This window comes from Lycium barbarum, chromosome 8 (assembly GCF_019175385.1).
Source record: "Lycium barbarum isolate Lr01 chromosome 8, ASM1917538v2, whole genome shotgun sequence".
Lineage (NCBI taxonomy): Eukaryota > Viridiplantae > Streptophyta > Magnoliopsida > Solanales > Solanaceae > Lycium > Lycium barbarum.
In genome coordinates, this window is record NC_083344.1 from 110,134,354 (window position 1) to 110,206,442 (window position 72,089).

Below are 72,089 nucleotides of genomic sequence, written 5' to 3' on the forward strand. Positions count from 1 at the left end.
AGGTAAATCTCATACAGTTGTTTCTTTGAATAAATGAGTTTGAATTTATGGATTTCTTTTTTAAAATCGGCTTAAGGTATAAAGTTCATTAGCCTATTAGAGATAAATAAAATTTTGCTTAAAAAGTATATAAATTATTTAAAAGTATTTATAAAAATTAATATATTGTATATATATAATTATAAAAATTATGTATAAAATTTGCCGGTTCGGTTCAATTTTTTCTTCGGTTTGCTTTTAGTAAAACCAAAACCAAATCAAATATTATCGGTTTTTAAAAAATCAAAACCAAGTCAAACCTAACCCAAGTAAATATCGATTTATTTAATCGGTTTGATTTTGATTTTCGATTTGGATCGATTTTTAACCAAACCGTGAACACCCCTACTAGTAAGTATACTTATTTATCAATGAGGCAATGACAAGAGACTCCATAGCTGGACCATATAGTCTCCCGGTTCCCGGGATGTATACTTGTGATGGGCTTAGTTTGCTAGTACGCGGGGATCAACTCATGGGCGGATTTGCAGAAATGGAATTTTTCGGTGCAACCATTTAAATTTTGACCTCATTAAAAAAAATAATTCATGGCCAGTATTACATAGAAAAATTCTAAAGAATCGTCAAGATTTTAAATTGACGGTCAAAACTTGTCTTGTCACAATAATTGCTAGGATTTCTGGCCAAATTTTAATGAATCGCCAGCATTTGGCCACAAATCGTAGCGACTTTCAAATTGAAGGCAAAACTTCTTTTGTTATAGATCCACAAAATCACTAGGATTTGTGATCAAATCTTTGACTGATCGCCAAAATTATGACTATAAATTCTAATAAATTGCCAGAATTGGCCATCAAATCTTGACGGGTCGCTATAACATGTTGTGTAAAAGTTTCTTCAACACTTTTTTGCTTCAAAATTGGCTCGAATCAACTCCAAATTTTGATATACAGCCTTCTAATACCAACTTAATTAATTTTCAATGGTTAAATTTAACCTAAAGTTTCAAAGTTCAACAGACCCGTTTTGTGTTCTTAAAAAGTAATATTCAAGCTCAACAAAATCACATAGTAGTATTCTTCAAGTTTCTCCAATCAAACTACTCCAAATCATTAAGGATAGTGTTTAGCCTAAAATTTGATTATTAGGTCAATCAATTGAATTCGGTTGAATGAGGTCACCATTAACGTATAGTTCTAATAGTGTTAATATTTGAAAATGAGAAAAAAAGCAATAACTAGATAACAGAGAGAGAGAGAGAGAGTCCTATTGATTCTCATGGATCAAAAGATGAATGTTATTGAAGAGCAATGATGAACAATTATGTTTATAGAGAACAATAATAATAATATAATGAGTCATCAAGTGAAAAGTCAGATAGTACAATCGTGGGGGAAGGACTTTATAGGGTAACAAACAATAACTACTTTTCTTGATCTCAGCCCATTTTGGCCCTTGCATATCTAAGACCGTAGGTGTTGATGGTATTAAATGTAATTTTTGGAATCTCGGAGCCTAGTCGTTGATACGCCTAAATTACGTCGTAAATATCAGGAGTAAGCGGTTGTTGTAAAATAGAACCCAACGAGGTTGGGGTCGAATCCCACAGAGAATACAGTGAAGAAATATGCTTATCAAGTGTAACGCTCGACTATTAGTCTATATTTCAAGGGAGAGGAGAATATAATAGTAATTGATTTGATGTTTGTTTAGTAATAACTAAAAGGTGCTGTTATAAGATGTAAACTATTGGAGAAAGGGACTAAGGGTGCGGTTCCAATTGAAAGTAATGCGAGTGGGTATCAATTCAACCTCTTTAAATGTCTAGATGCGATTAACGATGGGTTACTTAATTTTATCAAAATTCTTTCGACCAAATTGATAAAAATCATTATTAAGCTTTCTCAAGCCTTAGAATGTGGACAGAGTAAACACCCAATATGCTACAAGTTAGCCATCCTATCTCTAGCTTAGGCTATTAGATGGGTTTAATGACCCCAATCCTTGCTATCTAACCCTTTTCCTAACTTCCACCTTCTTTCTCAAGCAAAGCGAAAGTATTTAGGCACAAATGATGTTTGCAACCATCAAGAGACGTTAAAGCATGAAGAGTTGATAGAATGCATCATTAACATATAAATGAGGTATAAATATGAAACTCAATCACATAACTAACACATTTGATCCCACAACCTTAGCTAATGGGTTTAGCTAAACATTTGCATTAAGTAAGAGACAAAGATAAATAATGTAGCCATAATGCTTGCAAAAATTTTTGGAAGAAAGCCACAAAATAAAGTGCAAGATTCCTCTTTAAAGCTCCAACAACCAATAATAAAAGTTTCCTTCACAAAAAGACAATAATAAGTGGAGAGCATTTCTTTTTGAGAACCCTGGGATGGTATTTATATCCACAAAAAACTTGCATAAAGTTTAGACAAAAATAACCCTGCAGACGCAACATGCGTCTCGCATGTTGTGTCGCAAGACAAACATGCGAGACGCGAAGCATGCTCAGCAGCCGCATGTTATGCTCTTGACTTCAGGCTTCCCAGATTTCGGACAAGGTTTGCGTTAACACTGTAGTATCGCAAGTTTAACATGCGAGTCGCATGTTGGTCTCGCAAATTGCGCAACCTTTCATCTCTCTTCTTCAGTGCCTGTCATGCTATGCGGTGCAATTGTGGATCCGCAGGCATGACATGCGGTTCACATGTTGTGCAAAGTGTGTCCTTGGCCTATTTTGCTTCATTTTGCTCCGTTATGCTTTCCGAATATTTTTCTCTACAAAGTGTCATAAACATGCTAAAAGTAAAACTAAAAGTGCTTAAAGAGTCACAAAAGCCTAAGGAACAAGTATCGAATGTGCCGTAATTCCGCGGCTCATCAGCCGTTATCAAAGTTATATCTGTCTGGACACTCTGAACCTTCTCAGAAAAATCATTCGAGATCTCTATGGTTCAGCACTAATGAGGCATATCCATATAACAACTCTCGGATGGTCTGCCTAATAGGCGGCTTAATCGGCATTTTTCCAATTCAACACTCGGTTGTGGTCCTCTTTACACTTGTCATGTATTTGGTCAAATATTTCTTGCTTTTCGGTATATTTTCACCAACATAAATATATAATGACATTTTTTTTTCCTTGAAATTTCCTAGGTTTCACCGTTCGAATTACTAGATGAGTTACTCCCTTCGTTCTATTTTACTTGGTCCTTGAACTAAAAATGAATTTTATTTGTTCATTTTAGCAAATCAAAAGATATTTATTATTTTCTTTCAATATTACACTTATCGTTAAATAACTAAATAAAGTAACAGCCACAAATTTAGATTCTCAAAGTATGATTAATAAGGATCATTTAGTAAAATAAATTTCTAATAAATACTTCCTCCGTTCACTTTTACTTGTCCAATATTTTAAAAATAGATTTTCACTTTTACTTGTCACTTTTAGCATATCAAGAAAAGACAATTTATTTTTTCCTGTTTTATCCAGAATATCAATTACTCACTTCAAATCATTTTTCAAATCCAATAAAAATATGCATCAATTAATATGGGTACATTGGTAAATTATGTACTCCATTTATTATTTTTTAAACAGTGTGAAAAGTCCAAAGTGGACAAGTAAAAATGAACGAAAGGAGTATATTCTTAAGTTGAGTGTCAAGTCAACAAGGGTCAAGTAAAATGAAACGAAGCAAATATTTTATTAATACGACCGAAAAATTACAACGAACGGGGAATATTGGACAGCCTTAATTTTTCACAATGAGAATGTCCATGCATGACTTAGTGCGAATAATAAAAGGACAAAAACAAACAATTTTTCCAAAAGCGAACGTCTTTTACTAATTCACTGGATCCAACCTCATTGCAATTTGCAAATGGGTTCTTTCCTTTAATATATACCGAATCTTTAATTCTATAATTCATTCATGTAAATAAAAATATATACAGCCAAGCGGATGGGTGAACTAAAATTTCTCCTTAGCATAACGTGGGCTCCCCCCACGAGTGCATGTTGCACTAGCACAAGAAATACAATCAAAAAATCTCAAAATTGTGTACTATACAAGTATGAGTATGTATAGCTAGACCAAACAATTGATACCAACTGATATAATGGAATGCATGTAATTTCTCTATTTTAAATCATAGATTTTGATTTTGAGTCTAAAAAATAGAAAATTTTCTTATATGAAGCGCCCTTCTTCCTTTAATAGATAGACAACACAAATTTAAATTAATCAAGCTAATAGCCACCGAATGTGATAATTTTACAGAAAGACCAAACAAATGTAATAGGATAAAAATCTAAGGACCAGCCACGAGGCAATAGTTTCCTAAACTTTTGTCTTTTATGAAATCAAGAATTATTTTTATCATGCTTCTCACGACCTTTTCTTATTTTTTGTTTTAGTAGTAATTATGCTACTTTGGACATTATTCCCACTGATTTCTGCCGTGAATTATGCCAATAAAAAACTAAAGAAACAAGAATCAGATGCGACATATATGACCTGACCCAAAAAATCTAAATTTATTAGAGTTTTAACTTAACCCACACATTTATGGTGTCCGGTCACTTGACCCAAAAAATCCAAGTTTATTAGTAAGTGTGCAACAAAGCAAGTTAACTTGAAAATATTAGTAAGTAATCTAATTATAGCATGTTAAGTTAGATTGTTAATATAAGTATGTATAACTTAAGTTTTTTATTAGAAGAGGAATCAGTTTTTCATTAGAAGAGGAATCATTTAGAACAAACTGAGCACCGTTCTGCGGGTTATATCTTTTGTGCTAGCATGATTGCTTAAAAGTCTAGGTACACAGGATCCCTCTTTAGAAATATAGTTTGGTGTATGTACAAAATGCGAATTAATTTTTATCGAATCCCTATCAAGATATGTATGCTCGTTTTGAAGCTCAACAAGAAAAAAAAAAAATACTCTCTTTCTCTTTATGTTTAAGTTATAATCTTTCTCTATTAAATGTTTACTCTATTTATGTGTCATCTCCATTAATAACAAAATTTTATTAAGGATAAAGTGAAAAATAATAATTAATTATGCTTTGAACTCCTGAAACGATAAATAATTTAAGATAACTATTTTTAAAAATCATAACAAATAATTTGAGATGGAAGGAGTAAGTATTTACGATTACTGGGATTCAAATAAATTGAGATGGAGGGAGTAAGTATTTACTAGTAGATTACTGGGATTGGAATTGCACGTGTAACTTCTTCCTACATCATTTAGGTCCAGGATTTCAATTAATTATACCAAATATCCTTCCCATTTTTGCTTTTCCATCAGTCACTAAAATGGCCTTATCCCTCAAAAGGAAAACTGGTAGACTACTATCTATCTCAAGTTTTATATAGAAGAATCTTTTTTCCAGATCAACTGAAAACCAGAGAATATACTGCATACATACAAGTTAACAGAACTGAACTATTACAAAAACATATTTTTTTTATTCTTTCCAATGAAAAAAGAATTACAAAAACATTGGGACCAGGTTTTCATGTCTCTTTGTGGCTGCTCTTAGCTTTGTGTTTCAAAATCAAGTCCGATACTTGACTCAAGATAACATAACATAATATAGACGTTTTGGATGCATATGCTAGGACTCTAGTGACATTCCCCATTTTTATCACGTGCGTGCTCTATAAACTAATTATGGAAATCATGGCCCAATCTCAAAGACGAACTAAAATTTGAAACTTTTGAGTTTTTAATTTATTTAAGTTACTGAATTTTAAAATAATAATCTATACATATTCAATGAATTATTATGACTCTAAGCTACCGGTTAGGCCAAACTCGCAAGAGATTCTCTCCCTTTCGCCTGCCCAGCCAAATTTAAAATACGACTGATTTTGAAAACATTGGTTCTTGGTTTTCAAAAGAAAACAGGACTATTGTCTGCTTTCTTTTGGAAATCACTACCCAGCCTAATTTAAAATACAACTGATTTTGAAACCATTGATTCTTGGTTTTCAAAGGAAAGCAGAACTTCCATCTGCTGTCTTTTCTTCATTTATTCCCCTCTCCATCTCTACTCAATCCAATAAGAACATTGAGATGGATAAATTGAGCGACTTGAAGCACCTGTTTGTGACAGTATTTCTTGGAAACTTTGCATTGAATGTGATCCCTCCTGCCATAACTGACATCACAGTGGGCGCACTATGCCCTGCTCAAGACGAATGCTCTCTTGCCATTTATCTCTCCGGTTTCCAGCAGGCCGTGTGTACCACTACTTTTCTTTCTTCCTTCACCCCATTTACACAATCGCTTATCTAACAGATATGCATTATCTGACTAGTTGTGTGCGTCTGCTGATTTCAGATCTTAGGGCTCGGGTCAATGATGATGTTGCCTTTACTTGGACATCTATCCGATGTATATGGAAGGAAAGCTTTGCTTACAGTCCCGGTGGCTGCCTCTATTTTCCCGTCAGGTAACGATTGTTTTCCGGTCACTCAATTGAAGAAGAACCAGATGGCTATAGAGTGATAATTAACAAAAAGTTCTGCAGTAATATTGGCAATTGGGAGGTCAAGAAACTATTTCTATGCGTACTATATGGTAAAGACCTTCACTGGCATGGTCAGTGATAATGGAATTGAGTGCCTCTCCATTGCTTATGCGGTAATTTGATTATTAACTATTCAGCCTAATTCAAATTCTAATTTATATACAGTACGCTCCTTTTTCTGATGAATAGTTTTCTAGGCAGCTAACATATCAGAAGAAAAACGTGTTTCTGCAATTGGAGCTGTTGCCGGCATAGGCTCAGCTGCATCTCTCTTTGGTACCATGGCTGCTCGTTTCCTCTCCACTGCTCACATCTTTCTGGTCCCTTCTTTTATCTTAATTTTTTTTCCTTGCACTTGGTCTTTGCCTTTTTTTAATGGCAAAAACACATTTGAGCTATCACTTTTTACGAGTTTTCCACCCAATGTCAGATGTTTCCTTTTCCTACATAAACTATCACAATAATTTAGGAAAATAACTGTGATAGTTGTGATATGAAATTCTAAAAAATGTAATAGTTCAGATGTGTCTTTGACTAGTATAGTTTGTTTTGCTTAGTTCTGTGTTTTTTTCTTTTTCTGTTACGAAGGTAGCAGCCATTTCTTCAGCGGTTGCAGCAATATACATGAGAATATTTCTAAAGGAGACGAGTGGCTGTGTTAACACTGATCCTCTAAATCAACCCATATTGGTCGATAGTGGTGCAGAATGTTCTCAATCTGGAAGTGACTCAAAAAAGATAGTATCACGGAGCTTTAAGAAAGTCCTACCACTCAAAGATATTTTCTGCTTGCTCAGGAGTAGGTAAGATTTAAGTGTTTGGTAGAATAAATCAAGTATCAACGTCATATTGATTGCTGATTGACAACAATTATTGCTAACCATTGACTGCCACTTCCATTTTCTTATGGGACCAGTATTTAGGTAGGCTCTCCCTATGAAAAGATGTGTTTGCGTTATCAATAGTATATAATTAATAAAATTACATAATTTTGAAAACGATGAGTGTTAATAATGTTTAGGGGTTTGTGATTCTTCCATTTTGTTTTGATATTTACATGTACAAAAATGTTATAAAAGTAGCTTTTGATTGAAAGGTAAAAAAACCTTAAAGTCAAACGGGTTATTTGTATATATGTACGTCGTATATATATTCTATGTTAATTATATTACTTTCGACCGTCCCAATTATGTGGCACTTCTTGCTTTTCGAGAGTCAATTTGATTAAACTTTGAAATTAAATTGGATTAGATCAATTCAATATTTTAATATTAAAATTTATATATTTGAAAACTACATGAAAAGTGCTATAAATTGCAACTTTTCTCATATCAATTTGGTGAAAAAATACATCTTAAAATGTTGGTCAAAGTTTATTCAGTTTGAATCTCGGGAAGCAAAAAGTGCTACATAAATTGGGACAGATGGAGTAAAATTTGTGTCTAATAATTTATCGACAATTGAAAATCTTGACCCATAATTTACTAAATTAGTTTCCTTGTAGATACCTCGCACATAACACCCGAAAATGAATGAGACGAGAAAGATGAATTCTGATAGCTTGAGTTTTATTTGCATTTTCTGGGTTTTGCTTTGATCATAGTCTGGTAATTCCCCGTAAAAGCAAATACATTAATTAAAAGTTCCAATTATCATCCTTTTTTTTTTTTTTTGGTGGCAGCGTGACGCTTTCGCTAGCAACAGTCATTGCTTTCTTGAATGGTCTAGGGGAAGGTGGACAACAAACTCCATTTTTGGTAGACATTCTATAGCACTCCCTGAAGTATCAGTTGAACCTAAAGTTATGATCTCATAGCTCCTGAAGTTTTCTTGTTTCACTATATATATTGTAGTACTTCTTAAAAGCTCGACTTCAATACAACAAAGATAACTTTGCTGTTTTGATGCTTATTGGCTACAGTATGGCAGCAATTGGCCAGGTTAGTTTTCAAATTTAAGTTCTCTTTACAGAATACATAATGCAAGTAGTCTCGAATAAAACCCATGTTGTTCGGATCCTTTAACTTCCTGCCATATCTTTGGCAATCCGACACGATTGAATGTGGGTGTGGGATTCACATTGGTTTTGGTCAATTTATATTGGGTACTTTGAATACATCTATGACCGAGAAATATAGATTGATTGATATGTGCTTAGATTAAGTGGTACATTCTGTCGCATCCGTATTAGGTACCCACACCTGAATCTGAGCAACTTAACTAATAACACTTTGAGTTGTGGACTCAAATTTCTTTTTCATGTTAATTTTATGTATGATCATTGAATTTACCTAGTATGACAATAAAGTCATAAAATTATTATATGTCACTTCGAAGTTTTATGTATGGTCATTGAATTTACCTAGTATGACAATAAAGTCATAAAATTATTATATGTCACTTCGAAGTAATCGGACTTTTTTCACTATAATTGAGATAATAAACTTCTATTTTCATGTTAAAAGCAATTGAACTTTAGTACCCAAACAAAGTCATTTTAATGGGTAGGTTTTGTGATTTGTGGATCAAGTTTAGTACTTAAAACATTATTGTTATAGTGAAGTAAATTCAATATATAAATTATTATGTGACAAAAATATTTTTTTATTTTATTGTTATAATAGGTAAAATTTAATGATTTTACTGTTAAGATAGATAAAGTTAAATGTTAAAATAAATCATCACCAACTTTATTCTTGATTGTTCTCTTCTCTAGAATGTTCAAGCAATTCTAGAGAATTCAAATAATAACTCTAGAATGAGAATTCTAGAGTGACTCTAGAATGAGAATTCTAGAAGTAGTTCTAGAAAAAGATTGTTAGGAATATTCTAGAGAAAGTTGTAAATATCTTTCACTAGATCTTTCCACCACCACCTATAAATAGAGGTGGTCATTTGAGTTGTAAGCAAGCAAGCAAGCAAGAAAGTTACAAGTGATAAGTGAGAAGTGTGAGAGCTAGTAAGAAATAATAGAGAGAAACAAAGAGAGTTGTTAAAGTGAGTGCAAGAAAAAAAAATTAGTGTAAGAAATTGTAAGACCGAAGCTGGTCCTTACTTTGCAATAATAAAATTCAAGTTGTGCTCGACTATTGTGCCCGACGATTCTCAACAAGTGGTATCAGAGCCTGGTTGATCAAGAGAGGTAGCAGCTCAAGGGAGATCCTACAAGCTACTGTCGGAGGCTACAAGTCAAGAGGCACTGGTAAATGGGGGATTTTGCAAGCAGTCTCAATAGCGTTGAGAAGCTCAACGCAAGCAACTACGGATCGTGGAGCACGAGAATGCAATATTATTTTCTCGGCCAGGAATTATGAGATATTGTTGGTGTCTCAGAGACTACACCACCAACTGATGCCGAAGCAGCAAAAAAATGAAAGGTTAAAACTGGAAAGGCCATGTATGCTCTCACTGTATCAGTCGAAGATGAGTTCCTGTAACGGATTAAGAACACCAAGACACCCAAAGAAGCTTGGGACATGCTGGCAACAATTTTTATGAAGAAGAATGATGAGAGATTACAAAGGCTTGAAAATGAGCCTTTGTCGATCTCACAGCGTAACATGACGATTAATCAATACTTCTCAAAGGTAAAATCTTTATGTGATGAAATATCAAAATTAGATCCAGAGAATGCAATCACAGAGACAAGGATGAGGAGAATCATTGTTCATGGTCTAAGGCCGGAGTATAAAGGCATAATTTCGGCTACACGAGGGTAGGCCACAGAACCAACTTTATTTGAGTTGGAAAATCTGTTGGCAAATGAAAAAGACTTAGATAAGCCATTATCAAGTCTTTCTATAAAAGATGAAGATAAAACGCTCTTCAGCAGAAGGCAAGGCTACCGAAAAAGGGATGAGGAGAGAAACTCTCGGCCAGGGGGAGACCAGAAGAATCAGCATCAAAGAAGCCGGCGAGCCAACAAGCAGGCAAACAAAGGTTTCAACAACCGACAAAGAGACAAGTGCTACAATTGCGGAAAGAAAGGACACTACGCCAGAGATTGCTGGTACAAGAAAGCCGAAGGTAACATAGCTACTTCTACCCAAAATAAGCAAGATGAAGAAGAAGTTTGGGATTTCGAGACCTCCTATGCAGTTGAAGAAAATAATCAATAGGAAGAGCTTGTCACCTTTCACTCTAACGAAGAAAAGGAGTTAGCACTTGCAACTGCAAGTGAGAAACTAGTCGATTATGAACATGATTGGATCGTTGATTCGGGATGCTCCAATCACATGACCGGTGATGAAAAGAAGCTGACCAACATGAGCGAATATAAGGGCAGATGGGTAGTGGTGACAACAAATAATTCAAGAATGCCAATAACCCATATTGGCAAGACGGTGTTCATGCTTCGTCACAACTCGAAACAAGTGCAACTTCAAAATGTCTACCATGTTCCAGGTATGAAAAAGAATTTATTATCTGTGTCGCAACTTGCAGCCTCATGCAACTATGTTGTGTTTGGGCCAGATGACGTAAAAGTATATCAAAAATTGAAAATTACAAACTCGCTGATCATGGAGGGAAGAAGATTAGAGTCAATCTATGTCATGTCAGCCGAGACAGCTTTTGTGGAGAAGACTCAGAGTAACGAAACAACTGATCTATGGCATGCACGTCTTGGGAACGTGAGCTACAACAAATTAAAAGTCATGATGCAACGTCTAAATTAAAGGGCCTTCCTCAGCTTGAGATTAGAGGAGACATGGTATGTGCTGGATGCCAATACGGAAAAGCACTTCAACTTCCCTATGGAGAATCAAAGTATCAAGCCAAGGAGCCATTGGAGCCGGTACACTCAGACGTGTTTGGACCAGTAAAGAAGTCTTCTATTAGTGGTTACCGATACATGGTTACATTCATTTATGACTTCTCAAGGTACGTGTGGATTTACTTATTAAAGGAGAAGTCTGAAGTATTTGAGAAGTTTAAGGAGTTCCAACATACTGTGGAGAATGATATTGGAAGGAGAATCAAATATCTCCGTACGGACAATGGGGGAGAATACACATCACGTGAGTTCAATGACTACCTTAAAGAGAAGATGATAAGGCGACAATTGACTTGCCCAAATACGCCACAACAAAACGGAGTAACTGAAAGAAAAAATAGACACCTGGCAGAGATATGTAGAAGTATGTTGCATAGTACGCATGTACCAGCAAGATTTTGGGCAGAATGCATAAAGACTGTTGTCCACATCACTAACAGGCTACCACAAGCAAGATTGTGGTTTATCTCACCATTCGAGAAGCTCAATAGGATGATACCTACCGTAGGTCACTTTCGAGTATTCGGTTGTGTGTGTTATGTGTTTGTGCCAGATCATCTCCGCAGCAAGTTGATAAAAAAAGTTGTTCGTTGCATCTTTGTTGGTTACGACGAACAAAGAAAAGGATGGAGGTTTTGTGACCCTACCACAAATCGAACATATGTGTCAAAAAATGTGGTATTTGATGAAGCATCATCGTGGTGGTCCGAAGAAGTCACATTAGCAGATTCAAGAGAATTGGAGCAAAAGCTACAACACAAGCTTGAAGAAGAAGGACGGGAAAGTAAAGCAGAATCACAACAAGGGGTAGGTGAAAAACATGAATCACATACAGAAGATATATCTTCAAAAGGAGAAAATAAAAGGTCGTGGCAAACTGGAGTCCATGAAACCCCAGAAGAGTTGCAAGAAAGAGTCCAAGAAGTTACACAGCCTCAACTAAGAAGGTCCACACGACTGAAACGCCCAAATAGTAAGTATATAAATGCAACATTAGCTGAAGTTGACAAGGTGATATGACCCTACTTGACGCACCTCATTTCAAGACTTACATCCAAGGTCAAGATATGGAACTTCAAGCGTTACAAGCGGCATGGATGATAAGGATGGTGTTGAAGGCCTTTGGAGGCCCATAAAAGCCCCACAATGAGGCCTATGATGTGTGGGAGGTGGCTTGGGTGAGGCTTGAAGATAAGGCTACAAGAAAGAAGGCCGACACTCAAAGTGGCTAGAAGCGCAAAAAGGACAGAAATGCAAAAGTGGCCAAACATGCAAATTGTCGCAATTGCAAGCTTTGAGGATGGGATGATGGCTATTTGTGCAAGGGAGAGACATTTCGGATTCCAAGCCAACATCCAACTAGCCAAACAAGGCCCTTGCCTCATTAATGACATTTTTGTAATAACTTAGTCTTCTTTAGTCTAGGAGTATAAATACTAGACTTAGCCATTTTCTTCACTTAGATTTTAATGATGAATGTTTGAGTAAGGATAGGATTATCATAGTTTGTTTAGCTAGGGTTTAGCTTAGTTTAGTAGATTTAATGGTGGATTCCATTGTTGGTCTTTGAACCGTTTATTTCCAATGATTTCATGAAGATTGTTCGTTTGTGGATTTCATTCGAATATCTTGCCTTGAATTCATATTGCTTTGATTCTTTTGGGTTGTTGAATTCAAATTATAAGGGTTTAGGTTTCATATACCTAGATTTGTCTATAGGATTCCCCCCATTCGGGTCAAGTATTTATCCTTTTTTTCTCATCCCTTTTCTTTGTATCTTTAAATTTCGCATTTTGGATTGATTTGGTTTCATCCCCAAATCGATTCGTATCATAAGGTCAAGGAGCCTACCACCTTCGAAGAAGCTTCGAAGAGTAGTGAATGAAGAAAGGCAATGGAGGAGGAGATTTTAGCCTTAAGACTAAACCAGACTTGGGATTTAGTGGCAAAACCCAAGGACGTTAAACCCATATCATGTAAGTGGGTTTATAAGTTGAAAACATATCCTGATGGATATATCGAGCGGGAACAATGGCAGCACAAGAGAGCACATGGCTAAATCAACTCATGAAAGACTTGCATCAATCATCTGAAGATACAGTCCCGCTGTATTGTGACAACTTGTCAGCTATCCGTTTGGCCGAGAATCCTGTATTTCACGCCAGGACGAAGCACGTGGAAGTACATCATCACTTTCTCCGAGAAAAAATTCTTCAGGGTGAAATTGAAATGAAGCAAGTCAAGACAGACGAGCAAGTAGCGGACATATTCACAAAAAGCCTAGACAACATGAAGTTTATAAGATTTCGGGAAGCACGTGGAATGGTTGAAAGAGAAAATAAAGTTGGTGCTGAGGGGGAGTGTTAAAATAAATCATCACCAACTTTATTCTTGATTGTTCTCTTCTTTAGAATGTTCAAGCAATTCTAGAGAATTCAAATAATAACTCTAGAATGAGAATTCTAGAGTGACTCTAGAATGAGGATTCTAGAAGTAGTTCTAGAAAAAAGATTGTTAGGAATATTCTAGAGAAAGTTGTAAATATCTTTCACTAGATCTTTCCATCACCACCTATAAATAGAGGTGGTCATTTGAGTTGTAAGCAAGCAAGCAAGAAAGTTACAAGTGATAAGTGAGAAGTGTGAGAGCTAGTAAGAAATAGTAGAGAGAAACAAAGAGAGTTGCTAAAGTGAGTGCAAGAAAAAAAAATTAGTGTAAGAAATTGTAAGACCGAAGCTGGTCCTTACTTTGCAATAATAAAATTCAAGTTGTGCCCGACTATTGTGCCTGACGATTCTCAACATTAAATTGTTTAATGTGACAAATCACAAAATATAGTTTGTAACTTAGATATTATAAGTGAATAAAATTCACTGACCTTCCATGAAATTAATCCCTTATTTTCTGAATACTACTCCATGTGTTACCCCTTGTTAAATTTTGGTGCAGTTGTTCTTGATGCCTAGGTTGGCTCCCATTATGGGGGAGGAAGCAATTCTGTCCTTAGCCCTCATTGCTGGATTTGTAAATGTATGTCTTGGAACTTCTCTACGTTTCTATCTTGTTCCCTCTCTCTGTCTTTCTGTGCGCTCAAACACTTGTAATAACTTATTTAGTTCTTAATTGTTCTACAGATGCTAATTGATAGCATTGCATGGGCAGTCTGGGTAAGCTTAAGCTTTCAAACATCTGAACACATTATTTGATTTCTTTTTGGTATATTTCAGATTTCAAGATATTAATGTTTTAATTTCCCAACATTTCGTGGTCTCAGGTTCCTTATGTAGCTAATTTGTTGCCTATCATTGCCTTCCTAACAAGACCAGCTGTGAGTACTCTTTGTGACTTCCAGAAAGATGAACTTTTATTAGTTGTGTTGTCATTAGATCTGATAAACTTTTTTCTAAAAATGCAGTTACAAAGCATTGTTTCAAAACAAGTTGGGCCAAATGAACAGGTGAACAATTTAGATATTGTTGATCTTCTACCTTAAATTTTATATGCTTCTTTGTTGGATTAGTATTTTCTCAATGAGTGCTATATCTCTGTGTTAATGTAACAGGGAATTGCTCAAGGGTGCATAGGAGGAATAAGCTCATTCGGCAATATTCTTTCTCCATTAATATATACTCCTCTAACAGGTAAGTAGAAGCTTCAAAAATATCATGGTCAAACTTTTGTATTTTTATCGACGCTATTTGCAGTTTCATGCCGATTTATAAGGTTATAGTGCATTGTTGATTGTCAGCTTAACCATCACTTCTGAAAAGCTATTTCAAACGAATTGTTAATGAAGCACATAATATTAAACAAACTCAGGGTGTGTCGGTATGGAGAAAAATGTTTTCTTAGAAAATAAGTGAATTTCCATTTATTTTGTCATGTTCGTTTGGGTAATGGAAAATAAGTGAATTTCTTACTTATTTTCTCATGATCGTTTGGTTGATAGAAAATGTTTTCCGGAAAATACTCATCCAAGTCTCACCAACTCCAACGCAACCCCATACCCCCCACCCACTTACGCCCCCCTCCAAAAAAATTCTTTTAATTTTTGTTTTGTTTTTTGCAACCCCCCCCCCCCAACCCTCACCAACTCCAACCCAACCCCACTCCCACCCACCCACCCCCCTCCATTTTTTTTAATTTTTATTTTTTGCACCCCCACCCCCAACCACTCCCGTAACCCATACACCACCCCACCCTACCCCCCACCCTCAATTTTTTTTTGAAGTTTTTAATTTTTTTTTCTAAATTTTCTACATTACCACATCCCCTATCACCCCTCTCCCCCTTGCGTGGAACCCATACCACACCAACCAGCGGCGGACCCAGGATTCAATGGTCCTGGGTGCTCACCTTAAAATCAACAAAAAAATATATTGCTTTGAGTGGAATTCGAACTTGGCTCCTCCAGGCTTAACCTAAAGCCTATAACTTTTTAACCAGAGCACCAAGATCTTTTATTGTATATTGGGTGCTATTTATTATTTTATACCAAAATTTCAATATTTGCTATATGTCGATATCTGCCACGGTTAATGGGTGCTCGAGCACCAAAAAATAGTACATGGGTCCGCCCCTGACACTAACACCCCCCCCCCCCCAACACCAACATTTTTTTTTGAAGTTTTTTATTGTCTTTTGTGGGTTTCTACACCCCTACCCCCCAAAAAAATCTTTTCACCACCCACCCCCACGCCCCCCTCCCCAATACCCTATCACCCCCTCCAAAAGTTTTAATTTTTAACCACGCAAACATTCAATTTTTATAATTGTAAACTTTTTTTCAATTTTTTTTGGAGGGGTGGGGGTTGGGGTGCAAAAAACCAAAACAAATGTCAAAACTTTTTTTCAAAAAAAAAATATTTTTTTTTTGGGGGGGGGGGGGGGGGGGGGTAGGGGTGCGGGGGGGGAAGGGGTAGGGTGCGAGGTGGGGGTGCAAAAAAAAAAGTCAAAATTTTTTTTCAAAAAAAATAATTTTTTTGTGGGTGGGGGGGGGGGGGGGGGGAGGGGGTAGGGTGCGGGGTTTGGGTGGGGGGTGCAAAAAACCAAAAATAATGTCAAAAACTTTTTTTCCAAAAAAAATTATTTTTGGGCAGGGGGGGTAGGGATGGGGTGGTGCATGGGGGCGGGGCGGGGTGGGGTGGTGGGGTGGGTGGGGGGTTGGGAGTGGTTGGAGTTGGGGTTGGGTTGGGTAGTGGTAGGGTAGTTGGTGGAATGAACTTGTGAACTTGTTTTTCCTACTTTTATTAGGGAAGTCATTTTCCCTAATTTTGAGGAAAATGTTTTCCAAAATTTTTGACCAAACAAATATGAGAAAATTGGAAAATGTTTTCCTTCATACCGAACACACCCTCAGTTTTTCAAAATTTTCAGAAACTCCAAAATATTTGAGTTTTTTTAAAGATCTGAGATTTTAAGTTTGGAAATCTTCAACAAAAGTTAACTTTTTTATTTGGGTAATGCCAACTCAAAGTAACTGAATTTGCAGGAACTCAAAAGTAGTTTTGCAAACTCTGCCTTCAAATATTTTCAAACAAACGCCAATTACTTGTGACACCTTTAAATGTTGTGTGCTGCAATCGGCTATGCATGGCTAATAGCACACTGGCTTTGCAGGACTAGCAGTTTATCTGAATGTCAACTTAACTGTATTTTCTTTCCCTGTAGATATATTTTTATCTAAGAGGGCTCCATTCAATTATCCTGGATTCAACTTGTTCTGCGTGGGCCTTGCTTGGGTAAGCACTATACTAAAGAATTGTGATTGGTAGAAATATAAAGAGTTACTCACCCTATTTTTATCAATGCCAAGAAAAGCCTAAATACAAATTTTGAAGCCACACGTTATCGGGGTAAACTTATCCGCATTAGGTATTTACACGTAACCATTAAATTTTAACATAGTAAGTAATAAATGAGGTGAAATACACATTACTTAACCAAAGTTAATTGATAAAAGAGTAGCAAAAAGACACATGTTATGCTATTATTAGTTAGGTGTAAACACTGGGTGCGGATAAGTCTTTACCCGCATCATCTCCTGAGAGCGTGCACCAAAAGGACACGTTTGTTCAGGTTTAGGAGTAATTATGACTTATTTCCATATAAGGATACATATACCTTTTTATTTTCTTTCTTCTTGTTGAGTCCCCACATCGGCGGTGGGATGGGATCTCCTCATATGGTCTTGGGTAATTCTCACCATGAGCTGGTTTTTTAGTTTGAGTTAGGTTCAATGTTCATTTTCTTATCATGGTATCAGAGCCTGACCCATCTCAATTCTGATTTTACCTGATGTTGGACCCCCCATATTATATTGTTCACGTTCCAGTTGGCAGGCCTGGGCGTATGAGAGGGGGAAGGTGGTTGAGGATGTTGGGTCCCATGTCGGTGAACGGTGATAGGATAAGGGGTGATAGGTGTTTAGTCTCCTTATATAATTTGAGCAATCCCGTATTTCATGAGCTAGTTTTTGGAGTTGAATTATCTCCAAGGTCCATTTTCTTATGATTTCCATATATGATGAAGTAATTGGACAACCTTAATAATGATTTTGCATGTATATCTTGTGCAGTTGATAGCTCTTATCCCTAGTATGATGATACAGTTTGGTCCCCATAATTCAAGACTAAAAATCAGAGACGGAAGCTGCAGCCTGGATGCTTAAATTTAGAGGCTCAAAGTTATTTTTTTGACCAATTAATATGTTTATTTATCAGCTAGGAAGGTTTTCAGTCACTTAAATCTTACGAGAAAGAGAAATTGTCTCATCAAATGACTGCGATTAACGTGTAATACGTGCAATTAAAGGCTTATCTCAAAGGAAAGGTCATCACTAGCCTGTAGGAGGTTTGTTAAGGCCAAACGTGTCGTAATCCATTTTATTTCAATCCAAATTTTGATTAGTCGGGCATGTTTGTCTGATATTCACACAAAACCAAATTGCCCAATTTGTATGTGATGACTTCGTCAATCAATGATAGCAAATCTGGATTATCTGTAATTATATAAAAGCCAAGTGGGTAGGTGAACGAACCCTCTGGATAATCATGGCTCCTATAATTTTTTCATGTTTTGGAAATCAATTATTAGCAATTATTTTACTCGTGCAAATCAAGAACAACCCATCACTTTGTTACTGAAACTTATCACTCCTAAATGATTTTGGAAGAAGGTGAATCTGAGTTACAATGAGCTTACAAATGTTAAACTTTTAAAAATTGATACTGTATGAAAAAAAGATAAGGAAAACTAGCAGAGACGTACACTATTTACACCCAATTGCTAAGCAAAGAATACGTTTTGCCACTGTTGCCAAAAAACATAGCAACCGCTAGCCAGAAGCTCTCTAACAAACTCTTCTTTCTTCTACTTCGCTCTTTTCCTCCTCCCATTTTTTTTTTAATTTAATAAAAGTGAAACTCAAAGAAAAAAATACAAGCAACGGGGCCTAGGCCTCCTCGTTATGTTCTTCTAACTCTCTCAGACATTTCACACATAGCTCCAATCTTCTTCTCTCTATTTCCTTTTCATCTGCATAGGCCTAGAGAGAGATAACAATATGAAGTGAGTGCTCTCTTCTTCTTTTAGGTTTCTTTGATTCAAGAACCTCCAACATTCATATCCTCTGATTTAGTGAACTGTTAAAGAGAGTCTTGAAGAACCATTATTAAAGACTCACTTGAAGCTTCAATTCGAAGTTGAAATTTTTAGTAGTTTTCTTTTTGAGTGTGGCATTTCATCGGAGACACCTGGATAAGGTTATATACAAAATTTACGGGAGATGGGAGTTAACATCTGGACTGATTTGGAGGCAAAATTCAAAGCTAAAATTGAGCTGAAAAATGTTAATGGCACACTATATATCACATGTATATCACTTTCATATTAATTGATATACAGCGGTATATACATATGTACAAGGGGGTATACACAAATATACTCCTCTTTCCTCCCATCTAAATCCACTTAATATTCCATCATCTCTCCTAATTCAAAAGTTCTTTACACAAACATCATTATAAAACAAGAAAAGAAAGAGGAGGAGAAGAGGACGAGAAGAAGAGGAAGAGAAAGAGGAGGCAGAAGAAGATGAAGAGGAAGAAGAGGCAAAAGAAGCCGAAGAAGAGGAAGAATGAGGAGGAAGAAAAGGTAGAAGAAGCCGAAGAAGAGGAGGAGGTGTGTACGGACGGTGTAAACTTTTTTTTATATAATCGAGTCACTTAAAAGATAATTGCAGGTAATTGTATTCAATGATATTGATTGGTTTGGAATTCAAAGTTTGGCTACCTATACTCCGATAAATTTGGAAAATGGTTACTTAATGATAAAGGTAAAATTATAAAAACATATTATTCTCTCTTGATTTGCTAATATGAACAAGTAATTTTTTTATTTTATTTTAGTTTACTAGACAAGTAAAGGAGAATGAAAAAGTACTTATTTATCTAGTTATGAAGCAAACTAGTTACAATAATGCTCATTAACAATTGGCACCACCATATATATAGAGAAGAACCATCCACTGTCGTGGACAAAAGTCTCTGTTCATTAAAATTGAAAGCGATTATAAGTCGTGGTCAAATCAGATCACAATCAAAATACAGAATTACACATTAAAACTTTATTTGTAGCTAGGCCCTGCATTGCAAGAGAATACAACAAAACAAATGATTATGAAATTACATTGAATCGACTAAGAGTCTGTTGCCAAAAGACCTCTGGTTGCCGCAATCAAGATTGTCACCTGGGCTAACTCCAAGAATTGCGCAATACCTCCTGTAAAACCCAATTCGATCCTGGACCCTATTGTCAATTCCATGACCACATTCTAGGCCACCATTGATGATGTTCGTGATGACACCAAATCCAGGGTGGCGATTGGCTGTTCGGTCTGCGCCAGATGGGTTCCATCTTCCGGTGATTGAGGGGTCATCCAGAACCATAGAGCCGATTTGAATGAGATGACTAGGTCCGTGTCCACGAAATCAGGTGTGGCTAGGAGGTCCACTCCGATGGCTCTTCCACATGGCCCATAGTTGTAGTTGTGTTTTATAAAATGTCAAAATACACGTAATTAGACCTTACAAAGTCATAAAAAATAATGTTCAGTCGTGTTTTCTTTTACTTATTAGCCAAAACTTGGGTAACACATTATGCTTGAGACTCTCGTTCGAACTTTATAGATAAAACTTCTAAAATTACTACTCTCTCAGCTTCAATTTATCGAAATTCCTTTCTTTTAAGTCTGTTAAAAAAAGACACATTTTTACTCTAAGAAACTCTTAACTTTAAACATCTCATTTTTATGATTAGTTATTTGCACTATGATGGCATGAATCTATGCTAAAATTACAGTAACTTACTGTGAGATTTGGATGGGGCCTCGTCCGAAATATTTCCTGCCAGGAGCATAAGGCCATTGGCCACTTGGTGTACAGTAGTCACCCGGGCTACCTCGTTCTCTAAGGAAACAGTAACCCCATGCGTGTGGTCCATCAGGTGCCGTAGGCCATCCTCCTGTCAAGGGGTACATGCTCAACTAGTATTTACGAAAAACATGGAAATTTAAGAAGCATTTCTATTGAGATATACTACACTACAACTATACTACAACTAGTATGCTACACTGCAAAACTGTATATTCCGTATACCTATAATGTATATCTATTGTAATGCTGAGTCAGCACAAGTTAGTTAGGATGTTAGAGTCGGTTAGTTAGAGTTAATGGAGTCATTAGCTTAGTTGCTTAGCTGTTGCTAGCTGTCATTTAGCTAGATGACAATTAGATTCCTTCACTTGTATATATACTTGTTAACTCAATGAATGAATGCAAGTTTTCATTCCCACATTTTCGTATTCTTAGCTTAGACTTTTCCCTCCATGTTTGATCTTCATTTTCCATTGTTCATCTGTGTTTCACCATTGATATAAACGCAGATTTTGTCATGGTATCAGAGCGAAGGTTTACTTCCTTCGATCCAATTCTGTTTGCATAAGTTGATATCAATTCATATTTACAAATTCTCAAACTAAGAGTTCATCTTTGTTTTTACATATTCGACTTGAATCTGTGTTGTGCAATAGCCTAAAATGGCGATTGAGAATCAAACTACACAAACAACAAATCAAGCTGGAAGTCTAAGAAACAAAAGACCATATCTCTATCCTTAGCTGAAGCTGAGTATAGAGCTCTCAGAAAGGTGGTAGGGGAACTTGTTTGGCTGAGCAGGCTGTTCACAGAATTTGATATTCCCTTAACCTTTCCCATTCCTGTCTATTGTGATAGTCAGTCTGCATTGCACATTGCCAGGAATCCTATCTTCCATGTAAGAACTAAACATATAGAGGTGGATTGCCACTTTGTTAGGACCAAACTGTAGGATGGCTTGATATCTCTTAATCACATTGGCACAGGTCAACAACTTGCTGACATCCTCACCAAAGCTCTAACTGGGATCAAGCATTCTAGTGCCCTTAGCAAGTTGGTTGTGCTTCCTTCACTTCCAGCTTGAGGGGTGGGGGTATTGAGATATACTACACTACAACTATACTACAACTACTATGCTACACTGCAAAATTGTATATTTTGTATACCTACAATGTATATCTATTGTAATGCTGAGTCAGCACAAGTTAGTTAGGATGTTAGAGTCGGTTAGTTAGAGTTAGTGGAGTCATTAGCTTAGTTGCTTAGCTGTTGCTAGCTGTCATTTAGCTAGATGACAATTAGATTCCTTCACTTGTATATATACTTGTTAACTCAATGAATGAATGCAAGTTTTCATTCCCACATTTTCGTATTCTTAGCTTAGACTTTTCCCTCCATGTTTGATCTTCATTTTCCATTGTTCATCTGTGTTTCACCATTGATATAAACAAAGATTTTGTCAATTTCTACACTCAGAATATCATAGAACGGTCTTTCCCGGTCCTTTTGTATATATTCGCGTAAAAATGTAATAAAACTTTGATAAGTATTAGAGCCTGAATCCACTATTTCAAAATTGTAAAGCTTCTATCAAAAAAGAGCTAGAAGTTGAGCTCATCGAATTTAAATTGACATACCAGTAGTTTCATGGGAGGTTTGGGCAAAGAAAGCAGCAATTTCCCTTTTATGGGCAGTGGTATCACCAGTGGTGCCGAAGCCAGGAAAAGACCAGGTAGCAGCATTGATGAAGGCATGGTAGCTGTAGAAGCCCCTTCCTTGGCACGCATTATCGTTCGGATGCTTAAGCATCTGATCAAACATGGATTCTGAGATGATGCTGCCGAGGCCACTAGAAGGACCGGGGGAGGGGCCACCAGAACACTGGCTTTGACAATTGTCAGGACCACAATAGGCATTGGTGTTACCACACTAGCCAAATTTGCTGCAACATTGTCCTGAGGCACAACGTACACCTCCCGCCTGTGAACCACATTGTTCTGCTGAAGCAGTGAGGAAAAGGATAGAAAATAGTAGAGAAGAAAGAATTGTGAATTTACAAAGCTTCATTTTGATGATGTCGTAAAAGGTGATGGGAAACAAGTAGCAAAGTGAAAGGTATTTATAGGTAAGGAGTGCAATGGAGACATTGCTTAAGTGTCTATTAGTCAGTCGGCGGTGGAGTGACTTGGTGACAAAAATCAAATGTTGAATTTCATAGTCCTGTTGTCTTATCCCAGAATATAAATCAGTACATTACGAGGTAACATTATATTAAGTGGCGGCTCTTAGCTTTTTTATGTTATTTTTTATTATATGTAGTACATTACTATCTTTTTTATTAGGGGAGGTACAGTGCAGGGTATGGGAAATGCATAAGGAATTAGGCGGCTCTTAACATCATTCCAGATTCACTACTAAAAAAACAGGGATTTTTGATCAAAAATTTTGACCATACGAGATCGAAAAAGCCTTTATTTCGACCAATTTTTCGACCACACGCGTAGGTCGATAACAGCTTGGTCGAAAAAAAAATTCGACCACACGTGGTCGAAATCACATTCTACCAAAATTAAGGGAAAAATTGTTTTCGACCACATGTGGTCGAAAAAATTATTTTTATATTAAATTATATTTAACTTTTTCGACTACGTGTGGTCGAAAACATTATTTATATTTAAATATAAAAAGAAGATGAAAATTCAATTTCGACCACGTGTGGTCGAAATTGTAAATTGGGCCCAGAATTTCGACCACATGTGGTCGAAATTGAATTTTTCTGGGTACAATTTCGACCTCATGTGGTCGAAATTGTGAAATATCTGGGCTGATTTTCGACCACCCCGTGGTCGAAAATCTGGAATATTTTTTCCAGCATTTGCCTGCTTTTGGCAGCCCACCTGCCAATTTTCAAATAGTCAAATTCATCAACCAAAACAGTCATCCAATTCATCAACAATGCAACACAACAACCATAAACAATGTTCAAACACTTGAACACTGTCCATTCAAACACTTATAAACAATCAAATTCAACCTCAAAGTACTTAAAATTAAAACTACATTCAAACACTTAAACATCATAAACTACATTCAAACACTTAAACATCATAAACATCATTCAAACACTTAAACATTATAAACTTAAAAGTACTTCTAATTCGAACTAAAACTACATTCAAACCCTTAAAGATAATATACATATCCATTTAAACATATCCATCATAAACTATTAATTTGGGCTTGCATACCCAACATCCTAGCCTCCGAGGAATTAAGTGTTCTTGTTAGCTGAGCAACTTGATGCTTCAAAAAATGCCCCTAATGGTCCAAGATAGGCAAAGCCAAAAAGCTGCATGTAACTATGTTAGCAGCCAATAACAATTCCAAAAAGCAACTTATATATGCTAAGCAAAGGAATATATTCGAAGCATACATGATTCTGATACTAAGTGTCATTTTAGAAGTCTTGTCATAACACTACAACTGTAGTAAGCCTTTGCAACTCATAATCAAATCATTTCAACAAAAATTTGAGACCCAGAGGTTATAAGATTCTTATTTTTCAATATTCAACATCAATATACTTAAATCAAGCTCTTCACACTAATATTCAGATATTTGTAAATATTTCTTCAATTTATAGAAGTTTGGTTTCCAGTCAATCAATTTAAAATGGCACTTTGTTGCTGCAGGTTCTTCAATGTTTTTATTTGCATATTTTTCAATCCTATATTTTATCATATGTACAGGGAGAAATTCACCAGTCACTAAAGCTTCCAGGCCATAACAAAGAACAATTACAAAGAATTTATGAAAATTGAATCCACCATACAGTGCACTAGGGCGAAATGGCAATCATCTAAACATGGTTGGTATCAAAATATATTTTTCTTGGAGAAGAAACTTACCAAACGAGAATCATAACCAAAAGCCCTACAGTAGAGGGTGAAGCAATTGGCCCACTCCCCACATCGCCCCTTTCTCGTATCTAGAAGCTGCATAAATATCAGTCAGAAATTGTGACATGAAATCTTCCAGTTAAAATGGATGGACCAAAAGGAAACAAAGTCTAAGCTTCACTATCTTTATATTACTTATAAGAAATAAGAGATTAATATTCGTGGTAAACGCCAATTGCTAGACAACTTGAACAACATTTTATCCTCACATCAATCTTTGTGTTCAGTCCTGGGCAACTTCTCAAGAATCACAAACCAAACCAAACAACAGAGATTCTTAAACTTTTTTTTCAACTCAATATTTAGAACTAATCAATTATTCAAAAAGTTCACTATCAAATGAGATTAAATGATAAAAGATACTGAACTTATCTACCAATCATCTCCATACCTCAAGGCCCGTACAATCACTTCTCTCAATGTCTCAGACAATGATACACAAACAAAACGTTCACTGGCTACTACCAGATTTCCCGTCAAGCAATATAGCTAATTACCTTTCACAAAATTGTACAAAACCACATCCTTTTCCGGCAGGTATCTTCACAGAGACCACTTCCCCAAACTGATTAAAGGACTGCCTCAGCTCCTCGTCAGTGACTTCAGAATCAAGTCCTCCAACAAAAATCTACCATATTGAAAAAGTTAAGACCAACTAACTATTTTTCTACTAGTATTAGTTTAATTGAGAGTTACACCAATTAACCAACTTCCAAGAATCCAAGAATCAAGTATAATTTGCTAGCAAAGCAAGGGACCAAGCTAGCCAGTTCTAATGTTTTCATCGAACCAATTCCACATATGTTTACCATTTCATTGTTAACTATGGCAGATAAAATGGGAATAAATTTTGTTAAAAATATGTCAGCTAGAACCTGTAAATAATTTGGCTAGATTTGATAATTTGAGTATTTGCTTCTATTGATTGTGTAACGACACTTCTGTAGTTTTTTGTTATATATAATAGTTTCTAAGCAAAGAAAGAAAGTGTGGACTAACCATTGAAAAGGTCTGAGCTATTGTGGAAACAAGTTCAATTTGGTTTTGGCTTTGATTTTAAATAGATTGCATTCCATCTACTAATCAAAACTTTAACAACGTTTGCTTTTTAAACCAGAGAGCTTGTAAAATAGCCTGTATCATGCAGTTTCAAATTTCACAACTAACTCGGTGGAGTTTCATCTGTGAAACTTGAAATTCCAGGATAGTGCCAATTTTTCAATTACAAGGGCAGAAAAGTGACACAATATCATTAACCGCAAATGATAAACTTATGGTAATTGAAATGCCACGCAATAGATGTTAGAGATGATGCATAATTGCAAGTCCACCAACCGGTCCTCGTTCAAAGAAACAAAAGGAGATAGATCCATACATTCAACCAGCTAAGTTTTTATTGTTTAAACATTCAACCAGCTATTTCGATCCATCGTCTCATCCATCAAGAAATAAAGCAAGCACAACTGGATATTTTGCAACATAAATTCATTTACCCCTACCTTTGCTACAAATGCAACAACAACAACATTCAATTTCAATCCCAAAAAAACTATTTGACAACAAAGAAAAGTTATCAAATCTACTAAATATGGAAGGCAATGCAACTAATAAAATGGTATTCAAATACATTCTTGAGAACTAGTTCAATTTAGGGCTTGTATTCATGAGATTGAAAAAAAAAAAAAAAAAAAACCTTAACAGCCACGAAAACGGCGGTGGAGACGCTGCTGGTCGGGAAAGGAGGTGGCTGCGAGTTAAGCGTCGACGGGTGGTGGGGCAGTCGGGTGGGGGGAGGCGTCTAAGGAGGTGGGGTCGTAGGGCCGTCGGTGGGGGGAGGCGTAGAGAGAGGAGAGGGAGAGAGGAAAGAGAGAGAGAGAGAGAAGGAGCAAAAATAAAACGAAAAGAGACCCAATAGGGACTAAAAAAAATCTGTTCAAATTTTCGACCAGTCGAAATTAGTTTTTTATTTTTATTTTTTAATTAATTATTTTATATTTATATAATTTATTATGTATAAAATATTTTTTCCCATTTATTATTTGTACAAAAATTAATTTCGACCACACGTGGTCGAAATTCACTTTTCCAGTTAAAAAATCGACCCAGTGTGGTTGAAATCCTATAAAAAGTTTAATAAAAATTAAATTCTGCAAATTTCGACCACCTGTGGTCGATTTTTTTCCGACCAAAATTGTGGTCGAAATTTTTTGGTCGAAAATGCCCTTTTTTTAGTAGTGACTATTGTATTTTACTAGTAGTATTATAGATTGGAGACGCCAGTGGCTGGATCTTTTGCCAAAGTAATGTTGAGTCACTTCAGGTGTTTCTTACGCTTTCTGTTTCCACACATTTAAAGGTATCACATTTCCTATTGTCCTGAAAATTTTGCGGTATATGAATATGATGATGATGACGAAATTTGGACTTTGATTTTTCAAATTTTCTGTTTCAAATAAATCAAAGGTGTTCTTTGATAGAGAAAGGACATGTTCCTCTTCAGAATCAAACACTTGCTGGACTATAAGCCATGCCAAACACTACAATGTTCAGCATGGCTGATGGCTTACTGGTCCAAACACTACAATGTTCAGCATTTCCCTTTATTCATTTCTTTATAAATAATGATTTTCCCCTACTCTTGTCCACAGGGATGCACTTTTCCGAAATACTACTATTACGTAGTACCTAATATCTGAGATGACAATAATGAATCACAGATACAGTATGAAAATATTGCATGCTTATTTTCTAAAGACATAATCTTTCACAATATGAAGGAAAGATTAAGTTATCAGCTTGAATTATGGACTAACAATGAGCAAATCGTATATGCCATGTGCTGATATAAGGAATTAATTGGAAGTTAACCCAAATAATTCTGAAAAACAAACTGCATCTAGTAGTTGATTAGAGAAACATTCAAAATTGATTCTGATGATGAAGAAGAGAACCTTTTAGGAGAAGTGGAATACATAGCAAGTTTGTGAAGGCATCTGATTAATAATGGCGACGATTGTAGCCAGTTTGTGCAATAAGAAATCAATTCTATGTAACAGCACCAATTTCGCTAAAGAAATTACAGATGTATTTGCCTGAAATATTATGTGAATATATATCTGCATGTCTACACCATAAGAATTTAATTATTGTTGTTCCAGTCGTGCTTATTGTTTTAGTAATCCCACCAAATTATCTAAAGACAAATATTCCTCAGATTACCTGATACTAAGAAGACTCTCAGACTATACAAGATATAGAAAATGACATCAGAACTTAATAAGGACATTAGCCCTTGCAAAATTTTTACTTAGTAATACTAAATACATTGATGAGAGGTGATCCATCCAAAGAACAAAACAAGTAGTGATGGCATTTAAGAAGAGATCAAAGATCTACAGTTCATTAATTTTTAATCACCACAGTTCAGAAGAGCACGTGATTATCAGTGTTGGTGCAGAATTCATGGATAGCAAGAAATACCCAAAGATCAGATATGTCATGAATACTCAATAATCTGTAGCACAAATAAGTTGGATGTCAGATTTGATTCCTTATAAATTTCATAAACTAAATGTCCCTTCTCAACACCTCTGCTTAAACAAAGATAGAGGACTCTGAACAGTTTTTACTAATATTTAATGACGAATATAGTCCATGGGAATGGAAGACGACATTTAGATGCATGTCTAATTTGATTTTCACGTTCAATAATGAACTGAAGGACATATGGGGAATGATCCTTACTCTTTCCTTAGATTTATAGTTCTAAGTAGTTAATTAACCCGCGGGTGCGCTGTCTTTTAGTTTTTTACTTTTTAAAATTTGTTTGGCGTATAGAAGAGATAAAACTTTTGTAGTGCTAAAAATATTTTAACAAAGAAATAATCTAAGACTTGCGTAAGCAAAAATAAAAAGTAAAAAGTATAAGGGAAAATACATATATGAAAAAAATAAAACAAAAATCAAATCCAAATAGTGAAAGCACTGCATGCCTCTACCTTTGTATAGTTTTGTAAAGTTTTCGAAGAACAATTGTCTCAATTGGGGGGAGAAGTTAAACATTATTTTAAAGGGAAAAATTATATAGGTAAGCTTCCTCATTTTATTTCTTATTTAAATGTTGTTCATAAATAATATTAATCAGGCAATAAGATTAGGCAAATACAGAATTATAAGTATCTCTCATTAGTTAATTTCTTTGATAGAAATTTGATAAATTATTAATTCTTAATTATATTTTTTAATAAATGGACAAATAATGGGTAACTTGCATTATATATTTATAGGTGCTTCAAATTCATACTAAAAAGTCTCTTTAGACGCATATGTTTTTTGTTTCATTTCCTCTTTGTAGAGAGAAAAAGTGATGTTATATAAGAGGCAAATCAAAATACTTTCTATGTATTTAGTTAATTAATTACATGAACATAATATAATTAGAATTTTGACTATGCACGATTAAGCTCTTATGATGAAGGCATTGGTTTCTAGTGAGAAACTTTAACAAAATTCCCAGAAAATCAATTTAATCAGAGGGAGCGTTCAGCGTTGTTTCTGCTTGGTTCCAAAGAACCCCTCAAGATGTGAGAAATCTTTTATCAAATTTAAGTTTCAAGTTGGAAAAAATTAGAGATTTGGGTATGCTAACAGTTTGATAATATGAATTACAAAAAGAAGATACAAACGATCAGTGAAGAAAGGAAAAAACAGTGTATAACCTCGTTAATTGTGTTGCTGAAGCCTTTACAGAGAAATCATCAAAATAAACGATGGACCGACCCACTTTTGAACAATTGTCATCACAAAATATTTTGTAGTGACAAAGCTACGCTAATGAGAGTAATTATTAATGGGGAGAAATTGATTGCTTCGGGAACGTTAGATGCCTTTGAAATTGTTGGCATATGGGAGAAAGGTGAAGAAATTAAAGAACGTGACTTTTTTATTTTTAAGAAACAACTGTTAGAATTTTAAAAACAACAGATAAATAGGATAATAGAATAAAAAGCAGAAATTTGGCAGAAAAGATAGATAAAAATACAGTTTTATATGATTAAAGAACCTCTCTTTCTCTTTTCTTGTTTAAAACTCATTATTACATTAATTAATTAAAATGCCTAATTCGACTATAAGTAACTAATTGTAAAAAAATTAAGCAAAAGCGAATAAAAATAAATATAAATGCTGGTCTAAGTTGCTAGTACAGTGAAACCTCTCTATAACAGCATCGTTGGATCCGAAATTTTTTGGTTGTTAAACACATATAACAGCATTGACATTTAAATAATATTTCGCCGTTATAAGCAAAAAAGATACATAAAATCTAATTTTTCATTTTTAATTGTCAAATTCAAGTTTAATCACACTTTGTATAGCGAGGAAAATATTTAAATGATGAAAATTATATATTCATATAATATTCTTTGTCATAAATAGTGTACTAAAAGATCAAATATTTGGTCAAAATGTCTACACTTATTATTGGTAATCATAGATATTCTAGTTTTATAAAGATGGTTAATTATTATTGTTGACACCTAATTTCTACGGCATGAGACGTGTATTTTAATTTCCAAAATTCTCATGTCAAAGACGGATCAAGGATGCACCTTTAAAATTTAAAATTTAAAAATCCCGAGAAAATTGCAAAAATTGACGTTTAATTATTATTTTTTATAAAAAATTAAAAATTACAAGAAATGACGAGTTATTTACTGTCACAAACATAATTTGAAAAGAAGATACATATCCCGCTCCATCCGACTCGGGAAAATCGTTAATTAAAAACGACGTATAAACTACCGCTCATTTTTACTGCATTTGTTTCCATTTTTAAATATTTCTCAAAAGTATATCAATATTGGGCTTGTTTCGAAGCTCGTATTTTAAAACAATGAGTTACGATTTTTATTCTGTCAAAATATTATTTTTACGAGGGCATTTTGTGTTAAATAATTTTTAAATTATATACTATGTTTTTAAATGTATATTATATTTTAAAATGGGGAGGTAACTGATATACTTACCCCCCCCCCCCCTGCCCCTCTACTGCGTTTGCACCCATTTTCTGTCTACCACGGGTATTTCCCCACCTTTTTTTTGTGGTGTGGGATGCCACGGGTGAGCCTTAAAGGCTTTAACCAACTTGTGCTACCACACCACCCAAGAAAAGGGGGGGGGGGGGGTGGTGATTTGCTCGACGGTGGGATGATTATTTGGCTGCGTGTACGCCTGGATAAGGTTTTAACGGTCCTATTTGTTTGTTGTTGGTCTGATTTTGATGTTTTGTGTGTGTTGGCGTACTATTTTTCATCTAGTTGTACAATCTGATCCCATTTTTGTTATTCCTCGTACAATATGTGCAAAATTAGCCATTTAGTACTGTCTAGTACGATGTGTCGTATTTTATTTTGTCATTATTCATTTTTGAAATTGAATCGGGGGACGATTTAGGGATTTAGGGGGAAATCTGGTTGAAAACCTAGAATCTTCCATTTTTCTTACTCTAAGATGATTTCCATGCTATAAATAGAAACTAGGAGTAGAAAAAGGGGATCTATTTTTTAGTGGCTGCTACGAATACTCTACTGCTAAGGTTTGAGTCTTTGGATGGTTTACCCAAAAAATATACTACATATATACCTATATATGTACCTACACTACCAAAATATATATATATATAACAAATATACTACTATAATACATAAGAAATTACTCGAAAATAGTATATTACATCTTGAAAATCAAGAAAAAAGGCTTGCAAAAAGGTTTTTGAGTGTTTGTTGTTGAAGGCTTGATTCAATCTCCCCATTTGATATTTGGGTTGCCTTTGAAAAGGGTAATACTCCTACACTACTATCTTTTTCAATTCCAATTTTTATATGAATTTAAATGACCACGTTGTTGTTTAAAAAATGTGAGTTTGAAGCTTTATTTAACTAACTTGGATATATTCCTGCCTAGCGTAGTTGATAGTAAGTTGTTGATGTTTAATTTGATGTTATGTGATAGAGTTTGCCTTTGAATCATGATTGAGGGTTTGTTATGCTGTTTTCTTCTTAAATTCTATAAGCAAAATGTGATACAGAGAATGGTGTTTTTGAGGTTTAGTTTTATGGTGCTAGGTTGTTTAGGGCCTTAGTTTTGTTGTATGGTACTGTTTTATTGGAAGTTTAAGTGTTTAGTCTTGTTTTTGTGATTCATGTTCATGATGTTGTAAGGATGGTTTTTGTCTGATAATAGTGGAACAATTTAGTTTACTAGCTTATTTGTATGATATGGTTGTGATTCTAGATATAACTTCAGATTGATTTTGTTAAAAAAGTTGAATCTTTTCTCTAAGAAATCTATTAAGTTTGTGTGTTTTAAAAGGTAAGATTTGACCCTGTTTCATCATTTGGAGTTTTTGAATTACCTTTAATAAATTTAACATCTTTTAAAAAAAGGTAACTTAAGGTTTTGAAGTCTCATTGTTAGTTGAATCTTCTGAAGTCTTAAGCCTATTTCTGAGCCTGTGTGTATCGCTAATGTTTACCTAGAATCTGCTATAAAAGGAAAGAAGGAGGATGATTTTGCTTGAGTATTGTGTATTTTTTTTTTTTTGTGATTATAAGTCTGCTCCTCTCTTGTTGGCCAGTTACCTAGGAAGTAAAAGCAGAACTTAGTATTAGCATAATCTCTTGTTCTTTCTTTCTGTGTGTTTGGCTTCTTGGAAGATTGACCTCTGAATAAATTTCTCTTTCAAAACAGTGCTAGAAGTGGATTAAGCTTTAGACCTTGTTGGGTTTGCTATTTTTTGCTTTAAGAGGTTGAATAGATGAATTACATGTGATGTCTGTGTTGCTTGCACTTGCCTTTTCCTTGTCTAAAATTGTCACCTAAAAGACTAAGAATAAGAATTCTGAACTAGGATTAAAGTTATTTTAAGAAAACTGATGAGATGCCTGCTTTATGATATACTCTTTTGTTGTTCATTTGTAAAAACTTGAGAGGGCCTCATGTCTATTTTTGTTCCTTATGTGCTTGTCTGGAATTGGATCATGACTAATAAATTGCCAAAACGCTTAAGATAGTATCATGCTCCCTTTGCCTTTGTTGTGAACTGTAGGACCATATTTGGATTTCTATCTGTGTTTTGGTCCATTTGACTGTTTCTTTTTGGGAATAGAATCAATCAGGTACTAAGGGGATGTTTGAATTTAGGACAGTGCCATGAACCTATCCTAGTCATAGTTTATACCCAGTTGGAATTTGTAATTGCCTCCATATGAGTCTTTTGTCATTTGAGATTTGCCATGTTTATAGTTGGATTATGCTTGCACTTATGATGATCTTACCCTCCCAGAAACTTATTGATCCTGTCCTAGCCATTCTTTATGTTGTAGTTAAGCTATGTTGGACTTTTTATTCATGTTAAACCTTTATGTTCTTCTTAGTCATGTCATGGTTATCTTCTGAGCCTTAAATACTTAGTGTCTTTCCTTGAGTTACCTTTGCATTGCCTAAAGTTGGATATTTCCTTCCCCTTGTGTTTGATGAACCACTCAGTGGCATTTTGCTTGTGTGTTTGATTGTTTAAGCTTTGGGCAGTAGCTAAAATTTGATGTTTGCAATTGTGTGGATTTCTGGGGAATCTGTGATTTGTGCATGACTTGAATATGGTATTTAGAGTCAAGTTTAAGCTGAATATGTGGTGTATATCAATTGTATATAGAGGGTATGCGCTTTAAAGGGTTTTGCTCTCCATATATAAGTGATACACTGATAGTATATCTTGTATATTAGAGTCTTGACACTTAGTAAATTGAAAAAATGGTAGTATACCAGTAGTATATTATGTATATCACCTCTTGACACTTAGAAAAATTTGGGGAAAACTGAGTAATATAGCTGTGGTATATCATGTATATTACCTCTGAATATTTAGTAAATTTTGGCCTGGGCTTGTCACTTGGGCCTTTTACTCACGTGTGGTTTATTACCATTATTGTTATGGGCTTATTTAGGCTGTTTTGCTAGTCTACCGTTACAAAATATTAAGTGGGCTAGGCCCAATAAATTGTAAATTCATTTTTTGGCTTTTGTAATAATTATTGTAGTCTTAATTTTGTACTTAGTCTTATTCGTAAATGTACACTAATATTATGCATACCCATTTGTATCTTTGCCTATTCAAACCTGTTGGTGGGCCCCAACGGGATTCACCAACACTTTTAGATCGACTCAACCCAATTCGGAGCAAAACATAGCATACATGAGATCCAATGAACCCAAGTGCATAAGCATTTTCTCTTTTGGGCTTGGTCAGCCCAAATATCCTATCTCCTTTAAATTATGTGCTTCAAATTATTATTTGTACAAATTACCATGCATATTGAACCCTTAATGGATTGTCATAATTTAAAAGTCTCTAAAAAATGAATTTGCTACAAACTTTGAGACGTTAATGCAAATTTGGGCTGATTTTATTAGAAGGACTAAAACTGTCGATTTCGAGAAATTAAGGACTGATTTGGATATTTGTGAAACTTGTGGGCTAATGACATATGGCCTGATTTGAAACAATATTCAAATTTATAGGACTAATTACGATTGGTGGACTTAGGCTAAAAGATAAAACTTGAAAAAAGGTAGAAATAAAAAATGAACTATATATATAAAATACTATATAAACTATATACTTAACCTATTTTCCTAAAACTATTTTCCTATACTTTAACGATTTTTTTCAAAACCGTTTTTGGGTGGACTTACGTAGGGTCCTACTTAGGCTAAGAGCATTCGGGTATTAGCCTAAGTGTTCTAGTCCGACACCCTAAACGCCCAATTTTGGGCAAAATTTTACCACTTTTGATTCTTGAAACACGGTATTTTTTTGCATAAATGACTAATATCTATTTGCGGAAGTATAAAACAAAACTATTTTTATCACAACCAATTTATATCTATATGGACATATTATTAGAACCTGTAGGTAAACCGTAATTGAGCGGATCCTTAATACCGGAGTGCCTAACACCTTCCCCGGGGATCACCAGAACCCTTACCTAGACTCTATGTAGATTAGGCTTCTTTTAAAATAATCATAAAATAATTGTTTTAAATGAACCCTTTTCGCCTCGATTTTTCCTAATTTCCTAAAAATTAGGTGGCGACTCTAAAAACAAGTCCATTTAGAGTACCATTACATAGAAGTATATTTTTTTTCTTTTTCCCGGTATGATTGAAAACCGTACTTCCCTGGGACACTTTCCTTTTTAAATGAGGCAAGTACAAATACGAATTGGAAAAAATAGACCCGCTACAATTATATTACCAAAAAAATGAAGATAACTGTTATATGGGGGTAATTTTTCAAAGAGTGCTGTTACAAAGTTGGCTGTTGCTATTATAGGTAAAATGTTACTATAGAGAAGTAAAATATAACATAAAAAATCGTTTTCGAAAAATCTTTGCAATTATAGAGAGGTGTTGTTATATGGAGATGCTGTTATAGAGAGGTCAGACTGTATATCACTTGACAATGGTGTGACGACTCATCTGTATTAGGTGTTTACACCAAATCAATGCAATCTACCATAATTAGATGATTTGATGAAGTGAATATATATATATATTATTTAACATAATCAAGTAATAATTATATATTGAGGAAATTTCAGTAATGTACAATCCACATACAAAATTACATTTGTGTAGCCATATTTTTAAATTACAGCTATATTGACACTTTTTGAAGGTATACCACATTATACAATAATATACAACTTTATACACCTACTGTATACAATGTATAAACCTTGTATAAAAATGTATAATAATGTATAAAACTAGTATACAATATTATACAAACTTATACAAGAGGTTTTTATACGTGAGAGAGGTTTATACATAATGTATAAGGGGTGTTTATGTTGTACAGTGATGGCTTGTAGTGGACGAGCTAGTAGCTCGCTGGAGATGAAGGAGGAAGGAAAATACAGAAGGGTGAAAAAGTGGCTATAACGGGTAATAAAAAAAGATGGGCTAAATTGGATAACTATTTTGTCATAATTGACATATAGTGTTATTTTCCCTTATATATATATATATATATATATATATATATTCCAAAACATGTCATGTATTTTAAATTCTAACCGGTGAGAACACTCCTAGCCTCTTGGTGTGTAAATGGAGTAAAGGGAACAGGACGGTCAAAAGTTTTTGCCAAAGGAATTTGATTTTAAATTAAAGATGTACATAGATATTTTAAAAAGAAAATATTAAATTGCTTTATAAAAAAGGGAATTTCATAATAAATAAACATAAATTCTGTAGATTGACGATGTCAAAAAGATTTACTCTATAAGGTCACTTAAAATGCAACTGTAAATAATCTTTTATAAGAAAAAATAGAAAATAATCTTTTATAGAGGTCAAATATAGTGATAGTGTAAGAAAATCTTTGTATTATCAATGAAAATAACTTAAAATCTTTGTATTAACAATGAAAATAACTTACATAAATTTTATTATATTTATATTTGTATACGTATACTAAAATGTTACATTCGTCTCCAACCCTCCGCTCTAAGAATGCTTACATTGTTAGCGTCCGTTGGTTTGATAAGCCTGCTACATTCCCTCCTAATCCCGTAAAAAACAATCTCATTTGAAAAAGGTTTATTAAACGCTCAAGAGTCTTGACATAATATTAGCCATAATTTCTTCCGGCCAAGTCATACAGTAACATGGCTCATTTCTGTTTACCTTTGAAACTTCTACTGCATGAAAATCTGTCAAAAAAAAAAAAGGCAGCACCGGGAAGCCCACATTAGTAGGGTCGGGGAAAGGGCCGCACCATAAGGGGTGTGATGTAGACAACCACATTAGTGGTTGCTTCCACAACTCGAAACCCGTGACCTATATGTTAAACAATAAAGAACAAAATTAATTAAAATCCATCAGTAACAACAATACTAAACTCAATATAACCAGATGATGTTATTGGGAAGTAACAATATTCAAACTCAGCATGTAATCACATATTTATGGCAACAATAGTTAAAATCAGATGAGGACAAGAAGAAATGTTGAAGGAATGAATGTAAGAAAAAGAACCAAGAATATTTATAAATTCACGAGAACTAAAAGAAACACACAAAGAGACTTTTGGGCTTTCTAGTTGATCGGAGAATTTAGGTGTCGTTTGAGTTTATAGTGAACGGTTGTGTTGTTAATAATGTCTTTCTGGCGTAGCCGTGTAGCATATAAGGTGACTTTTAAGTTATTTCTAGATGAAGGAACTTTTAAAAAGTGTCATTTCGGTTTTTTTTTTTTTTTAATACAACACATATTAGAGAAAAACAGGAAAATGTTAAGAATTTGAGAAAAAAGATAAATGCAAATGCTGATTTTTTAGAGCGCCACATCACCGGGAAATTAGGACTCACAACCACATATGTCCTCTCAGTGTCCATGAGACAGACCTCATATGCTAAGTTGAAGTGTCTACTTGATCATTGTGGGGACTGGATCCCCTCCAGTGATGATCTGGTCCAGTTCCTCCAGTAGTGCTTCAAATTAATGACATGTGGTTCTTCAACATTTTTTTTTTTTTATTAAGCACCGGGTGTCCGGGTCTCTTTGAGCCCCGACTAATCCCGGGGGTGCACAGGCCCTTGGCAAGGAGTTTCCCGCAAGTGCACCACGAGTAATTCAGGGTTTTACCCCAGTCCGATGACCCTCAGAAATTGTTTGCACCCAGTGGGTTTCGAACTTGAGACCTTGAAAGGGAGCAAACCCCAAGGCTCAAGCCAATTACCACCAGGCCAACCCCTGAGGGTTAAAAGGAAGCAACATTTTAACGGATCAGATCTGATTTATTAACCAAAACACTTAACCATAGTCAAAGTAGTTCACTGTCACTGTGACAAATAATCTAGTACAATCAAGCCTGGCACAGTAAATCATCGGAGAGTTCTAAGCTTGTCATTTCCGCTGATAATTCGCCTTTGTTTATTCTTTAGAATTAATCAGATTCATAATATAAATCGAATTATTAATGTACATGTTTACACGAAAAATCGTTACAGTTGAATTTGTGTACGTGATCAAGCACACGTGGATTGGTATGACCGAATAATGAGATAATATGTAAATTTAAGCAAGATAATTATAAAGAAAGCTAAAGGAATTCAAAGCAATAGCTTGAGCCTTGGAGAAGCTTTTGAGCAAGAGCCTCCGGCCTCCGGGCAAGCGAACAATCAGATCTTAGCTTAGTTGAACAAAAATAATTAGGAACTAAGAGCAAAATAAGAGCAAGGTAATTCTTGTATATATTTTCAGATGATCCTTACAATAAGGTGAGCATATCTATTTATAATAGAGCATGGGGTGCATGATCCACAAATCATGCCCTCTTCATTATCGATATTAATGCCAAAGGTAATAAAAGGTAATAAAGGGATTTAATGCTATGACAATGAATGACAATAATGCACATTTAAGATCGGAGGAAGACTTGGGGTTTCTTGTAACGGTTGCACAGTGAATGATGTTTGACCCGTGAGTTGACATGCTTCTCCGGACCCTTTGTAGTTTCTGTCTCCGGTAGCGGCTGCCAAGTTACTCCTCCGGAGCGTCGTTATGCTTTCCCGGAGCCCCTCGACTCAAATCTGACATGTCACCATCGCCACGTGTCATCCTTTGATACGTCCACTTGGTGTCAATATACATAAGAAAATCCAACACCAACTAAAACCAGAAACAACAACTTCGTTGGTGCAGATCAAAATTAAGATCTAGAAGTCTGCAATAAAATTTCAACTGTTGTATTTGATTCGATGAAAGGAGCCGGTCGGACAGGGGCGAGGAAAGGCAAGTTATTTTACATTGTCATTGGCAAACAGGGAGAAATCGTAGTACATCCATAACTAGAATTTGCTTTCAAGTTTAGAAGACTAAGAAATTATCCCATTAATTCCTAACAAGCCATTGATTGTTAAAACTACTGTTGTTTCTTTCTCTCTTGAGATAATTGGAAGAAAAAAGGAAAGAACTGGTCTGTGATAGTCAAGGTTCTAAGAGGAGAGAAACGGTAAGAAAAGATTCTGACCATGATTAAGTGTGTTGGTTAATAAATCAGATCTAGTCCATTAAAATGCTGAAGAGCCACGTGTCATTAATTTGAGGCACCACTGGAGGAACTTGAGCAGATCATCACCGGAGGGGATCCAGTCCCGTGCAAGTTTAAGTGTTAAACCGACAGTTGAAGCGAAGTTTGAGTATCTGTCTATGTACTTTTGCGTATTTATTTTGTCCGAACTAAACCAGCTACCACAATGCTCAGTAACACCCCTCAGAACTATAGAAGAAAAACCATCCACTATCGTTGACAAAGTCTCTGTTTATTAAAATGAAAAACGATTACAAGTCGTGGTTCCATCAGATTACAATCACAATTAGCGCACACAAGTAAATTTATTTATAGCTGGGCCCTGCATTGCAAGAGAATGCAACAAAACAGATTATGAAATTACATAGTATCGACTAAGAGTCCGTTGCCAAAAGACCTCTGGTTACCACAATCAAGATTGCCACCAGGGCTAACTCCAAGAATTCCACAATACCTCCTGTAAAACCCAATGCGATCCTGGACCCTACTGTCACTGCCATGACCACATTCTATGCCACCATTGATGATGTTCGTGAGGACACCAAATCCAGGGAGGCGATTGGCTGCTCGGTCAGCGCCAGACGGGTTCCATCTTCCTGTGATGACATCGTGACATGAAGGCTTTGGTGATTGAGGGGTCATCCAGAACCAGATGGCAGATTTGAATGAGATGACTGGGTCTGTAGCTACTAAATCGGGATTGTTTAAGAGGTCAACTCCGATGGCTCTTCCACATGGCCCATAGTTGTAGTTGCTGCATTCAAATTGAAAGTGTACACTTGATTAGACAACTAAAAGTTCGTCACGCTAAAAGTAGACAATGATAGATTTGTTTCTCTTTCTTTCAAAATCAGTCAAAACTTAGGATACCACATTATGGTTAGCGTTATCCCCAAGCTAACAGGGTAAATAATTTTTATGCTACAAGTGCATTTTAACTTCTCAGTGGTATGTAATTTAGGTGAACTGACACAATTAGTGTATAGAAGTTATATATCTGAAATTTTTTGAGAGTATATGTTTGCAATATATGTACACCTTTTGTCATAAAAGATTTGTGGTTTCAATTGATACTTTGAACCCGCGGTTTTCTCCCTTTATTTTTGGTGAATAGAATTTGCACTAGAAAGAAATTTTTCGTCTAGCATCATGACTACATATATATGGTGAATTGATTGTGAATGTGCTTACTGTGAAATTTGAATGGGGCCTCGTCCGTAATATTTCCTGCCAGGAGCACAAGGCCACTGTGCACTTGGTGTACAGTAGTCACCAGGACTGCCTTGTTCTCTGAGGAAGCAGTAACCCCACGCGTATGGTCCATCAGGTGCCGAAGGCCATCCTCCTATATATCAAGGGGTACATAATCAATTATTATTAGTAAGATTTCAACAAATATATTTTTTAAATTTATAATTCAAAAGTTGAATACATCTAAGTTTAAATCAACGTACCAGTAGTTTCATGAGAGGTTTGGGCAAAGAAAGCAGCGATTTCCCTTTTACGGGCAGTGGTATCACCAGTGGTGCCAAAGCCAGGAAAAGACCTGGCAGCACTAATGAAGGCATTGTAACTGTAGAAATTATTCTTTCCTTGGCACGCATTTTCGTTGCGATGCTTAAGCATTTGATCAAACATGGAATTTGAGATGATCCTGCCGAGGTCCCCACTGGGGCCAGGGGTAGGTGGTCTCGGGGAGGGGCCAGAACGACACTGACTCTGGCAATTCCCCGGACTACAGTAGGCATCGGTGTCACCACACCAACCAAATTTGCTGCAACAGAGTCCCGAGGCACAACGTGCACCTCCGGCCTGTGAACCACATTGTTCTGCCGAGGCAGAAAGCAAAAGAAGAGAAAATAGTAAGGAGAGAGTAGTGAATTCACAAAGCCTCATTTTGATTTTGTGGTAAAATGTGATGGGAAACAAGTGGCAAAGTGGAAGGTATTTATAGGTAAGGAGTGCAATGGGGACATAGCTTATTCATTGTCTATTAGTGGTTGTGACAAAAATAAAATGCTAAATAAATGAAGGTGCGAATCTCATAGTCCTCTGTCTTATCCAGAATTTTAGTCAGCACAATACGCTGACAAAGTAACGTTTATTAAGTGGCGGCTCTTAGCTCTCATTTTATATTAATTTTAAAAATTAAATTACTCTTTCCACGGTTCCACCTTTCAAATTTCCAACATCAAACGAATTTTATTTACCACACTCTTTTTATAGGTTAAATTTAATAATTACTGTGATTTATAGTATTTTTTACGTAATTTTTAAATATAAAAGAAGTTATTTTTAGAAATTCTAAAATTTTATTTCCGAGTGCACATTGAGAAATTTAAATCTTGATATTTAAATTGTGTCACATAAATTGGGACAGAGAGAGTGGTACTAGTTACATCTCAATTTATGTGAAGATATTTATTGGCGCGAATGTTAAAAATAATCGATAATTTTTAAAATTATGATCTAATATAAATCACAATTTTTTATGTAATCATTAAAGTATCAATTTTACTTCTTCTTTGAATTGAAAAAAAAAAGTCATTTAAGTTGGGACGCAGAATAGTACTCCCTCCATTCTAAAATAAGTGTCTCTTTTAGCTCATGCACATCCTTTAAGAAATTGCTTACTCCTACAAAATTAGGAGTGTTTTTACTAACTTAACCCTAATTAATGCTTAGAAAAAAAATTATTTAATGATTCTTGATTATAAATAAGGATAAATTTGAAAGAATAAAATTAATTTCTTTTTAAAATCCCAAAGCGTCACTTATTTTGAAATAAAATAAAAGGCCTAAAAAAATATTTATTTTGAAATGGAGGGTGTATTTTTATTTGGGGTAGGCTGCGTAGTGCAACGGAAGGGAATTAAAAAAGTGGCGGCTCTTAACGTTATTCCAGACTTTTCTCGACATTCATTTAAATATTTTAGACTGGAGACTCCACTTGCTGGATTTTTTGTCAAAGTAATGTCGAGTCACGCCAGGTGTTTCTCAGGTTATCTTTTTCCAAATGATATGCCAAAGACGTATGATATGACTAGTCATATGTGCCCGTGCACGACATATTTATTAACTTTAATTAATTAGTCTTTAAAATTTATATTTTATAAGTAACTTTTAAAATTTGTTATAATCATGATAATAAATTTTTTTTATTAATGTGAAAAAGAAAATTAGTAAGAAGGTGGGAGAAATTAATATTTTGATTTTAGATTTTTTTCTTGTAAATTGTTTAATATCTTATATGTATACCGATAAGTTGATATCCATCTCAATTAATTAACTGTTCAGATCCAAACATAAGATCCATTATTGTATATATTGGATTTTTTAAAAGCAAAACTAATAAAATATTTTTATTAAATTAATTAAAAAATATGAGGAAATAAATGTGTTGGATAATTAAAATTGAAGTGCATACGTCTATGAAATAAATATTAAGTACTATGACATACTAGAAATGTGATATGTTATATCGTAAATCACCAAATTTTAATTCTAAAATGAAAATATAAAGTAATACATTTTATAAATGTAAAGAAATAATAATCAGAGAATGCAAAGGAGAGTAAGATAAGTAAAGTATTGACAAAGAAGAAAAACGAGGATAAACGCAATTATCTACATTAAGATATGAAGAGAAAGGAGTTTTTCGTCTTATTTTGCTCTTCACATTAATTACTTATTTTCAAATCATTTTCTAATGCTATTGAGACTATACACCAATAAATATGGATATTATGATAAAATATATACTTTATTTATTCATTCTTAAAGAACGTGATAAGAGGGAGTGACTTTTATCCCCGTTTTTCTTCTTTCTTAATACTTTAATCGTGAAAAGAGAACGAACAATAGCAATGCAAATTTATACCAAAAGTTATATAAATTGCACACTTTAGTCAACTACTTTTTTTTTTTTATCCCATTTAGACATTTGTCATAGTCTCACTCCAATATACTATTTTCAAGAACATTTATTAGAAAGGGTTAATTTTATTTTGATTTTATAAATCAACAAGTAATTTTGACACACACATATTATATTTTTCAAGAACGCGAAAAGTCAAGATTGAACAAGTAAAAGTGCACGAAGGAAATAAATATGTCAGAGAATTAAAATTGAAGTGCATACGTCTATGGAATAAATATTAAGTACTATGACATATTAAAACTGTCCACGTGGGATTAAAAAATAGTTGAATAAAGTGTACAAGTTATATAGCTTATGGTACAAGCATTCATTGCGTGTACAATTTGTGAAGCTTTTGGTAAAGGTTTGGGCAGCTGTGTTCGTACCCCAAGCCACTTATATATATTAGAAACATGGGAAGAAAATAAATATTCAGCAAAAACGTGAAAAATCAAAAGTAAACAAGTAAAAGTGCATGGAGGAAATAAATATGTGTCGGAGATTAAAATAGAAGTGCATCCATGTATACATGAGAAGAGAAGAGAATAAATATTCAGTACTATGACATATATCGAAGTGGGATTTATTAATTCTTAAAGATTGTGAAAAGTCAAAAGTGAACATATTAAAGTGCACGGACGAAATAAATTTGTGTAAGAGAATTAAAATTGAACGACATATGTCTATACATGAGAAGAGAATAAATATTCAGCTAGAACACGAAAGTCAAAAGTGAACAAGTAAAAGTGCACGGAGGAAATAAATGTGTTGGAGAATTAAATTTGAAGTGCATACGTCTATACATGAGAAGGGAATAAATATTAAGTACTATGATATATGTTTACGTGGGATATAAAAATAATTGGATAAAATGTACAAGTTATATAACTCATGGTACAAGCATTCATTGCGTGTACAATTTGTGAAGCTCATGGGAAGAAAATAAATATTCAGCAAAAACGTGAAAAGTCAAAAGTGAACAAGTAAAAGTGCATGAAGGAAATACATATGTGTCGGAAAATTAAAATAGAAGTGTACACGTGTATACATGATAAGAGAAAAAATATTTAGCACTATGGTATATATCCACGTGAGATTTATTAATTCTTAAAGAATGTGAAAAGTCAAAAGTGAACATATTAAAGTGCATGGACGAAATAAATTTATGCAGGAGAATTAAAATTGAACTGCATATGTCTATACATGAGAAGATAATAAATATTCAGCTAGAACACGAAAAGTCAAAAGTGAACAAATAAAAGTGCACGGAGGAAATAAATGTGTCGAAAAATTAAATTTGAAGTGCATACGTCTATACATGAGAAGAGAATAAATATTAAGTACTATAACATATGTCTACGTAAGATATAAAAATAATTGGATAAAGTGTACAAGTTATATAGCTCATGATATAAGCATTCATTACGTATACAATTTGTGAAGCTCACTGTATAAGTGGGGATAGTTGTATTCGTACCCCCACCGTACTTATATATAATGAAAATATAATGTTCCCTCCGATATAGCATTACCTATGTCCTAAAAAGATTGCGGAATTTGAGTATGATGAGGATTAAAATTTTGACTTTGATAGTTCAATTTTTCAAGTAACCTATTTAAACACATTACTACTCCCTCCGCTCACTTTTACTTATTTATTTTTGACTTATTATGCTGTTTAAGAAATAATATATAAAGTGCATAATTTACTAAAATATCCATATTAATTGGTGCATATTTTTATTATATTTAAAAAATATTTTGAAGTGAGTAATTAATACTATAAGTAAAATATGAAAAATAATATTGTCTTTTTTTTATATGCTAAAAGTGACAAGTAAAAGTGAAAATATATTTTTGAAATACTGGATAAGTAAAAATGAATGGAGGGAGTACTTTGTACTTGTCCACTATTCCAAAAATTAATTTTCACTTTTACTTGTCCACTTTCGCATATCAAGAGAAAAATAATTTATTTTTCCTGTTTCACCCTTAACATTAATTACTCATTTCAAATCATTTTTAAAATCCAATACAATTATAACCCAATTAATATGAACATCATGATAAAATATACACTTCATGATTATTTCTTAATAGTATGAAAAGTCAAAAGTGGGAAGTAAAAGTGAACAGAGGGAGTACATTGTTTTACAATTACAATTAGATGAAAAATAAAATTAGGACCCATCTGGACATTCAAAGTTTTTTTCTTTTTCCAATTTTTTTTTGAGAAAATTACACTGTATATTTATTAGGGCAACAATGCTATCAAAATTGACCCATTTTTTTAATTCTTACAAAAAATGACCCAAACTTTTCTCTCTTTCACTCTCTCTCTCTCTGCCTTTGCATATAGGTTTGTATATGTTGGTATATGTTGATATAAGTGTTTGTATATGTCTGTATATGTTTATATATTTTGGGCTATTTTTCGTAATGTAAGTTTTGAGCTTTTTTTTGCAATGTAAGTGACCAACTTGTATATTTCTAAAATTTTCCTTTTTTTTTTTTTTTTGGTTATATAGGTTACTAGTTAATTTTCCACTCCAACTTAGAAGTTGAGTTTTTCACGTTGGTGGTGGGGTGGGGAACTTCTCCATATATAGTCTAATACTTGCTGAACTAACTTTGTTGAATTAGATACAAGGTTCACTTTCATTTCGTGTCATCTCCTTTTTTTATTTTCCTATTTGTAACCTATCTGCTGTGAGAACTGTTGTGGTCTATGATAAAGTAATTGCACAAACCTTAAGTATTTATCCCTTAAAAAAGTAACAATTAAATTTGTACGCGGTTTAAAGGATATGTGGTTTGATTAGTTGTCAACGTAAGGAAACTAAAAATAACAATTGTTTAAGTGAAACAAAGAGAATGATAGCCTGTATTCGTGTATATCTTCGCTGGATTATTGGTCCGGTTCCGATGCGTTGAACAGTGAACCCGAGCCAATTACAAGAGCTTATACTTTTTTTATGGATATTACAAAGTAAGAATAAGTGTATGTATGCGTATTCATCAAGTTGGTATTATATGAGGGGTTCATCCCTTTTTTTATAGTTACAAGAATGGGCCTTTTCCTAAACCTTAAAAAGCCCGAAATAAACTCTAACTAAAAGCGGCATCCACAACCGTCTGCGCAACAGACGACGTAACTGGCGTCTAGAAATCCGGCTCGTTACGGATTCTTCGCATAAGTTGGCCGGCGTCTCTTCGGTCTCTAATGTCTCTTCAGTTTAACCGGACAATGACACTTCGAACATCAATAAATTCGAACCACTAAACTCAGTCCAACACCACATCTGTCAGCGTTTTACATTTTACTCTGACCCTTCAAGGAACTTTGCACCGGTTTTATCCGTATACAGATAGTCCCTCCATTTACCGGTGGAAAATTTTGACTCCGGGGAATGGTTCTGAACCAAAACGAAATCGACCTTTCGCAGAAACACCGAAGGGCCAGCTTTGCCACATGAAAGGACATTCGCTCTGCACCCTGCACAATGTTGATGCACTCTGCACAATGCAGATTGTTCATTATTACATTACTAAAGTGATCATTCTTGGAAAACGTGTGTCCTCAAGACTCCCAACTTTTCAACTTCCAACCCTTATTTATAAAAGGCAAGCCCTTTCTCCATATTTACCATGCATTTATTTTTCTTGCTCAATAAAAACCCTAAAGAGAAAAACCTTCTGTTGAACTTTTGAAACCCCTTTCTTCCAAAATCTTTGTCAACAATGTCTTTTATTCCTCTGTTAACTCAAACTTCTGCTAATCCTTCGTCACCGTCCCATTCTTCACCATCGTCGCCAAAGGCAGCCTCCAACCTTGGTGAAGAGCTTGGGTTTCATGTTGCTGATATTATCCCTGCTGGTCTCAAGTATCAAAGTCATTAGAAGGTTTCAAACCATCTTGAATTCGTTGAAAGTTTTGAATCGTTCGTCGACGTTGCCACCATCCCTAAGGTTCGAAGTGACTGCAACTTGGGTGCTGATATTGACTTCATTCCAGTCAGTTGTGGGGCAAGTATCAACCACCATGTCCTAGGTTATTCCTTGGTCTATACATACCCTTTTACAATCGGCTACTCTTTTTCCATTCCTCAGGTAATAGAAGACTTTTGCCGCTATTATCGGATTTGTGTCGGGCAAGTTGCCCCGCAAGTTTGGAGATTGGTGTATTGTATCAACCTTCTGGCCAACATAGTCGGAGTCTCTTTTACTTTCGACCATGTGATCCATATCTATGTTCCACGAGTTATCCGAGGTGGTCTGGTGCATCTGTAGCCTCGTGGAGTGCAAGGGCTGATTGACCTAGAGGATGATTATGACAGAGGCTGGTTACATTGATTTGTTATGATTTGGACGAACCAACTTTGTTGTTCTTTATCCGAGCCTTTTCCCGAAGTGTGGAATCCCACTTCGATTTCAGTCGAACTGGAGCTTATAATTAGAATTTTTGAGTGGGTCGTCGCTTTGCTAGATGCTTCTCGCGACCTGACTCGCTCTTGGAGAAGTATCTCCTCCGAATAGTGGAAAGGGAAGAATCACGGTAAGCTTCTGACCTTCATATTTATACTCGTAGTGTTTATCTATTGTGTGCCTTACATCGGGACACTTATTTTTAGGTCTTTCGATGAAGCGACATCGAAGGTACTGTTCCTTCGAGCAAAACATTAAAGCAAATGAATGTTCCGACCTTCCAGTTACCTCCATAGGTATTGGCTCTCGGATCAGATCTTCCCGCTTGCTTTCTGAGGCTAAAAGGGAAGTTTTTCGAAAGGATCAAGCTCCCATAGTCATTCTTGATGACAAGGAGCCGCCAGTCGAGGTCAATGTTTCCATGCATAGCGGTCCTAGTCGCAACTCGACCTTGCCAAATTATGGACCTAAAGCCACTTAGCCAAAGTGTGAACCTGCCAGAGTATCCGAGGATATGAACCGAAGTTCTCAGCCTTTGGTTCATCAGATTAACTTCTCCCATTTTTATTTAGGACCATATGTTTAGCCATATCTTGTACGGTTACTATAACTGAGATAGTAGTGTTCTTACCAATGTATAAAAGTTTTACTTAACCCGAATGGGACCCTTTCGTGGTATGAATGCTTTTATCCTTTTTCAATTTAGTCCGAACCAAATTAGATCTTTGTGTGTGATTTTTCCCTTTATGTTCGAGAAGTAGAATGTCGATCTCGGTGAAATCTTCTTTTGTAAGTTATGAAACTGGCAGGAAAATGAAACTTCTTTTCACATCACGTCCATCTGACTTCGGACGCTTGTTGCTTCTCGATTAGGCGTATCTTCAGTTCTCTGATTGATGCGTTTCATCATAATTACTCCCCGTCTATACATAGTATTTTTCCCTTCATTTTTACTATTTACAGCTTGAAAAATCACTCCTCATTTTTTATCCTTGCCTTGCCTTTCACCTTTATCCGAAACATCCAATCCTTCGCCGGAATCTTCAAATCTTTCGGAAGCTTCCAAATCTTTATAATTTTCTTCAAACCTTCATAATTTTCTTCAAATACACATACATCACCTTTAAATCTTCAGAAATGGCAATAAACTCCCAATCTTTTTCTAAGAATGCCTCACCAGCTACTTCTCCTCCTTCGGCGATCGACATCAATACTACTCCCGAGGTTAGTGCTCGGACTGAACCGTTCGAGCGTCAGCCACAAGATATTTTTCCCGTGCATTATCACTTCGACACCTAGTTCCACGTCGAGACAGTGGTGAACAAGTCAGGCAGGGGGTTTGGTGTCCAGCAATACCCTTCCTCGATCAAGGCGACAAACCTGCCTCGAGTCCGAACCGATTGTGGCTGGTCCCGTCTTTCAGAGATTGTCGCTCCGGGCCCGAAAGATGACATTACCACTTTTGTGGAAGGATATTTGAGTGTTTACACTTACCCTTTCACGTTCAAACTTAACCGCCCGATTGATTAGGTCATTCTCGACATGTGCCGAACATACAACCTGTGCCTTGCACAAATCAGCCCGAATGTTTGGAGGATTGTAACTTGTCTCCATTTTTCGACGAATGACGTCAATGTAGAATTCCCTATGCATCATTTTATGCGATTTTATTGCCCACATGTCTTCCGAGGCGGGGTCATAAAGCTTTTCAAACGAGGAAAACACCCTATCCTTTCCAACGTTGATAAAAATAGAGACCGAGGCCAGGTAGAGAATTTTGTCAGCATCAAGACCGAGGATATTTTCCCAACGGGATCCATGCCATTTCCTGAGTGGTGAAACAATACTCGTAAATATTGTAGGACATTAATCTCTTTGCATGCTTTTGACCGTCCATCTAATTCTCTTTTATTTTAGCCGTTACATGGATCCCGAATGAAATAAACAACTTCCATGATTGGGTAGAGAGCATTATATGCCAGTACCTGTATCAATTGCATACATGGAAAGAGCTATCCGATAAGAGGTGGATAGAACAAAATGATGGTAAGTAGATTTTTTTTCTCCGTGTTCTTCCTTTCATTTTTCCTCCTCTAATATTGACATCTTTCTTAGGCTTGGGGAAAGGTTCCGTAACCCTGAGGCCCGAACCGACCGATGCCCCTGCCACATCAGGTTCGGAATTTGACCCATCGGGCTCAGCACGGCTTATTGCCGAGGCGGAAGAGAAGAAAAAGAGAGTTGTGTCTTATAGGTTCCCGAAATCATCTTCGGTGAGCCAACAAAAAAAAAAACTTCAGAGGTAATGGCGGTGCTTTAGGAACGCGAGGTCTGAGGGACTTTTCGAATAATGACATTACAATAGCGAGAGTCACCTCCGGTTCTGCCACAGCTACTGCCACCGAGGCAAGTTCCACTCTTGTCGAAACTGTGATCGAAGATTGTTCGGCCCCCACCACCGATGCCACTCACTCCCCGACCCCACTGTAGGTCATTATGCTCGAGGCAGAGACTGTCGTGATCGGGGATGATATGTCCCCAAAAGAAGAGCCGACGACAAAAAAAAGCTAGGCAAGCCGAGCCTAATTCCTTTCCTGCTCAGCAAGAAAGTCTTGATCATTTATTTCTCGAGGCGGGGGATGCTTCTACGTCTGTCGTGATGGTAGATGTATCCAGGTTTAGCCATTTGTCATTCCGCAGGCATCGACGGAGTCTTCTCGATCTCCCAGGGTAACCGAAACTGGCTCGCGGTCAAAGCTCGTGGACATCATTTCGGCCCCAAGTATCGACCCAAAAAGTACGAGGTCGGCCACCACCACCGTTCCTGAGGATACCAGTTTTTTGTCCTGGCTTGTCGGGGTAGCCAGCTATCTTCGCCTCCTTATTTTGGAATCCGACAAAAAGAAAATAGGGTGAGTTTCCTGGAAGTATCTTCTCAACGAGAGCATGCATGCTGTGAAACGGGTAAACACCCTATCTTTCAATGCAAGTTTCATTTATTTCAAATAATTCTTACTGTACATTGATTTTTCACTCTTTTGCAGTCTATAATGCTTGCGAACGAGGGCTTTATTCGAGCCATGCGGGAGATAGATGACCTATGGGGCCAGTTGGATGCCCAGGGCTGTGAGACCGAGAAGTTCAGGCTTCTTCTGCAGCAAAAAGCAGACCAGCTGCGCTAGGTTGGTGACCCTTTATTCCTCAAAACTGAACTTCTTGCAGCTAAGGAGGAAGACCTTCGAGCCAAAGATAAACTTGCTGAAATGGTCAAGAGAAATAAGCTTTTAGAGACGGATATAAAGAGGTTTGTTGAGGAAGATTTTGCCTCAGCTAAGCAGTTCGAGGAACGCGGGGCAACCATTGCTCAACTAAGGCAAGAGGTAGACTCCCTCAAGGTCGAGGCCGCTAACCTTGGGGACCGATTTATCCATATTGATGCGGAGAAAGCCTCCGAGAAAGAGGTCTTGAGGGTTGCCCAAGAGAAGGCTGACAGTCGGGCAAAAATTGTGGAAGATCTCAAGGGTGAGGTCTATACTTCTTTCCTGGCTTATGACACCCTGAGCCGTAGGAATGCCGAGCTATCAACATAGCTGGAACAGGTCTTATCCGAAAGAAAATGAGCCCACAACGAAGTTAAAGTGGCTAGGGCTCGATCAGTACTAAAAGTTGAGCACGAGAAATGGAAGTATCGGAGGGCTACATTGGAAAAAGCTTGGGATGGCATTGAAAATATGGCTACGAGGAAGCGAGGGTCGTAGAAAGAACCGCTTAGAAAGCACTCCTCGATGACAACTCGGAAGATGACCCCGAAGGATCCGGCTCTGATGGCTCGGATTTCTCTTCGGAGGATTGGATAGGCTTGTTTGGAAGCCTTTGTGTTTTCTTTTGTTTAGTTTTGTAAATTAGCCAAGGTCAGTTTTCTGTCTTGTGTTTACAAGATGGAAACTTTTGTTTGTCTTTATTTTTGCCAGTATCCCCCCTTTCGAGCATTCACCTGCTTCAGTACTTGAATTAATATTTGATTGTCAATATTTGATCAAAGGGAAGTGAATCAACTTGGACTGATGTTTTGGCCGAATATGAACTGGGCTCGGCCTCAAATAAAAGTTTAATAAGTTTTTACTTCGATGGAAAGCTTCGCAATATACTGAGATTTTTTCCTGCCGGTGATTATATATAAGGGCCTCATTTTCATGATTTGTGAATTCGGACATCTCCGAATTACTTCAAAACTTTAGGCTTTTGTTTACTCGAAACTTTAACGCCTTTGTTTTAATAGTCTATCCTGTGACGGCAATCCCTAGTCGAGGGCAGCCCATGGGCTTCGAAGATTTATTGTTCGGGGATGTTAAATGAATATTCATACACAAGTATAGTTGACACAAATTTTACCCGAAGTTTTCTTCGTATTTTAAACATTTTTCACGTACAAACAACTGGGGCAATTCGTTTGATCTTTTTTTTTCCTGCCTTTGCCTTAGCAAGTAAACTACCCGAGCGCAATTCATTCGATCGTTTGACCCTTACAACAAATCCTAGTGCAGAAAGTGCAAAAAATGCAAAAAAATATCTGGCTTCTCTGAGCGACCTCGAACTTGTCAAGGGTATAGCAGACCCTTAGTGTTTGCGTTCGAAGCATGAGAAGTCAAACACTATAGAGGTCAACGTTGGGCAGTCCCCATCACTTAGCTAGTCTTCGATGAGAAAAGTAACACGTTGTACATTGTTGTCTCATTAAAAATCTTGTCGGAAAACCCACTTCGGGACAAAATCGAGCTAAGGGAGAAAGAATGCAATACGTGTTTTTAGACCTGATTCTAACCTTTTGATCTTTGTTCCGGTCTGTTCCTGTAAGGGTCAGGTGGAAACAACTTAAGAAATTCACAAAGGGTTAGTGATTATACCTCAGCAATAATATCTTTTCAAGTGTACTACATTCCAATTATTCTGCCGCTGTTGGCCATCTTCTGATTGTAGTTGGTATGAACCTTTACCGATTACTCTGTATGGTCCTTCCCAATTCGGACCCAGCTTCCCCTTGCAAGGATTTTTGGTGTGCAGAATAACCTTCCGGATGACCAAGTCTCCGACTTAGAAGTGTTGAAGATTGCCCTTCGATTGTAGTACCTTGCTATCTATTGCTTTTGTGCTGCGAAGAGGACCAACGCCGTTTTACGAAGTTCATCCGTTAAGTCGAGCTTCACGGCCATAGCCTCGTCATTTGATTCTTTCGTGGCATATTGGAATCTCAAACTCAGCTCCCCAACTTCGACATGAATCAATACCTTCGCACCATAAACTAATAAGAACGGTGTTTCACCGGTGCTCGACCTCGATGTCGTTCTGTAAGCCCAGAGTACTTCCGGTAACACTTTTTTTCCACTTGTCCTTGGACTCATCCAACCGTTTCCTTAGGTTCTGAATGATTGTTTTGTTTGTTGACTCTGCTTGACCATTCGCGCTTGGATGATGTGGAGTTGACATTATTTTTTTTTATTTTCAAACCTTTAAGGAAATAATTTACTTTATTGCCTATGAACTACCGGCCGTTGTCGCATGTGATTTTGGTTAGAATACCAAACCGACAGATGTTATGGTCCCATATAAAGTCAATGATTTTTTTTTCTCTAACCTTTTCGAAGGCTTGCGCTTCAATCCACTTAGAAAAATAGTCAGTCATAAATAGTATGAAACAAACCTTACCTAGTGCCCTGGGTAATGGGCTGACAAAGTCCATCCCCCACTTCATGAATGGCCATGGTGAAAATACTAGATGCAATAATTCACCTGATTGGTATATCATCGGAGCGTGCCTTTGTCACCAGTCATATTTCTGAACAAAGTTATTTACATCCTCGTCCATATGATCCCAATAATATCCAACCCTAATGAACTTTCGAACAAACTGCTCTACTCCGGAGTGGTTTTCACAGGTCACTTCATGGACCTCGCGCATGACGTACTCAATTTCTCCGGGCCCCAAACATCTGTCCAAAGGTCCGTAAAATGATGTTCGATACAATTTGCCTCCGACTAGGAAATATCTTGCTGCTTTTGTCCGAAGAGCCCTAGATTCCTCAAGATCTGTGGGCAATTTTCCGTCTTCGAGATAATCAATATACTTGTTGCTTCAGACCAAAGTTAAGCTAGTTGTGTTTACCTCGGCATGACTGCTTTCTACCGCAGAGTTCATTAGTTGAATAATTGTACCTGAATTAAATTCCTCCGCTCATACCTATAGGCCAAAGTTGGCCAATGCATCGACTTCGGTGTTCTGCTCCCTAGGCACGTGCTGCATGGTCCATCCTTTGAATCGGTCTAAAACCATTTGGATTTTTTCTTTGAAGACCCTGTTCACATGATTAATGACTAAGAGTGGGTCGTATTTCACTTCATTGATTTCAGTTCCCAAGCTCCTAGCCAGTTCTAAACCTGCAATCATTGCCTCATACTCGGCTTCATTGTTAGTCAACTTTAAAGTTCTTATGGATTGTTGGATAATATCGCCCGCAGGGGCTTTAAGCACTATTCTAAGTCCGAACCCTTTCAAGTTTAATGCTCGGTCTGTGTGTAGGGTACATACCCCCGACATTTTTCCCGAGGTTAATAAAAGCTCTTTTTCTACCTCTGGAACCATTGCGGGTATAAAGTTTGCCACAAAGTCTGCTAAGATTTGAGACTTTATAGCATTTCTAGGTTTATAATCCATGTCATAACCACTGATCTCAACTGCCCATTTTTCTAACCTACCAGATAGCTCTGGTTTATGCATAATGTTCTTTAACGGATACGTGGTTACTACGCATATTGGGTGGTATTGAAAATAAGGTTTTAATTTTCTAAATGCACTTAAAAGAGCCAAAGCCAATTTTTCTAAGTGGAGATAACGTTTCTCCGCATCCCCTAAAGTTCTGCTTACATAATAAATTGAAAATTGCGTACCTTCCTTTTGTCGAACCAAAACTCGGCTTACCGCGACTTCGGATACTGCCAGGTATAAATACAACTGCTCATCCACCTTCGGGGTGGGCAGCAAAGGTGCGCTCGATAAGTACTGCTTTAATTCTTCCAAATCTCGTTGGCATTCGGGGGTCCAGACGAAGTCGTTCTTCTTCTTTAGCAAAGAAAAGAACCGGTGGCTTTTGTCCGAAGATCGTGAGATGAATCTGCTCAGGGCCGCAATCCTGCCGGTTAGCCTTTGTACTCCTTTCACGTTGTCGACTAATTTGATATTTTCGATATCCTTGATTTTATCCGGGTTAATTTAGATTCTTCAATTTGACACCATGAAACCCAAGAATTTTTCCAATCCTAATCTGAAGGCGCACTTTTCAGGGTTTAGCTTTATGTTGTACTTGCGCAATATATCGAATGTTTCCTGCAAATGCTTTAAATGGTCCTCTGTTTGCAGGGACTTAACTAGCATATCATCAATATAAATTTCCATCATTTTCCCTATCTGTTCTTTGAACATTCGATTAACTAGTTGCTGGTAAGTTGCTTTGGCATTTTTTAGTCCAAATGGCATTACGTTATAACAGTAAGCCCCATATCTAGTTATTAAAGAAGTTTTCTCTTAATCCTTCGAGTTCATCCGAATTTGGTTGTACCCAGAGTAGGCGTCGAGGAAACTTAGCATTTCATGCCCTGCCGTTGCATTGATCATTCGATTGATGTTAGGCAAAGGAAAGGAATCCTTCAGGCATACTTTATTCAAATCTTTATAATCTATGCACATTCTGAATTTGTTACCTTTACTAGTTCGAGTATTTAACTTCGCGTATGGAACCTATTTTTAATAGCTTTGTTACCTCTTATTTGATGAATTTATGTTTGACCTCGGACATTGGTCTTCGTTTCTTCTTCACCGGGGTGAAACTTTGATCAAGACTCAGCCTGTGCATCGTCAGCTCTGGCGGAATATCTGTCATGTTTAAGTGGGACCATGCAAAACAATCGATGTTAGCTTAAAGAAATTTAATCAACTTTTGTCTGAGCTTCGGGGTCAACTCTGTGCCCAGGTATACCATTCCATCGGATAGGTGAATGAACAAGATAACTTGCTCCAAATCTTCCACAGTCAATTTAGTCACGTCCGATTCATTTGGTAGCATGAACGATCTTGGAATGCCGAAGTCATCTTCTTCGAAGTCCATCTTCTCCTCGCTTTCAGGCTTGGCTGTGCCCGAGTCCTGTGGTTGCTATTTAGTATCTTTACCTCTGTTGGTGTCTTCAGTATCCCTGGTTGCGGATGACTTTGGTGCTGGAATCATTTCTCCATCCGTAAACATTTCTTTTGTTGTCTGTTGTTCTCCAGAGATAATTTTTATTCCATTCGGGGTCGGAAACTTCAGCATTTGATGTAAAGTTGAGAGCACGGCTGTTATACCCCGTATTTTCGTACGTTAGATTATTCATAAGCTGAGGTGGGGTCCACATGTCGAGATTTTTTTTAGGACATATGACAAGTTATATGAATAATATATGCGAAGTTAAACACAACCCAAGAAGGATCCTTGAGCCAAATCAAAGTGAAAGCCCTCCAAAACAATATTTTTAAGATACGTTTTCGGGTGATTTGACTTCGGGAGGTCATAACCCTATCAGAATTTGGGAATTTGGGAAAATTCCCAGAATGAAAGTTGTAGATAATTGAAATAGATTTCCAACCATAGGTCGTGGGTCTGCATGTGACATCGGGATAAGGAGATATGGACATTTTAAGGCAGAAAGGTCGAGCTGAACAGTGAATTCGGCCCAACCCGATTCCAACTCGGGTCAGGCCCATTACCCATGATATTTAATGAAAATTTTCAGCTTTCTCCTTCATTTTTCAGACCAAAATTTCCAGAATTTTCAGAGATAGAGAGAGAGAGAGAGGAGAGGTAGAGAGAGAAACCAAATTTTGACCACAATCTAAGCTCCGAATCGCGATGCTCATGAAGAGAAAAGTGTTGTACGTCGCGTTGCCTTCAATTTGAGCTAAAAATCAGCCAAGAAGGAGAGGGTGGAAGTGGTTGCTGAATACTTAAGGTAAGATTAAGGTCCAACTTTCATGGTTAACAAGTTTATTTAGAGTTTTAACGGATTAGAATGGAGAAAATAGCATTTTAAACTCGTTTGTTGTTTTGTTGGGATTTATGGATTAAGGGGCTGTTTTAGGTGGATTAAATGGATGGAATTAGTTGAGTTATGATGTATAATAATTATTGATATTGTTGTTGATGTTGTTGATAAGTTGTTGTTCTTGAATTGGGAGAATAAAGTGTATAAAGATATTGTATACAAAGCGTATACCGGGCTTTTTTGTGCCGATATTTGGGGTTGTTTTATGTAATTTTTGTGGCTGTTTTGTGACAATATTTTGGGGCTGTTTTATGTAATTTTCGTGGCTGTTTTGTGACAATATTTTGGGGCTGTTTTATGTAATTTTCGTGGCTATTTTGTGACTATATTTTGGAGCTGTTTGGTATAATAGTTGTGGCTGTTTTGCGATGATATTTTGGGGACTGTTTTATGGTCTTTATGGACTGTTTTGTGGGCTGGAATATCGGGGGATTGGCTGTAGTTGTTGCTGTTATATCATGGATATACGAAAATAAAGAAGTGTATACAAGCATTGGCATCCGAATGTATATTGGGTTGTTTTGGGAGTAATTTAAGAATGGATTTAATTCTAGTTTGATATAAAATTGTTGGTATTGTTGTTGGTATTTTTATTGATGTTTGGCTAAGTTGGAATTTCGAGGATTGTTAAGTTTACAGGGGAAATGCTGCCCGAATTTTGTTAAGTTTCATTCGTACTTGGATTAGTTAGTAAGTGATGTGGATAATCTAACTGTGGCCTATGTTATCTTAATTTTAGACCTGCGAGCTCGAGAAGTAGACGTTGGACATTAGATAGAGTTCAAGGTATGTGAGGCTAGTCCTTTCTTTCTATGGCATGAATCTTATAGCTTGACTCTCTTTCTTATCCACGAGTTCCCTTATGTTCCGGAAAATATGAGTCTATGTCCGTAACTAGCCACACAAGGTAATGAGTAAAGTATAGAAATCCCAATACTCATGTTGTGATAATCCTATGATGTTAATGATGCTATTTATTGCTTACACTCACCTTATATGCTAATTCCTTCAAGGTGAGGCAGGATGTCAATGAATGTTCCATAATGACGTCGGAAGCCATCGACCTTACGTCACTCCGATATAGTTATGGCTTTTGATTGGGCTCTTATGCATGCTTTATATATATATGTATGTATTTTCTCACACCGCGCCGCGCTATAGTCGGCCGGGCAGTCACGTAGATGTGCACACCACTATAGTGGGCAGCTTAAACCCCGGACGCGGGAGGCCTGGACGCAGGCTATGATTATCACACCGCTCCTACATGGATGGGCAGCTTATACATTATCACACCGTACCTATATGGACGGGCAGCTTATATATTTATACATACATGACATGATAATGATTATGAATAAGTCAGCATGCATTATTTCAGTTATATTTGATAGCCAGTACAAATTGCTCTTTCTTGATGCCTCCTTATTTCATTGCTGCCTTCATATTTCAGTGATATATTGTTATTGTTTATGCCTCTCATACTCAGTACAATATTCGTACTGACGTCCGTTTTCTTCGGACGCTGTGTTCATGCCCGCAGGTAGACAAGGAGGTGAGCTTGATCCAGATTCTTAGTAGCTGTCAGCTGATTGAGAGCACTCAATTGTTTGGAGGTGCTTATGTTTATTCTTTTGGTTGGTTCCTATATGTATTTCGAGCACGACGGAGTCTTGTTCCGTCTATATGTATTGTCAGTAGAGGCTCGTAGACGCGCAGTGTGGGTTAGATGGTCTCACAAGATTACTATGTTATATTTGTATATGTTATTTTGATAGCCTAAGGGGCACATGTATATAAAATCATTTATGTTTTCAAATGAAAAATGGTTGTCTTATGATTATGAGATTATGAATGATAAAGAAATGTAAAATGGTTATAACGAGTGAGGAAACGAGCGGTGCTCGGTGGTTAGCCCCGAGTACCCGTCGCGACCCTAGTCTGGTCGTGACAATGACCCTCATGTTATGTACCCACGGTCTGCCGAACAAAGCTTTATATCTCATTCAGCTATCAATGACATAGAATTTGTTATGTTGAACAATCCCTGCAGTGTTCACCGGTAGAGTGATCTCTCCCTTGGTAGTTTCGCATGCCATGTTGAACCCGTTGAGGACCCGGGCTTTCGGCATAATTTGGTCCAACAAACCTAGCTGCTCTACCACTTTCCAACGAATGATGCTGGCCGAGCTACCTGGCTCAATCAAAATACGCTTCACCTGAGATTTATTTATAAGGACAGAAATTACCAAAGCATTATTGTGAGGTTGAATAGCGCCCTCCGTGTCTTTGTCACTGAAGGAAATGAACCCCTCCGGTACATAATCTCTAGTTTTCGTTTCCCGAGTGATCGAGACCTTTGTTTTCTTCATCATCGGACCTTGGGGAACTTCTACTCCTCCGATAATTATGTTGATCACGTGCTGAGGTTTCATCAGTTCAGCTTTCTTATTTGCTTCCCTGCCTTTGTAATGACCCTTCGCTCCGTCACTCAAAAATTCATGCAAATGATCGTTCTTCAATAACCGGGCAACTTCATCCCTTAGTTGTCGGCAATCCGCGATTCGGTGACCATGAGTTCCGTGGTAATCACACATTGCATTCAGATCCTGTTGGGCGGGGCCAGTCCGAAGTGGTCTCAGCCATCTCACATCCTTAATATGCCCAATAGCAGAAACAATAGCATTGGCATCGACGTTGAAGTTGTACTCAGATAACCTCGAGCTCTCTCCTATATCAGACGCCACAACAGGATTGTTCCTGAATTGCAAGCCCCTGCTACCTGAGCCGCAATCATTTCGTCTGTCTTTTCTTACCACACTATGGTTGTGATCAATTCTTCCTCTATCCATCCTAAAGCCAGACCTATCAGGTCGGCTGTAAGGCCGGTACCGGTCCTTCGATGTTTTTAACTCTGTTTCCATCACCCTGTTTAGCCTCTTGGCATGTTTATTTCAGTTTGCCGAACCTGGGGGAAGCTCGAGCTGATAATCTTCAACTCGAATTTTGGATTCGTACCTGTTGTGGACATCGGCCCTTTGTTATACCCCATTTTAACCGAAGTCAAAATGGTTTACAACATTACGGTAATTTCGGGGTTAATTAAAGTTAAGGAGTCGCCACCTAATTATTTATGGTGAATTAGGGCACCTAAGGTTAATTAGAGTAATTATCTAAAGTTAAACTCCGTTTTAATGTCTACGAAACCAAAAAAAAAAAAAAAAAACTAGGTAAGGGTTCAACTAATCTAAAGGAAAGGTATTAGGCATCCTTTAAAATCCATTAACAATGGTTAACCGACCGGACTTAAATTAATTAAATTAGGCTAGCAAAACATGAGCGTAAAAAAATGTTTAAAGCACGGGTGTTAAGAGGGAACTAGTTAAATTAATTTAAAGAAACATTTGTATCAATTCCCTTTATAAAGCTCATCTTGTAAAATCAATTCCCTCATTTGCAAATTATACTAATGATTACCTTTAATCTTTATTGGAAATATTAAGTTTTGTCGTGGAAGCGATTATGAAACATTGAAAGAAATTAAGGTGATTCTACTTATGTTCAAAGAAGATCAGACGTACTAGAAAAATGAAGGTTTTTGATAAAATACGTCCCTTTTGGTGAAAAAAATATAAGCAAAGTCCAACATTAAATAACTAGTCCTTTGTGTATTAGCTAGAGTAAAATATCAAATGCAACTTATGAAGTAACCAAAGTCTAAGTAGTGAGTTACTCAACAGAAAACAAAAGTTAGTCACATAAGCAAGCTTAATCACACCATCAGATAAATAAAATGGCAACATGGAATGACAAGATCCATTTCGGTATTCACGAAGGGGTGGCAACATTCTGCAACTTTCCGCTTGAGCAAAGTAAGAGAGTCGACAGTGAATGGTGTGCGGAATTCCGTAAGTGGTGTTGTTGAGTCTCAAAATGAAACTCTTCGGCTCTGGTGTTCATGCAAAAGAAGAAGAGAAAGGAAAAGGATTAGAAACAAAACCCGATTAAAACAATTATGGAGGATAAAGAAGAAAGTCAAAGAAACTTAAAAAAAATCCCAAAATATTACATTTACTATAACATCCACAATCTGAAGAAACAAACAAATTTAAAACCAATACCCACATATCGAAATGTAGTACACATCAGTTTCCTCCTATCACACTACTGATGTAGAACCCAAAGAAACATTTTTTTTCACGGGCAGAAAGTTCAATAGCATATCGTAATAATATAACAGAGCCACCCCAAAAACACAAAAGCACCTATCTTTGCCTTTGAAACCACACACAATACTCAGCTAATACCAAATGAAGAAGACAATTACTTAACTCAAACATCTATCACATTCAAAATGAGGCTAATGATAGCTCAACTACACAATTAGATCAATGTACTAAAACTTAAAGCTACCACTATCCTAAACAGTGAAGTAGAGGGTCAGTGAAAGAGTCAAACATAAGTATATCAAGGTTACAAGGCAGCCGAACACTTCAAATGAGTGTTTTAGGACTGTTGTAGTATCGTATTATCCTAACTCAGCTTGGATTATGATTTTAGCTTAAATCGGAAACTCTGTAGAGGGTCAGTGAAAGAGTCAAACATAAGTATATCAAGGTTACAAGGCAGCCGAACACTTCAAAGAAGTGTTTTAGGACTGCTGTTGTATCGAATTATCCTAACTTAGCTTGGGTTATGATTTTAGCTTAAATCGGAAACTATGTTGAGGAATGCTTATTCAAAAGGGTTCAAACAAATCATAACCCACAACAACTCTATCTTATATAATTTAAAGAAAGTAGCAATTACAGGTTCACCCAGTAACAAAAAAAAATCCAAACTTGTCTTCAAAATATGTACTAAATTTCCCTAGAATCTAGAACGAATCTCAAGTTCAAGTTTGCCTCTTATTCTTGTTATATTAAGTAATGAACAGGCTTAGACCACATAGCAACAAACATATATACAGATCATGTTGTGGTGTCATATTCTAGATTAACTGTCCCCAAGAAATTTTCAACCCAAAACAGTCCTTAAGGTTCAAATCAAATTTCTACAGTAGAATATACAAAACCAGAGTATGTTAACAGCCATACCAAACAACAATTTATATAAATATTGATCACCTATTAATCCCCTAAACTAAACTTCCATTGATACCACCTTAAAACTAAGCATAACGAGAAACTGAAAAGCACGCAGAACTGGAGAGAAACAATCTTGGGAAAGAGGATCACATATTCAAGATATACATATCCCTCCAACTCATGGAGGTAGCTAACGTAAAAAATGCATCTTGAAAGGTAAAAAATTTAACGTTACAAGTAAAACGTAGAGATTGACTTCTACATTACGTTAAACTATAGAAATCCACAACAAATCTTCTCATTACTAAAGAATACTCGAAATACGAATTCTAGTATAAACAACGACGATTAGACTTTAATAAGAATGGGGTCTCTATATTGATCAAATAATGACCTTCAGGAGGTCATGACAACAGTAACTGACACCACAGAGTTAAATAACGAATAGTAATTACAAGCCATTAGGACATGATTTTTCTATGCTAACAGAATTTTAACAGAACAATAAGTCAAAAGAGCATCAGATTTTACCTCTTATGGGTGCAGCGAACTAGGATGTCGAGGCCTCGAATCTACTCTCTCGTATTGGCAGATCAGAACCTTGAGCCAAATAAGTTCGAATGAAAGTGTTGAGGGCTCTAGCGAACTAAAGTTTTTTCGTATTTCTTGTAGGATAAATCGAGTGAGGCACTAAAAAATAGAGAGAGTAAGGATTGGTATCACCAGTCGAAAAAAATTGTCTCCCCTCGAGAAGGAAGAATAGGGTTCTATTTATAGCACCCTCAAATAATAGGGTTTGAACCTTTTGACGATGTGGTATGATAATTTGAATTGAAATGGGTTAAATTTTGGTTTCAAATCCGAATCTCGTCTAGAGTAAAATCGAAAATGAAATTGAATAAAAAGCCAAAAAGGGTCAGCGTATTACCGTTGATTCTCTGTGGAGAAAACAAAATCAATAACACCTTTGCCCAAAACGGGGAGGCAAAGGCTGCATACGATGAAAGTCGCTTGAATTTTATCAGGAAATGGTATTTGAATTTGAGCGTTAGACATAGCTATAGAGGGAGAATGAGACGAACTCCCATTAATGAGTTGCCCGAAATGGTGTGGCAAAGACTGAAGGTAACAAAAACACTGTGAAGTTAACATTGAAAGGGTTGGGGCGGCTCAGAGCTTTGTTGCCATTAGGGTTCGTTTTGAGTAGAATAGGATGAAGAGAAGTGGGGTGGTGCGGCTGTTGATGGAAAAATATTAGGTTTTGGAGAAGGGCTGAAGTGTATTATTTTGTTGGGCCGGGTCATGAATGTTTCGGATAATGGGTTGGTTATAGGGGACTGGTCCGAAATAATAATAGGCTGCTAACTTGGGCTCAAATATTGCAGCATATTATGTTTGTTGTTTGGGCCATTAATTGGCTGAAGTATTGGTCTTTCCTCCTTCATTTTGATTATTCTTGGGCTTCTAATTTAATAACTAGTACAATATATACTATGTGAAATTAATATGTAGAAAGTAAAGGACTTACCAAAGTATTGACTTATAATTAATTACCGAGTACAAATCCGAAAATGAAATGATGACAAAACAATTAAAATTTGTGATAAAGTAACGCTAGTAATGTGGATAGTAAAATAGTGAAGATGAAAGTAATAAGAGGATAACAATATTAATAGTAGTAGCAATAAAAAATAGTAGTGAAAATAAAGTATTTAGATTGTTAATAAATTTAGAAGCCCAAGGAAATAAATTGGAATAAAGGAGAGACAAAAATTGGGTGTCAACACCCATGTCACTGCTTCATATACTAATAAATTCTCCTTTAGTTTGAACGTGGCAGTAGAGCTACGAGGATTGAGTCCCTTAGTGAAAGCTTGGGCGGCCCACTCATCCGGAACGGGGGGGGGGGGGGGGGTAACATTATTTTTTCCTTCTGAAACCTTATCACGAATTCTCGGAGTAATTCGTTATCCTTTTAGGTTATTCTGAATATGTTAGCCTTCCTTGCTTGGACCTTTCAAGCCCCAGCATGGGCCTTCACAAAAGCATCTGCAAGCATATTAAAAGAGTTAATAAAGTGTTAGGGTAACATACGATACCATGTCCTTTCCCCTTTGGACAACATCTCGCCAAACTTCTTCAACAGCACCGACTTAACCTCGTCTTCTTCGAGATCATTGTCATTTATGGCGCAGGTATAAGAAGTTACGTGCTCTTGCGGATTCGTTATTCCGTCGTACTTAGGTATATTTGGCGTCTTAAACCTTTTTGGGATTAACTTCGAGGCTGCACTTGGTGGGAAAGGCCTCCGGATATAGCATTTGGAGTCTGGCTCGGATAAAATTAGTGGGGCCCCGGGGATCTAGTCCACCCGAGAGTTGTAGATTTCTACCTTCTTCTCGTTGGTGTCGATCCGTTTGGCCAATGCCTCAAGCATTTTCAAGGCTTCGAATGAACCATTAGAACCGGATTTCAAGGTCTCGGATGAACCATTAGAACCAGACCTGTTGCAATTGTCACTCACTCTATCTCCCCCATGGACCAGCTCATTGATTTAGTTCGGCTCCGCCGTTATCTGGCTATTGTGCTTCTTTTGGATTTGGACTATGGCCGCCTGTTGTTCCTGCAACATATTAAAAATCAAACGTAAGTTAATCTCTTCCCCTATACCATCGGATCTTTGCATTATTGGAATTGACGACGTTTGGATAGATGGGGAGATCGTCGTTATGATCAACAAGGGGTAGGTCATTTACTGGCACCCTGTTGTTGGGGTTCTCGTTATAGTGATTGAATCATCGTCGTTCAAGTGGGCTGACTAGCTAACAGAGGCGTATCTAGCCTACAAGGTAGGGGTTCAACTGAACCCCAAACTTTCGACGCTGAGCCTAAATTTATGTGTAAAAAATTATTAAAATTGCTATAAATAGTAGATATGAACCCCTAACTTTAAAACTATAATGGGTTCAATGCTAAAAATCTTAAGATTGAACCCATAAAATTTAAATCCTGGATCCGCCTCTGCTGGCTAAGATTTGACATGCTAAAGCAAACCTGAAATTACAAAGACTAATAGAACAAGTGAAAGTATGGTTGTGAACAAACCACCATTATTATCCTTTGCTCCACGATGGGCGCCAAACTGTTTACCCCTTAAAAAGGTAACAATTGAATTTGTACGCGGTTTAAAGGATACGTGGTTTGATTAGTTGTCAATGTAAGGAAACTAGAAATAACAATTGATTGAGTAAAACAAAGAGAATGATAGCCCGTATTCGTGTATATCTTCGCTGGATTATTGGTCTAGTTCCGATGCGTTGAACAGTGAACCCGAGCCAATTACGAGAGCTTATACTTTTTTTTATGGATATTACAAAGTAAGAATAGGTTTATGTATGCGTATTCATCAAGTTGGTATCATATGAGGGGTTCATCCCCTTTTTTATAGTTACAAGAATGGGTCTTCTCCTAAACCCTAAAAAGCCCGAAATAAACCCTAACTAAAGGCGGCATCCACAGCGCACCATCCGCTCAATGGACGATGTAATTGGTGGCTAGAAATCCGGCTCGTTACGGATACTTCGCATAAGTTGGCCGGCGTCTCTTTGGTCTCTGGTGTCTCTACGGTTTAACGAGCAAACGACACTTCGAACATCAATACATCCGAACCACCAAACTCAGTCCAACGCCACATCTACCAGTGTTTTACATTTTACTCCGGCCCTTCGAGGAACTTTGCACCGGTTTTATCTGTATACAAGTACTAATGGTTTTCCATGTATATCTTGTGCTGTTGATATATAGCTTTAATTCCGAGTATGATGTGTGGGGTCCAGTCCCCTATCCCATATTTTAAGAAAGGAAGATTTTTCTTCCTTTGACAAATTATACATTGGCAACAATTGTGGACTTGGCTAACAAGCCAATTTCTTTGTTCACATTTTCATGATGTAAGCGCTTACCTCATCATAATCGTGATGTAAGCGCTTACCTCACCATAGGAAATTCATTCCTATAAATAGGCAGCTTATGGTTCATTTGTAACACACCAAAAACTCAGACAATACATCTGAGTGAGAGCAAAAGTGAGGTATTCCATAGACTGTAAGAAAATAGTCTGTGAAGAAAAATAGAGTGTGAGTGATATTGTAGTGAGGTGGGAAAATCAAAAGAGTGTTATTTCTTTTGAGGGTGTAGTGGTCTTAGGAGTATTTGTACTCGTTACTACACAGTGTAAAATTCCTCTATAGTGATATCAGCTGCTCCTCTTGGCCGTGGTTCTTTCAAGTCTCATCCTCCTTCAAGAAAGACAGAGTTGCTTGAGTTGGTGCATTCAGATTTATGTGGTCCAATGAAGACAAGGACTTTGGGTGGTGCACTTTATTTTGCTACCTTTATTGATGATTGCTCAAGGAAACTTTGGGTCTACGTCTTAAAGACTAAAGATCAAGTGTTGGGTGTCTTTAAGCAGTTTCAGGCCTCAGTTGAAAGAGAAACTGGAAAGAAGCTGAAGTGTATTCGTACTGATAACGGTGGTGAATATTGTGGACCGTTTGACGAATACTGCAAGCAACAGGGTATCAGACACCAGAAGACTCCTCCTAAGACTCCTCAGCTTAATGGTTTAGCAGAGAGGATGAACAGGACCTTGATGGAAAGAGTCAGATGTTTGCTTTCTGAAGCAAAGTTGCCGAATTCCTTTTGGGGTGAGGCTTTATTGACCGTTGCACATGTTATTAATCTATCCCCTGCGGTTGCTTTGCAAAGTGATGTTCCAAACAGAGTTTGGTATGGAAAGGATGTTTCCTATGACCACTTGAAAGTGTTTGGTTGTAAAGCTTTTGTACATGTGCCTAAAGATGAAAGGTCGAAATTAACTGCCAAGACAAGGCAGTGCATCTTCATTGGTTATGGCCTTGATGAGTTTGGTTACAGGCTATATGATCCAATTGAGAAGAAGGTTGTGAGAAGCCGTGATGTTATCTTCATGGAGGATCAAACCATTGAAGATATTAACAAAGCGGAGAAGATAAAATCTTCAAGTTCTGAAGGTTTAGTTAATCTTGATCAAGTTCCTCATACAAATGCTGATGAAGTTGGTGGGCTCGATGACGATGGTGATGCCCAGAATCATGTTCCAGATCAGCATGTTGATGATGATAACGATGCTGCTATTGATGAAGTAGATGCTCCTACTCATGAAGTCGTGGATGAGTCAGATATTCCACTTAGAAGGTCTACTAGACAACATGTTCCTTCTTCCCGTTATTCACCTAATGAGTATGTATTACTCACTGATGGGGGAGAACCTGAATGTTATGAGGAGGCCATGGAAGATGAGCACAAGGATCAATGGATTGAAGCCATGCAAGATGAGATGAAATCTCTGCGTGAGAACCATACTTATGAGTTGGTGAACTTGCCTAAGGGCATGAGAGCTTTGAAGAACAAGTGGGTGTTCAAAGTTAAAGCCGAAGAACACAGCTTGAAGCCCAGATACAAAGCTAGATTGGTTGTTAAGGGATTTGGTCAAAGGAAAGGTATTGACTTTGACGAAATATTTTCTCCTGTCGTGAAAATGTCCTCCATTCGGACAGTTCTTGGTTTGACTGCTAGTCTTGATTTGGAGATTGAGCAGATGGATGTGAAGACTGCTTTTCTTCATGGTGACTTAGAAGAGGAGATTTATATGGAACAACCTGAAGGCTTCAAGGCAAAAGGTAAAGAAAATCTTGTATGCAAACTCAAGAAGAGTCTCTATGGATTGAAGCAAGCTCCCAGACAGTGGTACAAGAAGTTTGAGTCTGTTATGGGGAAGCAAGGCTACAAGAAGACTTCTTCAGATCACTGTGTGTTTGTACAAAGATTTTCTGATGGTGACTTTATCATCCTTCTGCTATATGTGGATGATATGTTGATTGTAGGCAAAAATGCTTCCAGGATTGACGAGTTGAAGAAACAGTTGAGTAAGTCTTTTGCAATGAAAGACTTGGGTCATGCTAAGCAGATTTTGGGCATGAGAATTACTCGTTCGAGAGATGAAAAGAAGCTTTATTTGTCGTAGAAAAAGTACATAGAACGTGTACTAGAGCGCTTCAATATGAAGAGTGCTAAGTGGGTCAGCACACCTCTTCCTGGTCATCTGAAATTGAGCAAAAAGATGTGTCCTACAACAACAGAGGAAAAACAGAGAATGGCCAAGATTCCTTATTCCTCTGCCGTCGGAAGTTTAATGTATGCAATGGTATGCACTCGACCAGATATTGCTCATGCAGTCGGTGTTGTTAGCAGATTTCTCGAAAATCCAGGGAAAGAGCATTGGGAAGCTGTGAAGTGGATACTCAGGTATCTAAGAGGAAGATCAGATGAATGCTTGTGTTTTGGAGGATCAAATCCAATTTTGAAGGGCTATACAGATTCTGATATGGCAGGTGACCTTGATAACAGAAAATCCACTACTGGATATTTGTTTACTTTTTCAGGGGGAGCTATATCATGGCAGTCAAAGTTGCAGAAGTGTGTTGCACTATCTACAACGGAAGCGGAGTATATTGCGGCTACTGAAGCTGGCAAAGAGATGATATGGCTCAAGAGATTCCTTCAAGAACTTGGATTGCAGCAAATGGAGTATGTTGTCTATTATGACAGTCAGAGTGCAATAGACTTGAGCAAGAACTCCATGTACCATGCGAGAACAAAACACATCGATGTCAGATATCATTGGATTCGTGAGCAATTGGAAAGCGAATTGTTCCAAGTCAAGAAGATTCACACGAATGAAAATCCTGCAGATATGCTGACCAAGGCGGTACCGAGAGACAAGTTCGAATCGTGCAAAGAACTTGTCGGCATGCACTCAAATTAGAAACCAGTGTACCCTCCTTCAGGTGAATGGGACTGGAGGGGGAGATTTGTGGGGTACAGTCCCCTATCCCATATTTTAAGAAAGGAAGATTTTTCTTCCTTTGACAAATTATACATTGGCAACAATTGTGGACTTGGCTAACAAGCCAATTTCTTTGTTCACATTTTCATGATGTAAGCGCTTACCTCATCATAATCGTGATGTAAGCGCTTACCTCACCATAGGAAATTCATTCCTATAAATAGGCAGCTTATGGTTCATTTGTAACACACCAAAAACTCAGACAATACATCTGAGTGAGAGCAAAAGTGAGGTATTCCATAGACTGTAAGAAAATAGTCTGTGAAGAAAAATAGAGTGTGAGTGATATTGTAGTGAGGTGGGAAAATCAAAAGAGTGTTATTTCTTTTGAGGGTGTAGTGGTCTTAGGAGTATTTGTACTCGTTACTACACAGTGTAAAATTCCTCTATAGTGATATCAGCTGCTCCTCTTGGCCGTGGTTTTTCCCTTATTCAGAAGGGTTTCCACATAAAATCTTGGTGTCATTATTGCTGCATTTTATTCTTGCTGATTTAACCATAAGTTAGTGTTCCGCGTTTATCACTAATACCGTGAATATTATTTTTGCGGGTCTATTTTATTCCCATCATGATGATCCAGTTTGGTCGCCATAATTCAAGACTCAAATTCAGAGACGGTAGCTGCAACTTGGATGCTTAAATTTTGAGGTTCAAAATTATATTTTTGACGGATTAATATGTTTATGTATTCATTAGGAAGGTTCTCATTCACTAAATCTCAAGAAGAAGAGAAATTGTCTTGTCAAATGACAGGGATTAACGTGTTGTGTGTGCAATTAAAGGAATAAAGGCTTATCTTAAAGGAAAGGTCATCACTCAGCCTGTAAGAGGTTTGTTTAGGTCAAAATATGGCATAATCCGTCCTTTTCAATCCAGAGTTGGATTAGTTGGGCATGTTTGCTTGATATTCAAACAAATCCAAGTTGCCTGATCTGTAGGTGATGACTTCGTCAATGATAGCAAATCTGGATTATTTGTAATTAACAGCCGAGTGGGTAGGTGATCCATAAGCTCCTACTAGCACCAGAAAAAGTAGAAGTTTCCAAGATAATCTTGTCTCCTTTAAATTTTTCTTGTTAAGGAAATCAAATACTAGTGATTATTTTACTCGGGCAAATCAAGAACAACCCATCACTTTTTTCCTGAAACTTATTACTCCAAAATGATTTTGGAAGAAGGTCAATCTGTGATACAATGAGCTTAGAACTGTTAAACCTTCTAAAAGTTGATACATTTTGTAACTGTAGCCCAAAAAGATAGCAACCGTTAGCCAGAAGCTCTCTAATAAACTCGTCTCCTGCTCTATTCGTCTTCCTTCTTATGTTCTTCTAACTTTCTCCCAGGAGTACTTATTTATGTAGTTCCGAATTGAATTAGGTTCCATAATGCTCATTAAACCCCGTCACCATTATATTTATTTTTTGTATACTGGATAAATGAAGTAAAAGAAAATGGAAAGAGTATTTATTTATCTAGTCCCGAACAAATCTAGGTACCATAGTGCTCATTAACACCCGTCACCATAATATATATCACTATCGTGGACAAAGTCTTTGTTTATTATTGAAAACGACTAGTCGTGGTCCCATCAAATTACAATCACAATTCAGACAGTCACATAATTAACTTTATTTATAGCTGGACCCCGCATTGCAAGAGAAGACAACAAAACAGATGATGAAATTACATAGAATCGACTAAGAGTCCGTTGCCAAAAGATCTCTGGTTGCCGCAATCAAGATTGTCACCAGGACTAACTCCAAGAATTTCACAATACCTCCTGTAAAATCCAATCCTATTCTGGACCCTACTGTCAGTGCCACGACCACATTCTAAGCCACCATTGATGATGTTTGTGATAACACCGAATCCAGGGAGGCGATTGGCTGCTCGGTCAGCGTCGGATGGGTTCCATCTTCCGGTGATGACATCGTGGCAAGACGGCTTTGGTGATTGAGGGGTCATCCAGAACCAGATAGCTGACATGAATGAGATGACTGGGTCTGTAGCAACTGAATCAGGATTGTTTAGGAGGTCAACTCCGATGGCTCTTCCACATGGCCCATAGTTGTAGTTGCTGTATTCAAATTGAAAGTTTACACTTGATTAGACAGCTACAGGTTCATCACGTCTAAGGTAGGTCAATAATAGATTGTGAGGGTGTTAGTATCTTTTTGTTTCCTGTTTTGACTTTTAATGCTTTAAAATTCCTTATCGTCATTATCTGTGTTTTGACTCGGCTAGATGTCGTGAACTTAGGACGTTACTATTTTCACTTGTGTTTTCCTTGTGCTTTAGATACCATGTCTATTAGGGAATTATATTATTACCATATGATATTTCCAATTTAACGGATTAATATTCGATAAAGCGCTGCTCGGAAGAACTATATGTAGTCCTTTCTGTTGAGGTCTACATCATGTGTTTACTTCTTGAAATATGATGTCTTCGAGGTGTCGTCGATATATGCTATAAGCTTCCCTTTAAAATTGTTAACGATTCTGTTTGGCTAACTCATGCGGCAGGCAAAGAAATAGAGTGCACGACTTAAGTGTTAGTGTTAAATTAAGAAGCCTGATTTAAAGTGCCTTCCGTTGTCGTTGGGGTACATACTTTGAAGCCTGAAGGTGTTGACTGGATTTAGAAGCCGCTGTCTCTGTAAACCAGTTTGCATCGATTGTGTATAATTTAGAACTCGTGTTTCAGAGCATTCGTGATAGAATGTTAAACGACATGCTCAAGTTGCTAGATGAAATGACCATTATACGCAATTACATCATGATTAAACGATCTGAAGGCATAAAACATTAATTAGGATCGTACTAGAAATTATAAGTTAGAAATTTATCTGTTCCAGTTATATCATCATTACGAAATCTGTTTTCGGGTAAATCTTTGCTAATCCATGAACGCCTACTGGTTCATTTTTTAATCTTAAGATATAACAGTTATCTCCATTTAGATTTAACTTGTTATTCAGGAATCTGTTTGGAATTTCCTCAAGTATATTATCCGGTAAAAAATATGTGTTGAGCTCCTTATATTCTTTGGTTATGTGAGGCCATAGCAAATACTCTAATATTCTAGTTTGTTGCGTGAATCTGAAATTTTCCTTCATATGCATCTTGGATTTTCATTGTTTTCCTTTTTGCCTATTGAAATATTTAACTACCTTCATTGCTCATTCTTTATCTCCCTTTCTTTAAATATACACTTTGGAGCAAATGGAGTCTTTATTCGGAAGTCTCTCAAAACAGAATCTCAAAATGAGACTCGCGCTATTACTATACCCGTACATGGAGTCGATACATCCCATATTCTTCAACACACATCAGCCAGCAGGAAAATAAGCTAATATGCTTCGGGCCACCCATGGCGTCCTTCCTGTTTCTTTTCTTTCCTCAGTCATTTTATCTTAACCCTTTTATGATTGTTAAGTTGTTTGTGCATCTCAGATTTCTTGAGTTTTGGGGGTGTAAATGTTGGGAGTCATGCTTAACATAGGATTAAAATAAGCTTAACACATGCTTAATTATATTTTGATGTTACTAACTATCACCACCATAAGGTTTTCCTTTAAAAGCACTTAGCTTTTGGCAGCAGTTGTAAATCACTCTAAGGAAGCTATTTTTTCCATTAGTATTAAAACGTACCTTTTTTTTTTTTCAACTCGAGACCCATTTTTCAGTCAAAGAGAACATTTGCTTAT

General features: G+C 36.6%; 4 protein-coding genes, 1 long non-coding RNA gene and 1 pseudogene across 7 annotated transcripts; 1 reads left to right on the forward strand and 5 right to left on the reverse strand.

The window, feature by feature from the left end:
* The first annotated feature begins 5,795 nt into the window (after nt 1-5,795).
* Nucleotides 5,796-18,335, forward strand: LOC132606669 (uncharacterized). 3 transcript variants are annotated; one of them, XM_060320265.1, is made up of 14 exons: nt 5,796-6,263; nt 6,366-6,477; nt 6,556-6,668; nt 6,753-6,831; nt 7,148-7,358; nt 8,237-8,312; nt 8,409-8,495; nt 14,279-14,359; nt 14,464-14,496; nt 14,604-14,657; nt 14,745-14,786; nt 14,892-14,970; nt 17,000-17,070; nt 17,907-18,335. In XM_060320265.1, the coding sequence occupies exons 1-14, from the start codon at nt 6,099-6,101 to the stop codon at nt 17,997-17,999; spliced, it is 1,296 nt and encodes a 431-aa protein (XP_060176248.1). In that variant the 5' UTR covers nt 5,796-6,098; the 3' UTR covers nt 18,000-18,335. The 3 variants fall into 3 exon arrangements, with proteins under 3 accessions (XP_060176248.1, XP_060176249.1, XP_060176247.1); XM_060320264.1 differs by having other exon boundaries at nt 5,797-6,263; nt 6,753-6,875; nt 7,144-7,358; XM_060320266.1 differs by lacking the exon at nt 6,753-6,831 and having other exon boundaries at nt 7,144-7,358.
* A 1,226-nt stretch (nt 18,336-19,561) lies between these two features.
* On the reverse strand, nt 19,562-23,140 carry LOC132606671 (endochitinase B-like; annotated as a pseudogene).
* Nucleotides 23,141-23,804: 664 nt separating this feature from the next.
* Nucleotides 23,805-26,604, reverse strand: LOC132606672 (uncharacterized). Its single transcript, XR_009570008.1, has 4 exons — nt 26,416-26,604; nt 25,220-25,350; nt 24,672-24,758; nt 23,805-24,112 (listed from the first exon to the last, which is right to left on the reverse strand). It is a non-coding gene; the product is annotated as an uncharacterized LOC132606672 (long non-coding RNA).
* A 12,492-nt stretch (nt 26,605-39,096) lies between these two features.
* LOC132606673 (endochitinase 1) lies at nt 39,097-40,815 on the reverse strand. The gene is made up of 3 exons (XM_060320267.1): nt 40,335-40,815; nt 40,072-40,225; nt 39,097-39,634 (listed from the first exon to the last, which is right to left on the reverse strand). Exons 1-3 carry the CDS (start codon nt 40,774-40,776, stop codon nt 39,241-39,243), a joined length of 990 nt encoding a protein of 329 aa, XP_060176250.1. The 5' UTR covers nt 40,777-40,815; the 3' UTR covers nt 39,097-39,240.
* A 17,538-nt stretch (nt 40,816-58,353) lies between these two features.
* LOC132608117 (uncharacterized) lies at nt 58,354-59,271 on the reverse strand. Its single transcript, XM_060322190.1, has one exon. The coding sequence runs from the start codon at nt 59,269-59,271 to the stop codon at nt 58,354-58,356; it is 918 nt and encodes a 305-aa protein (XP_060178173.1).
* A 10,619-nt stretch (nt 59,272-69,890) lies between these two features.
* On the reverse strand, nt 69,891-70,486 carry LOC132608118 (endochitinase B-like; the record flags this gene model as incomplete). The annotated part of the gene is made up of 1 exon (XM_060322191.1): nt 69,891-70,486. A coding segment is annotated over one exon (423 nt), but the record flags the coding sequence as incomplete, so codon positions are not given.
* Nucleotides 70,487-72,089: the final 1,603 nt, after the last annotated feature.

Bases quoted from the DNA above. Each gene is read 5' to 3' on its own strand.
- LOC132606673 (XM_060320267.1), bottom strand. From the start codon at position 40,776: ATGAGGCTTTGTGAATTCACTACTCTCTCCTTACTATTTTCTCTTCTT. The intron at 40,226-40,334 runs GTACGTTGATTT...CTTGATATATAG, and splicing joins AACCTCTCATGAAACTACTG to GAGGATGGCCTTCGGCACCT. The intron at 39,635-40,071 runs GTAAGCACATTC...ATTTGAATGCAG, and splicing joins GGCCCCATTCAAATTTCACA to CAACTACAACTATGGGCCAT.
- LOC132606669 (XM_060320264.1), top strand. From the start codon at position 6,099: ATGGATAAATTGAGCGACTTGAAGCACCTGTTTGTGACAGTATTTCTT. The intron at 14,787-14,891 runs GTGAACAATTTA...TTAATGTAACAG, and splicing joins AAGTTGGGCCAAATGAACAG to GGAATTGCTCAAGGGTGCAT. The intron at 17,071-17,906 runs GTAAGCACTATA...TATCTTGTGCAG, and splicing joins TCTGCGTGGGCCTTGCTTGG to TTGATAGCTCTTATCCCTAG.
- LOC132608117 (XM_060322190.1), bottom strand. From the start codon at position 59,271: ATGGAAACAGAGTTAAAAACATCGAAGGACCGGTACCGGCCTTACAGC.